The sequence below is a fragment of the Quercus robur genome, chromosome 7, assembly GCF_932294415.1.
Source record: "Quercus robur chromosome 7, dhQueRobu3.1, whole genome shotgun sequence".
Taxonomy (NCBI): Eukaryota; Viridiplantae; Streptophyta; class Magnoliopsida; order Fagales; family Fagaceae; genus Quercus; species Quercus robur.
Genome location: NC_065540.1, coordinates 37,585,430 through 37,657,518, shown reverse-complemented (window position 1 = coordinate 37,657,518; position 72,089 = coordinate 37,585,430). Strand labels below are relative to the sequence as shown.

General features: G+C 31.7%; 3 protein-coding genes and 1 long non-coding RNA gene across 6 annotated transcripts; 2 read left to right on the top strand and 2 right to left on the bottom strand.

Moving 5' to 3' along the window:
- The first annotated feature begins 16,768 nt into the window (after nucleotides 1-16,768).
- On the top strand, nucleotides 16,769-20,953 carry LOC126693305 (probable mediator of RNA polymerase II transcription subunit 26b). Of its 2 annotated transcripts, none has more exons than XM_050389229.1 (9): nucleotides 16,769-18,023; nucleotides 18,247-18,315; nucleotides 18,452-18,534; nucleotides 19,126-19,178; nucleotides 19,294-19,418; nucleotides 19,533-19,560; nucleotides 19,676-19,986; nucleotides 20,063-20,153; nucleotides 20,347-20,953. In XM_050389229.1, exons 1-9 carry the CDS (start codon nucleotides 17,529-17,531, stop codon nucleotides 20,469-20,471), a joined length of 1,380 nt encoding a protein of 459 aa, XP_050245186.1. In that variant the 5' UTR covers nucleotides 16,769-17,528; the 3' UTR covers nucleotides 20,472-20,953. The 2 variants fall into 2 exon arrangements, with proteins under 2 accessions (XP_050245186.1, XP_050245185.1); XM_050389228.1 differs by having other exon boundaries at nucleotides 16,771-18,023; nucleotides 19,282-19,418.
- Nucleotides 20,954-43,759: 22,806 nt separating this feature from the next.
- On the bottom strand, nucleotides 43,760-48,612 carry LOC126693304 (tubulin beta-5 chain). The gene is made up of 4 exons (XM_050389227.1): nucleotides 48,471-48,612; nucleotides 46,772-47,170; nucleotides 46,005-46,274; nucleotides 43,760-44,895 (listed from the first exon to the last, which is right to left on the bottom strand). Exons 2-4 carry the CDS (start codon nucleotides 47,163-47,165, stop codon nucleotides 44,210-44,212), a joined length of 1,350 nt encoding a protein of 449 aa, XP_050245184.1. The 5' UTR covers nucleotides 47,166-47,170; nucleotides 48,471-48,612; the 3' UTR covers nucleotides 43,760-44,209.
- Nucleotides 48,613-62,254: 13,642 nt separating this feature from the next.
- On the bottom strand, nucleotides 62,255-66,598 carry LOC126693301 (protein STRICTOSIDINE SYNTHASE-LIKE 10-like). 2 transcript variants are annotated; one of them, XR_007645295.1, is made up of 4 exons: nucleotides 66,195-66,598; nucleotides 63,917-64,180; nucleotides 62,461-63,160; nucleotides 62,255-62,343 (listed from the first exon to the last, which is right to left on the bottom strand). XR_007645295.1 is itself a non-coding variant. In XM_050389226.1 (3 exons), the coding sequence occupies exons 1-3, from the start codon at nucleotides 66,491-66,493 to the stop codon at nucleotides 62,590-62,592; spliced, it is 1,134 nt and encodes a 377-aa protein (XP_050245183.1). In that variant the 5' UTR covers nucleotides 66,494-66,598; the 3' UTR covers nucleotides 62,255-62,589. The 2 variants fall into 2 exon arrangements, 1 of the variants encoding a protein (XP_050245183.1); XM_050389226.1 differs by having other exon boundaries at nucleotides 62,255-63,160.
- Nucleotides 66,599-68,126: 1,528 nt separating this feature from the next.
- On the top strand, nucleotides 68,127-68,550 carry LOC126693302 (uncharacterized). Its single transcript, XR_007645296.1, has 2 exons — nucleotides 68,127-68,253; nucleotides 68,363-68,550. It is a non-coding gene; the product is annotated as an uncharacterized LOC126693302 (long non-coding RNA).
- Nucleotides 68,551-72,089: the final 3,539 nt, after the last annotated feature.

Here is a 72,089-nt window from a genome sequence, read left to right as displayed (position 1 = left end):
TTGCACTTTTTTGTACTATTCATGAATCCCACTATACTATTTCAGCTAATTTTTACTTTTATCTACAATATTTTCTGGAAAAAAAAAATCAATTTTAACAAAATAAGCAAATTCCAAAAAGACTCTAATACTCTCAATATGTTTGAGCCAAACTTTTACTTTTCTCAAAATAATAAAAGGAATATGAGAACGAAATCAAGCCTGTTTGTTGCTAAAATTGCCATTCTTCTATTTTCAGAGTTGATAAAAAGTTGCTTTCAATTTCATCTTTCATTAGCCCCCCCTCCCTAAGTTGTTAAAAGCTGTACTGCTACAGTGCTACTCATTCATGAATCTATCTAACATCCAAGCTGACAACAGTCTTTCAGATAAACACTAATTTATATCATCCAATTTTCTCAAAAAAAATAAAAAATTTATATCATCCAAAAACGGAAACCTCCTTTAAATTTTTTTAAAAAAAACCACTTTATTAAATGGGCATGAATTGACCAAAAACTTACTCAATTCATAAGTTGACCAGGCTTTCATCATTACACACGTCACGCATAGGCTAAAATCTCCAACGATAAAAAATAAAAAAGCAAAAGGATTAGGGGAGATCAAAAGGTCTATCCCATGCTAAATTGATAATTACGTGAACATTTTTTTAAACCACTTTTTTTTTTTTTTCCTGCTTATAACTTATAAATTTTGGGTGTTTGGTTAGAGTACTAACATTGGAGGTGTAAACATCTCTCAGTTACTATTTTACAACCGAAACTACTCAAAACCCACTTCATCTGGATTTGTAAACTTAAAACAATTTGCAACCTATGAACAGTAAGGTTGAATACAGTAAGGTTGTCTTACTATTCATAGGTGATAAAAAAAATATTATTTTAATCTTGTAGTTGTGTATGAAGAGAAAAAGTGAGTGAGAGGAAAAAGAGAGATTAATACTTTATATTATTTTATTAGGTAGTTTATATTATTTTATTGAATTATACGTAAAAATAAAAACTGGGATGTAGGGTGAGTTGTAAAATAAGTTGATAAAATAGTATTTGAGAATACAAAAAAAAATTTTATTTTGCATCCTCAAAACCTACAACTCACCCCTTGTATCTCTTTCTCCGGTAAACCCTCACAACCACTTTCCAATTTCCACTAAAACTCATCCACAAACACTAATTCTCCACCACCAAAATTACCACAAAAACATTGCCACCACCACAGTCAATCCCCATCCTAAAATCAAACCCTATAGCAAAAAAACTAACCACTAAAACCCATCCACCAATCCCAACCCAACCATCACCGAAACCCACCAAAACAACCACCACCACACACCCCAGCAACAACCAAAAAAAAAACCCAAAACCAAAGCAGTCGCCAATCTACCATGGTAGCAACTTAGCAGTTACCACCACTGCTACACCATACACGTAACACCACCACATCCAACCTACAAAAACCCACAAATCCACCATCAACACCACCAGTAAACTCACCAAAAAAAAACTAGCAACCCACAGTGCTCACCACACTGCACCATACACACACCACCACCACCTCCAACCCACAAAAACCTACAAACCCATCATCAACACCACCGGTAAACCCACCAATAAATCCACCATGAACCACCAAAAAAAACCCATTGGTGAGCAAAGAAACACCATGAACCACCAGTAAATCCATATTCGTTGATTTCTTGGGGTGATATGTTGGTGGTCCGATCTAGTGAGAAAAGTGGGTGAGGGAGGCAGAAGAAGGTGAGAGTGAATAAAGGGTGAGGGAGGCGGAGAAAAAAGAGGGAGGCAAGAGAGAATAAGGGTAACAGAGGTGGATGGAGGTGGAGAGTATTGAGAGGAGAAAAGGTGAGGAGCAAAGAGGAGAGAGGCAGAAAAAGTGAGGAGCAGATTTGTGAGGGAGAGTGCGTGAAGAGAGAGAAAAAAATAGATAGTTGGATAAGAGAGACAATTAAATATAATATTTTAGTTTTACAACCAAGTGAACAATAGGTTCTATATATACGAACCCACTATTCACAGGTTGCAAAAAATTTTAAGAACCCATACTCGAATGTTGGGCAGTTTTTGAGCATTTGGATCAAAATAGCAACTGGGAGATATTTACACCCCCACTGCTAGTGCTCTTAGTATCAAACGCTATTTTTTTTCTTCAAAAATTAAAACTAAATATTGTTTTTGAAAAAGTGGAAAGGGTGATGATTTTTCATAAGATAAATTTGAAAGTGTGTGCGTGTATATATATATATATATATATCAAATAAACTCGTCAAAAATTAAGTATTTTGAAAACCATTGACTTTTTATTGACCTATTTTTATACTACCACACAAGCTTTTAAAACCTTTCTTATAAATTAAATTTAAAAAAAAAAAAAAAAAAAATCTTTTAGAACCTTCATTTTTTCCCCCCGTAATGGACTCTCTTAACCAAATTATTTGCCTTCCCCAAAATTTTAATATCTTTATGAATAAGAATATTATCTCATTTTTTTAATAAAAAAATATTGTTAGCATTTCTCAAATAAATTATATTTGCTATTTGTCTTTAAGAATGATCATTTTTAGCTTTTAGTTTGTTCCATTGTTTTGGTGTTAATATTGGATTGTTGTTATATTTGTCTTTGAGAGGGTTGTGCATCCAACTTACTAATTCGACGAAACAGAATAAACCCAACACCTCAACTTGATTTTCATGGGTTGGTGGATTGTAATTTGTTAGGAACCTAGAGGTTCGTAATGGGGATGGGTATGAATTGTAGGGGGGTAGATGGGAATTGTAGGAAAATTGAATTAATTCGAGATAGTCACCATCAATAAAGAAATAGAGAGATTAAGAAAGAGAGAGAAAAAAAAAAAGAGATATGCACTAAGAAATTGATTTATTCCTCAATTGATATCTAATGTTGAATTACAATCATGTATTTATAGGAGATTAGCTCTGTAATGTCATTGGCCCACATGGCTCAAGATAATTGGTTAGTTAATTCAACATGTGCTCTATGAATTAAGTCATGTGTTAAATAAGCTACATGTGCTCAAATCCTAAATAACTCATCCTAATCCTAATCTCAACCAACTAGCTAACTGCCTAGCTAAAGGGATTACAACAATTATTTTATATTCCTAACATTTCCCTCCCCTTGAAAACACCTTGTCCACAAGGTGTTGTTGTGAAATGACACCTTCATTGAAGGAGCTCTTCCAATGAACCAATACCTTAGTGACATTTTGATCACCATATTTATGCATTTCTCTTTGACAAGCAATCTCGTGCACATGAAGGTTTCTTCTTCGTAAATCTTCAAACTTTGCTCGAATTTTTAGGCCTTCAATGATTCTTCAATCTTCAAGGTCTAATTGGTCCTTTAAACCTTGGAATGTTCTTGTATCCTCAAGACTTCATTTGATTCTAAAACCATTAAAATTGTTGGCGCTTGCATCTTGGACTCTTGGATCACCGACACTTGGATTGCCAATTCTTGAATCATAGACTCTTGAATGGAAGCCTCCATTGGTGTATCAAGAATTGGTTCTTGGAAGATCATCATCACCTTCTTTGTTGGTTCTTTGAACTGAACTTCAAGGGTAGCGTCTTTATGTATATCATCATCCACTTTGACACAAAAATCAACATTCCGACTTGCAACAACAACAGTAGATTCTTGGAACTTGATTTGTTCTTTGAGTTCCATTGAATCAAGAGATTGTAACTCCTCTTCCGTCATATTCTCAAGATCCTCTTGCAATCTTGAGAGCTCTTCTTTCATGGCCTTTTTCGATACAGCCAAGGCCTTGACTTTCTCTTAATATCCTTGACATCTGTTGAGGCTTTGTTCAACATTTGCTGTATTTCTTTCAAAAGTTTTCTTTGGTCACAATTGCCCATCTTAAGATCGACAGCTCTGATACCAAATGTTAGGACCTAATGGGGATGGGTATGAATTGTAGGGAGATTGATAGAAATTGTAGAAAAATTGACTTAATTTGAGGTAGACACCCTCCATAGAGAGAGAGAGAGAGAGAGAGAGAGAGAGAGAGATGCACTAATACACTAAGAAATTGGTTTATTCTTTAATTAATATCTAACGTTGAATTACAATCATGTATTTATAGGAGACTAACTCTAATGTCATTGACCCACATGACTCAAGATAATTAGCTAGTTAATTCAACATGTGCTCTATGAATTAAGTCATGTATTAAATGAGTTATATATGCTCAAATCCTAACTAACTCATCATAATCTTAATCTCAACCAACTAGTTAAATAGCTAACTAAAGGGATTACAACAATTATTTCATATTCCTAACATAATTTTATTTTAAGTTTTGGGTTGGAATATTAATTTATTTTAATCTATCTGACCTAACCCAAACCCATCATATATATTAATTTATTTTATTATCCTTATTTTAAATTTCTAGTTTGATATATTAAAAAAAAATGCATAGGATTGAGTTGAATTCTATATGTATAATGAGTTGGATTGGGTAAAGGATATCTTAATCAATCTTGCCCAATTGGGTTGAAAATACCGTCCAACACAACCCACTCCGATCCATTCATTGTCCTAATTATAAAATTTTCAACACCTTTAAGTGTGCGTTTGGATATCGCTTATTTTGCTGAAAACTGAAAACAATAAAAAAATAATTTATGGTTACTATTTATTACTGTTCACTACTGTTCATTGGCCTAAATACACTGTTCGTGTCCCATGAACAGTGCATTAAGCTCTGGTAAAAAAAAAAAAAAAAGCCAAAAATGCCAAACGCATGAATGCGGATGTGCAAACCAAACGGACACTAAGTGGACCAAACTCAAGCTTTAAAAAAATATTAATAATAAAATATTAATAATAGTAGTAGTAGTAATAATACAAGCCAAACTATCAACACACCAAAAAACCAACTTGAGACATCGTGTTGGTGGATAGATGCACATTTCAAGTCAAAAATCAATCTAATTTTGTGCTATTCAAACCTTTGAAACGCATAACTTTAAAACTTTATGCAAAAAAATTTCATGCAGCATGTGTTATCAATAAGTTTATTAACCTTTTTCCTCTCTTCTCCCACCTTTCCTCAAGTTCAAGGGATAAAATTGGCCTTTGTCCCTTTCTATCAAACAATCCAGCATTTTGCCCCATTTTCCAAACAAATTAGGGAAATGCCCCTCTTTTGAAACTCGATTTTCTCAAAATCGAGTTAAGTCTTATAGTGGCGTTTTAAGGAGCCTATAATGGCGTTTTGGAACTTGAGCTCCATGAACTCAAGTTATAGATTAAAAAAAAAAAAATTGCATGGAACTCTAGTTTGTGAAGTTTGAGTTCCAAAATGTCACTATAGGTCCTCAAAATGTCACTATAGCTCCTTAAAACGTCACTGTAGGCTCCTTAAAACGCCACTATAGGGCTCCAGAAATTTTTTTTTAAAATTCGATTTTGAGAAAATCGAGTTTTAAAAGAGAGACATTTCCCTAATTAGTTTGATAAATGAGGCAAAATGCTGGATTTTTTTTTTTGAAATAGACATTTGCCCATTTTCTCCCAAGTTCAAGCATGCCCTAAAATAGTACATTTCCTTTACGTTTAGCTAATGAGATTTTTGTAAGCAAAAGCTCATAAAATAATTACGATATACATGTGGTAGGTCATGATCTGTATCCCACCATTTATCACGCCGAAGGACTTGAATTTGTGCTGCCGCCAAAATTGACAACCACGATGTTTTGTTTAATTTTTCTTTTTCATTTTTCCTTTTTTTTTTTTTTTGGATGGTCTAATAGTTGAGGTCCTTGAGGACGATGAGGAATGATATGGGGTGAAGTATGATATCAACAATTTTTTATTCTCCACCAATATGAATCTTGGACATTTTTGTTGAAAATACCATTTAGTTTCAACTAAACTACAAGGGAATATTTGGCAGCAAATTTCAAACAACAGTTTTTAGTGTTTAAAAAAAAAAACAAAAGTGTTTGGTATGAATGTTTTGTTAAGTGTGGGTTTGGATTCGGCTGAAAGTCACATTTTGTGTTTTGCGTTTTGCGTTTTGCGTTTTACTTTCTTTTTTTTTTTTTTCCTGCACTGTTTTTGCTTTAGGGGACAAGAATACTGTTTATGTACTGTTGAGCATTGTTCATATACTGTTTAGCACTATTCACAGGTTAAAAAATATTGAAAATGAGTCCCACGATACTATTCACACATTTAAAAATAATTTTGCTACAGTATTTTCAGTTTTCAGTTTTCAGTTTCAGCAAAAATAAGTTGTATCCAAATGGACCCTAAGAGTGTTTGGGTTACAATTACCTTGTTTTTCAAAAGAAAAAAAAAAAAGTTATAATTCTCAAATTATGGTGTTCAAAACTTGTATTTTTAGCGATGGGGGCTCTAGGATTTCTTTTCAAGGGAGTCATTAAGAAACTTAAATTAAACAAAAAGAGAACATGAATATATCGAGTTATTGATAAAAATTAAAAATTAAAAATCACACGCAAATGCATATCATTTTACTATATTTTCCTACAAGTTTTCATATTTTGACATCATTATCAGTTTTTATTATTTATTGTCAATGTGGGAAAATATAACCATTTCATTTTGTTAAGTTTGTATAACATTTTTTTTTTTTCCATTTTATGCAATTGTCATCATCTATTTGTTATTGTTTTATAAAAATATTTTAATCAAAATTACAAAACTCAATCCAACATGCATTGTATTAATTATTGACCTAAAGAGCCACACTCATCAATACATATATAAATAATACAATATGTCTACTTAACAAATCAAATGTTTGAATAATCACTAACTTTATTTTTTATTTTTTAAACACTAACTTTATAACAAAATTTTATTATAACATGATAACAATACACACACATATAACAAACCTTCTATATTTCATAACTATTAAATTAAATAAAGTTATATTATATTTATATTGTATAGGACTGCACCCACACATTCATATAAATAACATTATAACAAAAATAAATAAATAAATAACACACACAATCAATATCAGACACTCACTAACACAAATAATATATAAATTTATAATAAAATGAGATACACTTAGGGCACGTTTGATAGACTGTAATAGACACTGTAATGTAATAAATATTCCTATGGCATAATTATTCGATTGTTTGGTTATGTTTTTATTACAATGATTAGTTATTATTTATGAATAGTTATTCTTCAAAATGAGGAATAATTATTTCTTATTAAAAGTACTGAATATCTATTCCTTCACCTTATTTAATAACTTTTTTAAAAAATTTCCTAAAAAGTCATTAGTTGCCACATTTTCAAAATGAAAGAAAATAAATTTTCCTTATTGTTAATTATTAGCTCTATTTTGAACACCCTAAAATAAGTGTATTTTAGAAAATTTGACTTAAAAATGATTTAATTACACATTCTTTTTATACTCTACTAAATTATGGATGCATATTTAGGATTCTATTCCTAAATGGTCACCAAACTAATGAATAGTAATACTTATTACATCCAACTTAATGTATTTCTTGTAATACTTATTCCTATTCCCATATAATAATTATTACAATGTACCAAACATGCTCATTCAACTCACAAACACTCACTCAAAAATCTCATTAAATAACTATAAATTTATTTCCTTCTCTCTTCTCTTTTTCTTTCTCCTCAAATAAAATGGTATACTTTTACAGTACAATTATCACTTTAAAAACACACACACACACACACACACACACACACACACACACGTATATATCAAACACACAATTTTTTTTTAACATTTTAAAATATGTTATTTGAAATATAATACTAAACACATTTTTTGCACTTTGAGTACTTTAAAGTTTAAACACAAATTTTTACAACACTTTTTAAATCACATTTTTTGCATTGTGAGTACTTTTTTTTTTAGAGAGTTTTCAACCTATGGCGTTCACTTATGATAATAGCTCTTTATCATCAAACCAAGATACCAATCAGTTTTTAGTAAGGCAGGGATTGAACCTCATATGTCTTATTCAACTATCAAAAACTTTATCAGTTGAACTAACTAGAACTCACGCATTGTGAGTACTTTAAACACCTTTTTTACAATACTTTTTAAACTACTTTTTTCACATTATTTTGAACATCAATACTTAAACATAGCTACCAAATGAGCCCTAATACGTTTTCTTTTTTCTTTTTCTTTTTTTGAAGGGGGGGCCCTAAGACTCTTGGGTGTTTTGTTTTGTTTTGTTTTGGGCGGATAAACTTACGACTAAAATCCTCATCAAAGGATTTTCTACCATTAATTTAAATATTTCAGTTCTATAAAAAAAAATAAAAAAAATAAAAAAATTCTTTTAGTTATTTCTAATTTTCATCTAATAGCAACGCACGTAGTTTTTATCCCAAAATCCTCTTTACCACTTGTATTGTTTAACTTTATGGATGATTATGTAGCATCGGTCGAGGAAACCCCAGTTTCTTAGAAGTTCTAATTGCTCATCATGATGTACCAGGCTTCATTTAAGTATTTATGAATGATGATGGAGTAATTTCTTATAAATAAATAATAATAAAACTTTAGGCTTCACCATTTACAATACACTGTTTTTTATTTTTTTTATTTCGTTATATTATATAGAAAATAAAAAGAAATATGTAACTGACTTTGATTAATGGAGTACAAAGTGAAACAATTATCCTAAATCTCGAGTAATAAATGAAAAACAAATAAGGGTTTATGACTTGTAATCTAATTTAAGATACTTAAATTTTGTATTATTATTTATATTTCTATAATTGTTTAGTGCTAAAATATTGTTGATCAAAATTTCTAGAAAATCAAATGATCAATAGTTATGTCATCAAGTTATAGTATGAAATGTTTAAATTTCAAGTTAAAGTATAAAATTATGTATAAAAAATAAGTTTATGGATCGAATAGTAAATAATATCCGATTGATACAAAATATGACATTTGTATTAAGAACATAAAAAATATTCAATCCAAAAGTTAGATTTTCAAAATAAGTAGTCATATTAATTTTTTTAGTATAAGTTATAACCATTGGCTACAACCAAGTTTTACCCAAACTTCCATAAATATATAGGCTAAAAATATCACATCTTTTAACCGATATTTCCACAATTTATAAAGCTTAATAAATATTTTGCTTGTGGTACATATATTAGAGTTATAAAGTACTTAATTTATGTTTTAAATTGTCTTATAGTGCTCTTTTTTATTACTATACATGTAAGGGACATGGAGTATAAAGATAATTACCATATTATCCTATTTTTATTTGGCCCCCAAAAAATAATTCTTGACTAGTGTAGGTTTTTTACTTGGGCACTTGCAGGTAAGGAGTAAGGTATAAGTCACTTTAAGGAGCAGCAATATGCGGCTATGGGGGGAACTCGAACCCATAACCTATGGTATACTGGCCCAAGAACTTACCACTAGGCCAACCAACATGTTGATTTGCGTCTTTTGCATGTCTCTCTTTTAGGACGGAAGGGAGAATAAACAAACAAATTCTTTTACATCCTCTATACAGAATTACAATTATCAACACATTTTTGCCGACATGTGATACGAATTCTTGACATGAACTATATTTTACAGTGTGTTTTTCATTTGTCCCAGTCATAACCTAAATAAGAAATGGTACAGGCAGCATTAAAAACTTTCCCTTTCCCCGGCCCTGAGTGCTTTAAAACCATACTTGTTCAATGATAGAGGTATGTTTAGACTTTAGAGAGTAGAGACATATATATAATAAACCACGTATTAATGCTAAGTGTGAATGTTATGAATTGGACCACGTGACGTGGATATGCATGGTCCATCTTATGTAGGGAAATCTTGTTGAACATGACCCATTCAATTAGAGAGTGCCGAAAGAAGGGAGAAAATAAAAAGGAAAGTAATTAAATATGATTTTCAAATGAAGATTTTGTTATCCTCTCATTAATAATTGAAATGCTTTTGGGATTCTTGTCACCAGATTTGGTATGGAAAATCACGGCATACCCTCTAAATCTTAGTCACAGATTTTTATGATTCTTTCATTTGCAAGGATTTTTTTTATTTTATTTTTTTTTTTGCTGTGCATCACAAAAAGATCTACTTTCCTCAGTGGATGCCATGTCAATGTACTAACTAGCTAAGATTCTAGATAATATTTTAAAATATATCTCCCAATATTGAAATTGTCGAATTATCAATAGCAAAAAGATTTAAAAAAAAAAAAAAAAAAAAAAACCGAAGAAGAAGGAGAAGAGAAAAATAAGATAATAAAAATAAAAGAAGCATATAAATACTAAATTGCCAAATTTAGCAAAAAAGAATACTAAATTCCTAAAATTACTTATAATCCATACCGTTTTCCCCCATCATTTTCCTATTTTTTCAAAAGGTAAAATTATAGAATATTTCACTAGATACATAAGTTCAAATTCCCCCACTTTCATTATAACTAAAAATTTATAGAATATTCTAAAAATATAATATAATGAATGCATACTTATTATTTATTATGCTGATCACAAAAATTAAATTCATATTAAGACCTATAATTTATGTGAAAAGAGTAATATGCATGTATTGTGTGAGGGGAAGTATGCAAGGATTTTGTTTAAAGAAGAATTTGCAAAGATCACAGTTTGCTGTGCATCGCAAAAAGATTTACTTTTCTGGAGTGGATGCCACGTCAATGTACTAACTACCTAATATTCTAGATAAAATTTTAGAATGTGTCCAAACTTTTTTTTTTTTTTTTTTTGTCTCGAGAATCAGAATATTTCCAAACTAAATGGCAGGGAAAAACCATTATGTTTCCCAAGTCTTCAATAAATTCTTACTTCATCTCACACAATAAATGTCTACTCCTCTTCTCACATAAATGATAGGCCTTAATATGAATTTTATTATGAAAAATGCTAACGAATACCCTTAGGGTATTAGTAATCCATTTAAAGAAAGTTTTTATGGAGAAATGAATGGTTTGATAGCTTTTTTCATTTCCCGTAAAAATTTTATCAAAATGTTCTTAAAATGGATTGTTAATCAATATCCTAATGGCACTCGTTAGCGTTATCTTTTAATTATTTGGATCCACTAAATAATTAAGGAGGGTGCCTTCATTATATTATATTCTTAGAATAGTCTATAATGGAAAAGGTTTGGCTTCAACCACCAATTGGAAGATAACATGTGTCTAGTCATGTGCAATATATATGACTCACTTGATTGGTTGAGTTAAATGAGTCATTTGCATTGCACATAACAATAACTAATGCTATTTCTCTATTAGTGGTTCAAGCCCAAAACTCAAAAAATATTTGGAACAAAACTTTGTCGTTCTATAATTTTTTTGATTATTCAATCATTATAATGGGAGTAGGGGTTATTGAACTTATGTTTCCGTTTGAAATAATTTTATCTTCTTTAAAAAAAAAAAAAAAAAAGTAAAAGGAAGGGAAAAAATGGTATGGATCATAAGTAAACATGGCAATTTAGTATTTATATGAATATTCTTTTATTTCCATTATCCCTTTTTCTTTTTTCTTTTTTCTTTTTTTTTTTTTTTTTTTTTTTTGATAATGGGGTGGGAGGATTTGAATCCTTACTATTTCTGTGGAAAATTTCATGAGCTATCAATTGAACTACAAGACTCTTGATTATCCATCCATAGATTCAAATGGGGTCTAGAAAAATATACACACTTCAAACATGAGCGTTTTCTACCAAATTTTTCTATTTCAATCCATGAATAAAAAGATACAAAAAATTAGTTAAGTGAAGGAATAAAATGTGTTTTCATGACTTTTAATTTTATTTTATTCTGATTATATGCTAATATATAAGACTGTGTAACCCTGGAAAAATCTTAAATCCAAGATAATTTCTTCTCTCAATAACTCATACAGTTTTTTTGATAAAAAATAAATATGATATACAAAGAAAATAATAATAGTCTTTAAATAATATGGCCTCTATAAAAAAAAGAAAAAGAAAAAATGAATTTACTCAATTTCTATATAAAGTCATATTTGGGATGATATCTCCTTCCATTAAATTTTTTGATTCTCTCAAATTTTAGTAAGATATGCAAGTCATGACATTTCTTTAATTTTTTTAAAGCCAAATATCTTACATCTAAATAAAATAATAAGAGTGATCCATATTTAGTTGAATGTATAAAAACAAATAATTAAAAGAAAAAAAATTGTTTGATAAAGTTGTTGATAACTTGATATCTTTGGCTTTTATAAGGACCCAACTTTTATAATATGATATATAAAAATTGATATCAACAATTAAAAAGAATTGAAATTTTAGTAGAGAAAAAGTTAACAAGAACAATTAAGTTTTTTTTAATCTAAAAAATTATTGTGCAATTTGGTACAACCACTTGGCAGTTAAAAAAAAAATTCATATATATATATATATATATATAAATGGGTTAGGTTCAAGTTACACCTAGTGTAAGGTGTAACTCTAAGCAATGTTATATCACCCAATAACTTGTTATTGAATTAATATTTTGACAATCCAACCATTGAATTACATGTTTTATATGTTTTTAGCATGCATAACAATTTTCATATCAATCGGATGCTATTTACCATTTGATCCATAAACTCATCTTTTATGCATTATTTTAAACTACAAAAATTTGAATTTTAACAATTGATTAATGACATGGCTATTAATCTTTGATTACCTTGAAATTTTGAGTGGTGTAACATTACTTAGAGTTATACTAGGTGTAACTTGAACCCAACCCTATATATATATATCAATAGCCAAAACTTAGAGAAAATTCAATTAGATTTTAATTTGATTCTTAATTTTGAGCCACGTGTCTCATTTAGTTTTTAATTTTGTGTTAAGTGAATTATTGAGTGTAAAAATCGAAAAGTCTAAATCCAATTAGATTCTAAATTGAATTTCAATTGAAGTCTAATTTCCCACCATGTGTCTATCTAAATTTTTAATTTTTGTGGCAAGTGAATTATTGGGTGCAAAAACTGAAAAGTCTAAAACCAATTATAATCTAAATCACATATATATATATATATATATATATATATATATATATATAATTTGAACCATATAATTGTGATTGTTTTTAATTGTATCCGTACATATGCACCAATACACGAGGCTACAAACTAATTTCTTTGAAAAAAAAGAGAGTATTCACTTGGCACAATCAATTTTTGATCAACTTTTATTATATATTCTTATATATTAAAAAAAAAAAAAAAAAAAAAAAAAAAAAAAAAAAAAACCTGTTATTATATAGCATATGATATCATTCTAACATAAAGTAGCGAGAATGATACATCTTAAGGATGGGTTGGATAAAAAAAATGAAAAGAAACCAATTCATCTTTAAAGTAAAATTGACAATTCAATTGTCTCTTTATTCGTTGTCTAATTATTGAATTATTAAAAAATTTATAGTTACAAAAATTAGAAGAAAAATAAAAGAATTAACTTTTACCAAGTCAGTTTGAATCTTCTACCCAAAGTCAAAAATGATTCCTTACCGCGGTTTCAAACTTTCTTTATTTCTTTATTCTTAACACAAGTGAAAGAGTCAAACAGATTTTTATTAAAAACAAATCTGATTTACGGAAAAAAAAAAATTAAAACGCTTTAAATAATATGGCATACATATAACAATAAAGATGAATGTACTCAATTTCTATACAAATCATATTAACTTGATTAATTAAAATTTTTCATTTTAACCGAAAGTAATGGGAGTTAAGATTTATATCTTAATTGAAAATTCAATTAGAATTAGGATTTGAATCATCTTCTCATCGTTGCTAGAGCGAATTAACCACATCTAAAGTAAAAAAATATTTTACTTTTGATTGACCTCATAATATTATGCCATATAATTTTTTGTAACCTCTTATTTTAATATATATTTGTAAATTGAATTTAAACTATATTCTATATTTAAATCATAATCTTAGTATATTATATTTCCTTTAAATAATAAAATATATAATTTCATATATAACTACAATCATAATAAATTATTAATATTAGAATATATATATATATATAGTTCTATATACAAAAATAATCATAATAAATTTCAATTAATAATTACAAAAATTTTATATTTAAACCAAAAAATTATATAATGCCAAACTTTTTCGTGTATTGCATGTAAAGCTTGCCTCCAAAACATATTTGGAACCAAATTTGGTCCTAAAAATATAAATATATAGTTTAAAAAACATTGAAAGAAAAAGCAAAGAAGTAGCTTTTACCAATTCAGTTTGAATCTTCTACCCAAAGTCAAAAATAAATCTTTTCAATGGTTTCTCACTTTCTTTTCTATTTAACACAAAGAGTCAAAAGTCATCTTATTCATTCAATAAATAAATAAATAATCCTATCAAATATATATATATATATATATTTATTAATAAAGAAAAAGTACAATGAACTTGAAGAAGGAACAAAATGTCATGGTTCACAGAACTGTGACATTGGTGAACGGTGAGCCCATTTTCATACCCAGTGATGCGGTGGTGACATGTGGGTCCCACAAGAAATAGTGACTGTCCACCATAGAAACATGAGAAGTGAGGACCAACTCAAAATTCCTACGTGTCACCAAACCAACCACACCTATTTCCTACTTCCATCACAGCCAGACCATTATAGCACCCACACGAACCGCCGAGTTTGCTAAAAAAAAAAAAAACTTCGACAACTACCAAATTGAACTTACTTCCTTCCCTCCTATTTTAAGACCGTATTAATTGTCATCCTTAAGAAGCTCTCTCTCTCTCTCTCTCAAATAATAATTAAATATTTCTCAAAAAAAAAAATAATAATAATAATTAAATAAAAGCTTGTTTTAGAAGAAAAAAAAGCTAAAGTAAAGTAATCCATTTTTCAAATTATGTTTGTTAGTTTAAATTTAAATAGAATAAATAAAAGGTAAATTGTGAAAATATATTTATTAATACTCAAAGTGTTCTTTTTTTTTTTTTCTTTTTTTGATAGGACTTAAAGTGTTCTTTAGATGTAGCCAAAATTTGTTTTGTCCCATAACTTAAACTATAAAACAGTATATTAGCAACGTTCCATAACCAAACTGCAAAATTTATTTTCTGTTGTTATTGTTTATTTGTTAGGGTAATAAAATGTAATTTTCAAAAAAAAAAAATTAAGGCATACATAAATAAATCATCTTATGAATTTGAAAGTTTATATATCATATATTTTGATACTTCAAAGTTGTTGTTGTTGTTGTTTTTTTTTTTTTTTTTTTTTTTTTTTTTTTAATCATACTATTATCTATTAAGCAATTAAAAGACTTGTTTAAATATCTTATATTTAGACGAATATTTTAATGACCATTTATTGATAATTTTTATTCTTATTTTTATTTTACTTATTTGAAATATAGTACTTTTAGTCACATTAAAATTTGAAGTTATTCAACAATTACAATTATTGTTCTGAGTCTTAACTCTAAGGGCATGTTTGTGACGTTTGGTATACTTAATGAAAATTACGATAAGAATAATAATTTATCATAATAGTAATCTTTAGGGTAAACTATATATTTGATCCTTATTACATATTTCAATTTGGTCTCTAAACTTTTAATTGTGTCAATTTGGTCCCTAACATTTTAGTGTTGTGTCAATTTAGTTTCTATCGTTATATCTTGGATGAAAATTAATGACATGACAAATGGCCAAAATAAAATTCTAGTGTATTGTCACATCAACAAAAGCTAATTTTTTATTTTGGTCATTAGACGCGTTATCAATTTTCTTCTAAAAAATAATGGTAGGGACTAATTGACACAGTATTGAAATGTTAGGGACTAAATTGACACGATTGAAAGATTATGAATCAAATTGAAATATGATATATAGAATAGGGATCAAATATGTAATTTATCCTCTCTTTTATTTTTGAGGGGGAATATGTAATTTATCCTAATCTTTATTATGATCGGAATAGTACATAGAATGGAGATTAATAATGTAGAATAAAAGATGTTATAATGGAATAACTATTCTATTTCTATTAAGAAGTTTAGTTATAATAAAATTAGTTATTACATACGAAAAGTTTGCATTTTTGAAAAAATATAAATTTTGAATTTTGTTACATGTATTAATAAAAAACTATTATAGCTCTTCTAGGTTATTATTTAATATAAAGACATTCCCTATAATGAAGATGCAACCAAAAACCTAAAAAATATTTAATTTAACCATTTCCATTTAAAGCTATTACTTTATCCCCAACTTATCCTAACACTAGGCACAAAAAAATAAATTGAATCACATGAAAAAATAAGATGAAGAATTTACATACCCAATATAATAAATAATTCAGATCAATTCTCATGATTTAGGATAATTTCCACTTACCAAAAAAAAATGTGACGAATAACCTTTCCATTTATCAAAAAGGGTGACAAGGGGGAATGAATGATAATAGAGGTGCAACAAACTCAGTCCTAACTAATACAATCTTTATATTCATAAATAAAAAATAAAAAATAACTAATACAATCTTTATATTTCCCAAAAAAAAAAGGAAAAAAAATAGAAAACGCCAAAAGGACTTTCTCTCTCTCTCTGTTTCCCTGTTTTTCTCTCTCTCTCTCTCTCTCTCTAGGCTCTGTGACCGATCGGGTCAAAACAGAGCCAAAAGATTATAAGATTTTTTTTTTTTTTTAAATTAAAGAAAAAAGAGAGAAAAGAAGGAAGGAAGAAAGAGGGAGAAAGAGAAACTGAGCGAAAGAGTGGAAAACAAATAAAACACCAAAAAAATATATCTTAATATTCAAAGGGAAAGTGGTTTTGGTTTTTTGGAAAACGAAATTCCCTTGGCTTTTTTGCAGCACCTGGTATTTGGTTGAAGAAGCAATCAAAAACAGATAGTTCCCTGTAGCAATCCATTTTATTACCTGACTGATTGTTGTTATTTCTATTTTTTTTTTTTTTTTTTAATTTTCACCTTGAACGGCGTCGGTTTTTTTTTTTTCTCGAGAAAAATCCGGTGATATTCCGGGAAAGTTCTAGCTAAACCCATCAGAATAATCCGGGGCAAAACAACGTTCTTTGTTTTTGTCGGATATTGGTTGTTGTTGTTGTTGTTGGTTGCCGATTGCTCTGTTCTCGATCATATCCAAAACCTCCTGTCCTTTACGTAATCCATTGGTAAATCACCAAACTTTCATCAACGTTTTGAGGTCGGAAAAAAACTGATTAAAAAATCCAAATCCACAATTGAAATTCTAGCAAAGATTATTTTTTGGGTTCTGGGTATTCACTGAATTCCCATAATTATCGTCTTTCCGTTTCTGGGTAGTATCAAAAATCACCAATAATTCATTGTTTCGTATCTGGGTACCATCGAAAAGCACATGAAATAGGATTTTGATTTCTGGGTATTTGCTAAAATCCGGTTTTTTGGATCTAGAATACCCGGGAATTCAATGATGGCGAAGAAATCAGGGTCATTGGATTACTGGAGGAATTACTTTAGAACAGCGAACTCAGACATTTTCGAGATAATCGACCATGCGATTATGGTGGCGGCTTCGGATTGTCCTAAGGAGTTCAAATTGAGGAGGGATCGAATAGCTGAGAGGCTTTTCTCTTGTAAATTTTCTCGGTGTTTGGGTTGTGATAGGGTGGAGTTGTCTGTGCCTTGTGGTGGTAGTGAAGAAGATGAGACAGAAGAAGAAGATGACAGTGATGGAGGTTGTAAGAGTAGTGGTTTTGAAAGAGGTGGGTGTGAATTTGAGCCAGGTGGGAGTAAGGAGAGCAAGAATAGCAATACTGTTGATCACGGAGAGATGAACGTGAACCAGGTTAGCAATTATAGCTATGGAGAAGCTGAGGCATTGACTGATGAGATTGAAGAACAGTCTCAGATTGTTGGGGAGGTCTTGAGGATCAAAGAGATTCTTTATAACAGTGAAGATGAGGTATGTTTTTTCAGAAATTCAGTTCAAAATAGGCTCTTTATCTCGTTCTCAATTTGCATTTTGTCGTGTTTGTTGATGATGAATTAGATTATTGAATTCTATAGTACTATAGATTGTTGAGATAGATTTTGATTTTAGTTTGATTACTCTGCTGATAATCCTTTTTTAGGTTTTTGACTTTTCTGGTTTCTAATTTGTGGTGCTTTGGTTAATGTGGTGACAGTCTGATTCAGTGTTGCTTGAGTCGTTGAGGAAGCTTCAGTTGATGATTCTGACTGTGGATACTCTGAAGGTTTGATTTGAATCTTTCCTTTAGTAATTGAATTGGTTTTGCCATTCTCCTTGACAGCAGTAGCTGTTCTTTGGCTGCTCTTGTTTCCAAAAAAGGTTTTGATGAGTATTGGATTGAAAGAGTTTTTCTTTGCCAGGCAACTGAGATTGGAAAGGCTGTCAATAGGCTTCGGAAGCATGCATCAAAGGAGATTCGCCACCTTGCCCGGACTCTTATCGAGTACGGAAATATATTCTCTGGCTTATTGCAGCTTATATATGCCATTTATGTTTATTGGCATGAAATTAAGTGTTTAATCATGGCCTTTTGGGTTAACATCTGCGTGTCAATCTATTTGCTTCCTTTATGGACTTCTTATCTGCCATCAATTGTAGCGTTAAGCTGTGTTTATTATCACAAATTTTCTATTGGGTGCATTAATAAGCAAAGTGCTGATTTGGTAATATAAATTCGTCACTTGCCAAACTAAGTTCTGAGCTTACCGGTGTCAATTGGAGCTCACTGCTTACAATTCCATTATTCTTGTCGTTTATGGACTGAGAATGAAGTATGAGATCATCGCATGCCAAATTCCGTTATGCATTTTTTTTGTCATGTTTATGAAATCACCTTCCATTCTTATCTTTATTGACATAAATCAACAACACATTAGCCTTGTGTTTTTTTTTCATTGAGCATGAATTATCATTGCTTATTTCTTCATCCGCTTTATCCGCAGAGCAGTTTGGATGGTCTTTTCGGTACTTTAATTTATATGGTGCATTAATAATGACAATTAAATATTTATTATCTTGATTTTGTTGATTTCAGAGGTTGGAAGGACATGGTAGATGAGTGGGTCAATGCTACACAAGCTATTGCAGGTATGAACTTGATTTTTACTTTTTTGTAATAACTAGAGATGTATTTGTTGTTCTTTCAATTCTTTATTCAATCTGATTTTGGGAACTGATTTTATTCATGAAGTTGTCGGTTCAGAAGGTACCCCGGATTCTGTAAACCCATCTGTTGTTGATGAAGAAGAAGAAGAAGAAGAAGGGCTTCCATCTCCTCCTCTAGATGATTTCTTTGCCACTCAACCCACTTCAATGGAGCTCTCACAGGTACATTTTATTGGTTTAAATTTATTGGGTAAAGTAATCTTCTTCAGGTGGTAGTATTTATGGAACTGACTGGATTCTGCTTGTTTGGGTGACCCATAACTGCGTCATGTGAAGTTCTTTGATGGCATGGATGATGATGGAAGTGAGTTGAATTCACAATCTCTTATGCTTATCTTAAATAGCTTTTGCTATTCGGTTCTTTATTTGAATTCCCCACTTATTAGATTCATGATTATGAATGGGGAATGTTGTTTCAGATCCTCGAAACAATGGGGAATTCAGCAAGAACCGTGATTATGGAAGAAAACCATCACAAGAGAGTCAAAATAATATGAGGCGGAAACAGCAGACAATCAATGCGGCAAATGTGCTGATCAAGGACAACAAGAGTCATCAAGTGAGGAAACAGGAACTTGTTGTGAGGCCAAATATGCCGTCAAACACCAATTCTGGGCCTGGAAGACCTCTCAAACCAAGTTCAGAGCAAAAGGTCAATAATGATGCGAAGTCCCAGCAAAAATCTAATAAGGCTTCCATCCAGAAGAGGCCGGTCACTGTCAAGCAAGATGTAAGTAAAAATCTCTTGTAGGTTCAAATTTGTAACTTTACAAGTATTTTCTGATCGCTATTTTTTATTCAACTAGAAATTCAAGTGTTCGGATGAGGATGCAGTCCAAGTGAAACTCGAAGCTACAAAGAGGAAGCTTCAGGAGCGTTATCAACAAGCTGAGAATGGTATATAAGAATAATTTTCATATTAGTTAGTTTGATCCAGTTGATTTTAATTGTACTCCAAGTTAATATTATAACACCCTAAAATTAGAACATGATTACTTTAACAATTGAATATATTTTTACCTATTTATCAGATGAAATTTTAGAGTTTTGAACAAATCTGATGAATCTATAATTTACTTTTGTTCAACAGCTAAGAGACAGCGGACGATACAGGTTATGGAGTTGCATGATCTCCCTAAGCAGGGGCTCGGCCATAGAAATCCTCATATGAAACCTGGGAACCATAACCGGCAATGGGCACATGGGCGACGATAGGATTTTTTTTTTATTCAGGATGGAACTAGCCTTTTCAAGTTTCTTCCATTGGAAAGTCAATGGAAGAACACCAGTGACTCTCTGGCATACTGTGGCTTGACCTACTTGAGCAATATCAAAATCATTCTCCATTTCTGCTGGAGCAGTCTATTCTGGTTCATAGGAAAACCAACTCTTGATAACTTTTTTCCTAAATTGAGTACATTGAGAATAGAGAATTCTGTTGATCGAAATTGGCAGTCAGGTTTTAGTTTACGAAGTCTGTACTTAGTCCTGAGATAAATTTCTGTAGAGAATCTTGATCTGCACCTACTCATTTGATTGGCTACCTGTCAACATTCTTTTCCTCATATTAGTAAGCTTGCACAGACAGAATAAGTGCATTTTCATAAACTCATAACCATATGTTAACTTGTTGGTTTGAATTAATGTATAAAGAGGGCAGATGCTAATGCAGGAAGTTTGCCCTAATTTTTATAGAATCACATTTGGTAATTACTTTTAGTTTTGGATCAAGGGATTTTCTTGAACAAGCATGTATATGTTGGTCTTTTTACCCCCATTAAATTATGAAGGGAGAAAGGTACTTTGAAATAATTTGAAAGGAAATTGCTAATAGTAATAGATACAAAATAATTAGGGGGAATGTTTTTGGAAATGGTCGCTGGCTAGGAGTTGATAGTCAGTGATTGAGTTATATTTATCTCATTATTTCTAGTATATTTGGCAACCACCAAAAAAAAAAAAAAAAACTATCTTTCAATTTACCAAAAATTATGATTTTTTAAATTTGTGACTCTAAACAATAAAATAATTTTTTAAATAAATAATTTGATAGTTGTGGGGAGGGAATTTCAACTTTGGACCTCTCTTTTTGAAATACTAAAAAGTGTCAGTTGAGTTATAAGGTTCTTGATTTCATTAACGCTGAGTTGTCTAAGTTGATTGAAATCAAAGGGATGCCCTACCTAACATGTGATAATATATATGTGTCACGTAGAAAATGCTAATGAAATAGATGTAATAATATATATGTCTCACATAGAAAAGGCTAATGTAATAATATATATGTGTCACGTAGAAAAGGCTAATGAAATAGATGTAATAATATATATGTCTCACATAGAAAAGGCTAATGGAATGGATCGTGGCAAAGCTATAAGAGGTTATTTGGTATCTTTAATTTAGTATGAGACACATCCATATTGCTATCCAAGGTACTAAAGGAATACTACTATAAGATTTGCTATCCAAGGTACTAAAAAAATAATACTATAAGATTTGTTTAAGTAGAACAATTTGGAAGATGCCAGCAATTGGTGTTCTTCCAAAGGATATCGTTATAAATGGTGAGTCATGGAACACAAATGAAATTACATTGTCAACTAAAGATGTCACTTTCACCATTTTGATGAGTGACCATCATTACCATATTAAAATTTCAAAATGATACGATCACCTTCATCTAGGGCCTTGAAGTTCTATATGGATAGAATTTTCCCATAATGAAAAAAAAAAAAAAACAAAAAAACAAAACAAAACAAAAAGTCTCCTACAAAAGATTGCAATTTTTGTTGGTCATAAAATTTTAGAAAATTAAACTGCAATGAAGTGCCTACCATAGAAATGTTTGTGTCCATATATATATATATATATATATATATATATAAATCTTATGCTGTCTTTCAAGCTTATGGTGATTCTTTTCCTTAGAAAGGCTTTTTCATATTATCCAAACAATGACCTCGTTAGTGCTTGCTGCCAACATTTTAGAACTTGATAGAAGTGTCGTGTATTCCACTATTGTCATTTGGCCACCAGAAAAGGAAATGATCTAGATAGGAATGCTTATCCTACAACTCACATATGCATATTTATTTATTTATTTTATTAAAAAAGAGAGAGAAAGAGAACAGAAATTATAGAGGTAAACATTGCCCATGTCAATTGTCATAAACCCATACCTTTGTTATTAAAGATTCCTATAATATCAGAAACATTTTCTTCTTTTCTGAAATTTTCTAACCTATACCCCTATATACTCTCTGGTCCTTTATCTATACTATTATTTAAGAGGTTTCTTCTGTTTGGACTCCTCATTTTTTAGTTCAAAAATGTCCTTACACTCCTATGTTTAAGTAGAGATAAAACTAAAGGATAATCCGGTAAAAATGCAACTCTAACTCCCATTAAAACATTGCCTAAAAAATAGGACCACTCTCCTGTTATTTTTCAAATTGATTTATTTACTTATAAATTAGATTTTTAAAAAAAATTATATATATAATAAAAAAAAAACACAATTTTTTTTTTTACAAAATAGGACCACTAAAAAAAAAAGCCTCAACTTGAATTATAAGGTATACCCAACTTGAATTTTAGATTCTGAATTTTCCTTAAAATGAAACATAATCCTAGTTTTTTTATAAAAAAATAAAATAAAATAAGTAGAATAATAATCCATTTATATTTTTATTAATAGGATCCTTTAAAAGTGAAATTTAAAAAAAAGAAATTGAAGAAACTTTGTGTTCTTCTTTCCCCCCCTAAATCCAAAGAACGAATATTTTACCTTAAATTAGATATTAGTGCTTATTTGAGAAAAATTATTTCATTGATTTATTGGGTTTAAAACATAAGCTGGCAAAAGTATAACTACACCGAAAAATAAGTAAGATTTAAAAATTGGTAAATAAGCTAAATAATTAAGTTGTGTTTGACAGTTAATGTTATTAAATAAGGTTGAGTTATCTTATTTATGAGAATTGAAGATATTTATTTTAAACAAAAATAAACATAATTACCATTAGCATTGGAGCAACAACGCACATCCAATAATTACATCATTGTCAGGTTAGAAATTGTTAGATCTTGAAGAGTTGTACTGCAAATATATATATATAGTGGTACATAATTACATGTACATTTTTGTTAGGTGCTAAAGCAAATATATTAAGTTGGCCAATTGGCAAAAGATTTGTATTGAACGGTCCATGATGAATAAGCAAACTTTTTGTTTATTCTATCTCTTTGTAAGAAAAACTTTATATTACAGAAAGTGTTTTATTCTTCTTCTATCGATCTCAAAAAAGAAAGTGTTTTATTCTGGGCGGTTGATTCCTAGAAGGGTCAAAATAGGAGTGAGTATAAAACACACGTGAAAATCAGAGCTCCATTTGTCGGCTTGAATTAAATTCTTTATTATCATTGCACCCCACTTTTTTTTTTATTGCACCCCACTTTGACCATCTTTCTAGTCCCTCTGAAATATTATTCCAAGTTCACACATTGCTTGTCTTACAAATTTAATTAAATGCAGCAATTGATAGAATATTTTGTCGACGTTGGAGCCAGTAGCACCGTGTAACACATTGTCGTACATTCAACGTGTAACACGTTATTGTAGCTGGCTTTGAAAGTGAGTTGTTCTCTAACGGAAATTACTTACAGAGACAAAATAAAATATACCCTATATATACAGGTGGGATTACGTATTAAGATGGGAAATAGTTAGCTAGGGAAAATTCCACGCTCCTAAGTTAACGCCCATTCATATCCTTGTGCAATTGGATCAACATTTATGACTCACTGCTTTTCTTGCTTCCACTCTCAAACCTAATAGGTAAGATGCGAGTCCAAATCTTTTGTTTTATTAATTGTGTTTCACTTCATGCTCTACTAATAAAACTTGGATAGCTAGCCTCTCCCATTAAGTGAGATAACCCCTAACGTTAACGTTAAAATCAGAAGATTTGGAACACAATTGATAAGACAGAATATTTGGACTTGTAAGATACTACTACGGTGATATCTAGATAAAAAAATCGTTTTGGTTAGTGGTGGCTTATTTATTGCTTAGAGTGTTCATATGAGTACATCCTAACTTGCAAAAAAAAAAAAAAAAAATTCCAATGGGCAACTGCAGCAACTCTACTCTTCTCGACAGCTCGACTCACAACCACAACATGTATTATCCATTGCTCTCTCTCTCTCTCTCTCTCTCTATTTTTCCTTTCTCTGTCATATCATTTTAGACTATCTCACACTTTAATACTCTCATTTCAGTATTCTCAGTTCTCACTTTATCTTACTTTTTCATTTTATTAGTTTTAATTTAACCTCTTTTTCCCTTTGGCCAACTCCTAAGTTTTTATTAGTGCTTTTATATACCCTAAAAAAATTCTCTGAGAACCTCCACCGGTTCTAGTTGCCCTTTCCTACCATTTTTCTCTTATAAAAAACAAACAAAAGGTATTTAAATATATGAACAACGAAGCTTTTACGCTATTTAATTAGTTTTGCTTGACATTTACATATATGTTACAAATTTCTTATTAAAGCACGTAAAACCACAGTTGCATGTACTCGTATGTATTTAACATATAGAATATGCATAAAATCATTTTAAAATAACTTTTATATATAATTATGTTTATGTTAATTAATTGAATCACATTAATCTATCTAAAATATTAATATCACATGCAACACAGAACTTTCCATTACAAAAATAACTTGCATTACACACAACAGTGATGACCAATGACCATGCGACCCATGCTACTTAAACTTTTTGCATTTTAATAGGCAAGGACAAGATGATTAGTGATATTGTTATTAGTTTAGGATACATGCACTTGTGCTACAGAAAACTCTGTATATTCGACTAAAAAGTTAACTTATAGAGCATTAATTTCATGAAGTTAACAAATAAATACTACAGGAAACTCAATGTTCTTTTTAATTAGGATGTCCCTAAGTAACCCAAATTGAATTTAATAGAGAAAATTGAATTCCATAGAGAGAATTTATGTCAAAAGGGACATGGACAATTTCATCATCTTCCTTCTCATTGTAACTTAAGTTCCGTTTGTTTTGAAGTAAAATATTTTTCTATTTATAAGTATTTGTTTGCATGTAAAATAAGATCAAATTTGTCAAATAATTTTCATTGATCATAAAATTCTTTTTAAAAAGTTTTAAAACATTTTATTTTTAAAAACTTAGTAAAAAATATATTATAAAAACAAATAGTGACACTTCTCTCCCGCCAGTTTTGTGCACTAGGTAGCCAATGTCGCAATCTAGTCACTAGAGACAACAATTTTGACAGTCTGGATATTGGAGCTACAGACCCGTTAGTCTAACAATTGGGCTTGAAAAATTTTAGGTGTCACATAAAACATTTGATAATATTTGACTTCAAAACAAATGGAGGTTAAATTATGAGAAAACATTTTCAATAGTCTATTTTTAACCTTTTTCATATTCTGTATTCATTAATACCTAAACTATTTTGAGATTGGGAAAGGTTTTGGGTATTTTTTTTTTTTTTTGATAACCACCACAAGACCTAAACCCACCAACCTTTAAATTGTACTTTTTCATGAGAGAGTGCCATTCACTATGAATCACATGGGACCTATATTTATCTGTCTACTACTTTGGGCTTTTATTATTAGTATTATTACAATACAAACCGAAGCTGAGCTCAGCCATGGCGTCCTTCCCTACGCACCGTTTTGTCTCACAGCTCTATTCTATTCTGTGCAGGACCCACACGTTTTTGTTCCATGTGCAAACCATGCACATTTTTGTGGCCTACCCTTCTTGACTGTACAACAAAATTCAAGACCATTTTAGTTTTTACTTAGTTTTTTTTTTTTTTGCAAGTCTTCTTTTAAATTCAATTTGGTATTTTCAAAGCAAGGTGTTTGTGTTGGAGACTTGGAGTATGAAATTCTCAAATTTTCTGGATAAGGTTGGACACAACACAACGCACAGCATCATTGCCGTGCACAACAGGAAATTGTCTTGGTAAGATTTTACTTTTTTAGTCTTTGTGGTTGAAATTAAGATAGGATATTAAGTTGACAATTTCTAATTAGAGCTTTTTTCTTTTCGTTACCTCAAAGTTTATCCAGTGACGCAGCGAAATTTTAGTTTCAATTACCTATTTAAAGTAATCAAATTGGTGGTGCCATCACTTTATTGCGGCAAAATGGGACCAAGATATAGTGATAGTGATGAGTGATTGATTGTCCGTTCGGTAAACTTTTGACAAACCAGACATAAACAGCTACCCCATATGCACCTATGACATTAGCAATTACGTATTATATATGAGAGATGATCAAGTTTTATTTTATTATGTAACTTTAAATTATAATAATTTTTTTTTAAAGAAATATTTATTTTTTTATTGAATTAATATTTAAAAATTGTAAAAATTATATATTCTTTATGTTTTTAACACACGACTTTTTTTTTTTCAATTTGATAGTTATTTACTATTTGATCTATATATTCATATTTTATGCTTATTTTAAAATATAAAAATTTGAAATTTAAATATGTTATAGATGAAATATTTATTGATTTGATTATCTTGAAATTTTGCAAGTTTAGAAGTAGGAATGACAATTTTTCTCCGCCCCACTTAACCCGCTCCTCCCCGCTTCGCTCCGCGTGGGTTTTCCCCGCCCCGCAAAGGTGGTGGGGCGAGGATGAGGCAAGATTTTAGCCCCACACCACGGGGCGGGGCGGGGATGGGTTTAAACTTTTTAGACCCACCCGCCCCTCCCCATCCCCGCCTTGCCCCGCATTACTAAGGGTTATAATTGTAAATTTTTCATACCTTAAAACCCCACTATTTAGATAAACATATCGATATTAATTTATTTTATTCTACCCAATGTGGTTCTTTGCCTTTATTTTGTTATGTGTTATATTATGAGATTTTTTTATTATTTTTTTTTTATATGATTGTCTTGTTAAACACTTGGATATATTATTCAATTTTTTCTAAAAATTTATTTGATTTGATGGGATAGATTTAGTTGTAATTTTAAGTATATTTTTATTAATGAAATAGGTTTCATTAAAAAAATTGTACTAGTTGTAGAGAAAATTAACAAAAAGTAGAGTTTTACAGAGTGGGGCGGGGCTTCGCAGGGCCCCAAGGGGCGGGGATGGGGTGAGAGAGTTTTCCCCGCCATACGGGACGAGGCAGGGATGGAGCAAGACAAAACCATACTGGACGAGGACGAAGACCTCATCCTTCGGCCCCGCCTCGCTCCATTGTCATCCCTATTTGGAAGGTAAAGGAAGAAAATGTAATACAACAATACATTTATAAAAACTAAAACCTCACATACAATAAAATTTTTGAGAGGTGTAATATACATATTCGTTTTTTTAGAAATAGACACACACAAGAGATGTAATATTATTAAAGTTACTTCTGGTGTAATTTTTCAACTCAATCCATAATACATATATTTGGTAAAATATTAAATACCACAAGGATGCAACACTTCGTTAGTTTATGGGATAGTCAAAATTATGTTGATTATTTTTTTAAGCTTCTCAAGGTTAGGAGTGTTCACAGTGCAGTTCATTACAATTTTGATCCATTTTTATCACCACACTATACGGTTTGGTTTAGCCAAAACCATCACCGCACAACATCTCAATTTTACGGTCATATGTACTGTGCGATACGATTCGATATAGTGTTAGTGTATAATAATGTGATTTGGTCGGTTTTGGGCTAGAGCATTTTTCAAAATTTTGGGCTCATTAAGATTAGCTTAGCAAGTTTTTAGGTGTGAAATGACTCATCTTTTATATTTAAAGACACCCTTAATCAACACTTGCTAGGCTGGTTTAGGCTAGCCCAAAGCTTTTTTTTTTTTTTTTTTCCCTATAAAATAATGGTGCTTAACAATAACATGACACGAACACACAGTCAGTGACTTAAAGACAAAAAAAAAAAACAAAAAAACAAAACAAAACAAAATTTGTAAGACAAAACAATTATTACAAACACTAATTATTAGTTTACTATTAATAACCATGAGAATATAACAGTAACTTTCAACAAAAAAAAAATCCATGAGTTTTCACTAATGACCATGATAGTAAACATATTTAACTTGTACAACAAAAAAAAGTAACACAAATATATACCCATAAAAAAACCATGACAAATTGACAGTAAACTAAAAGTATCACAAATATATACAAAAATAAATTTAAAAAAATTCGTGACAATAAACTATACGCAATTATACTTGTTAAACAAATATAACATATAACTAGGGACAGAGGGACATATAGTCTTGGGGGGCCATGGCCCCCCCCCCCCCCCCCCCCCCCCCACAAAAAAAACTTTTGAAACCCTTATAGTATTGCATAAAAATAAATTGGGCCCCTACAAAATGTAATGATTGGCCCCTCCAAAATTTTTTACAGAAGCAAGATTACTCTTAACTTAATTTAAATCATATCATACTAAAAGAAAAGATAACCAAGCGGTCCACATACTTGCATTACATGCAAAAAAAAAAAAAAAAAATGGAGTTTTCTAAACCATTGGATAGAAGACAGTCCCTAGTTTTAGAGTTCCAATTAACGATGGATGTTCATCATCTTCACAGTTCATACTCATTTTTTACAGTTGTTTTACTTTGTTTTTGAATAATGAAAACTTATGACTTTCCTTTAAAAATGTCACAAATGTTAGTCCAATGTTAGTTTTTATGTTTTTTCCCTTTAAAATCTAGCAATGACCGCATTTAGTTATTTAAAACTCCAATATTTAATTAGTTTCTCAAGTGTACACCAAACAAAACACACACTTTTACCAAAACCAAATAAATCCCTAGCCTCCAGGTGCCTTTCTTTTTATTTTTTCTAAGAATACAAATTGTTTACAATTGTGAAATGCAATGTGCGTTGCTCAAATTGGTGTGTTTTTCTTTTTCATTCTTGGTCTTCAAATTTAATTTATTTATTTTTCCCATCATTATCACCACAATCATCAATTTTTTCACAAAATTTGATCTTTTTCTCATATCACCAATTTGTTTTCCTCGTAGTTATATTTTTTTTCTCACATTATCATCATAGTTATAGTTATATTTCAATAATAAAATATGGTTATTAGTTATGAGTTCTGACTAACCAATAAATACATGATTCGATGCCCCCAAATAAAAATTCCTGGCTACACCCCTGCATCTAACACAAAAATACTTAACAAGTAACAACCATAAGGTCTATCACAATATACTATATACACTACTAACCTACTAGTTTCAAGTTTCAATTATCACAAGTTCACAACCATAATAGAAACAAGTATGAAGTAAGCATGAAAAACAAGTATTAAATTACAAACCCAAGTTAATTCCCTTAAGTTTTTAACTTGCTAAAACAGTGAAACGCATGGCATACTTCATATGATATATATATATATATATATATATATATATAGAGAGAGAGAGAGAGAGAGAGGTGTGTGTTAGGGGGGTTATGGTGTGGTGTGGTTTTTTTAACAAAGAACTGTACACTGCATTGCACCATGCAATATGGCGGTTTTTTCCCCGCCACTTGTGGTGCAGTGTGGTTGCTCCATTTTTGGGGCGATTTTGGTTGATTTAAATACGGTTGTGCGGTTTAAATGGTTTGGTAAACACCCCTACCCAAGATAACCTTTTTTTTTTTTTTTTTTTTTTTTTTTTTTTTTTTTTTTTGGTCGGCCTTTATTATCTGTTATATCCATGTCCTAAAATCCGTGTTGGTCATTTTAGATGCCACTGCACTTTAATAACATTACTAGACTAGGAGATACTGTCAAATCTCAATAAAGCATTTCAATTGCATACAACGGTTTCTCCATAAACAATTCTTTCATAGCAACTTCTGCAATGATACAGCATTCCCAAAGTGATAAGTCTTTTGCTAGTTGCTACCGTGTTCTTCCAAGCGCAGAAGTGAAAATGTATTTAATTTAATGTTTTTTTTTTTTAGAATGTATTTAATTTAATGTTCTATATATATATAAGCATTTCAAATATAATATAAAGTATATATAAATATGGAGCAAAACACACCTAATCTCCTCCATAGTTTGTTGGGTGAAAGGGATAGATTCGTGTTTTTGGCTTTTTAAGATTCACATGCAAGTCACGACAGTTAACTTTAATTACTCCTTAATTAGTTGGATGAACTTTAATTAATCCTTAATTAGTTGGATGATATGGTGCATTGGCATAATTGTTATAAATTAGGATGTTAATTACAATTTTAAAATTTTGGGGAGCAAAAGTGCAAAAACTCCCATAATTTAGGGTGATTATCCTCTATTAACGCATTTTTATGACATTCTTGAATTTGGGAAAGTGTTAAATCTACTATCAAAATCATAGGAAACACAATACTACAATTATTGGTATTAAGAAAATGATAGGTTCACACCATTTTTTTTTCTGGTTTATGGATTCTACCTGTCTGATCACTTAATAAAGTGGAAGAAAACAAAATATGTTCAGAAATAACGTCACTCCTTAGATCATATCTATAGCTAGATTTACAGTAGAACTAAAATAAATTAAAAATTTTTTGTCATATTGGGAGTCCTTATTGATTGTCCCTTCAGCCAATTCTAGTATAATTGCTTTTTTATGTTTCATATATGAAAGGTGAGGTTGTTGTTGTTAATTAACAAATAGGAGATTTAAGAAGAGATTTAGATTCTCTAAAGAGAGTCAAATACTAACCAATAAATCAATTGAACAACATATATAAATTGTTAGTATTAGGTCACAAGTGGCTAAGATGGTTAAAGAAAGAAAAAGTAGAAAGGGTTGAGAGAAAGGAAAGGAACAAAGAAAATGAATGGTGGGAAGGTAAGCCATACCTTTTCACCAACCGCTACTGATGTCATTAAATTGTTGTGATCCGATTTTATATATTAATACAGGATGGGCATGAATACATATGATGGTTAAAACTAGGGGTGGCAAATGGGTGGGTTTGGGGTGGGCATAATTGGGTTGGGCATATAAAACTCATTTATCCATTTAAAACCCATTTAACTAATTGCTTCTAACCCAAATCCAACCCAACCCAATTATTATGGGTAAACCCCAACCCACCCAATAATCCAATTATCAAAATTACCAAAATGCCATTAAAGTGAAAATGACCAAAGGACTTTAAAATCTTCAAAAATGTCCAAAATACCCCTAAAACCCAAAAATTACCAAAATACTCCCAAAACCAATAAAATGACCAAGATAACCCCCGAAACCCAAAAAATGACCAAAATACTCCTAAAACCCAAAAAATGACCAAAATACCCCCGAAACTCAAAAATGACCAAAATACCCCATGAAACCCAAAAAATTACCAAAATACCCTTGAAATCCAAAAAATGACCAACTACCCCTAAAACCTAAAAATTACCAAAATACCCATTTTTTAGGTTTAAGAGGGATTTTGGTAATTTTTAGGTTTTGGGGGTATTTTGGTCATTTTTAGATTTTAGGGATATTTTGGTTATTTTTTTGGATTTCAGGGGTATTTTGGTAACTTTTTGGGTGTCGGGGGGTATTTTGGTCATTTTTTGGGTTTCGGGGTATTTTAGTAATTTTTAGGTTTCGGGGGTATTTTGGTAATTTTTGGGTGTCAGGGGTATTTTGGTCATTTTTTGGGTTTCAAGGGTATTTTAGTAATTTTTTGGGTTTTGGGGGTATTTTGGTCATTTTTAGGTTTTTGGGGGTATTTTGGTCATTTTTTGGATTGAGGGGGTATTTTGGTCATTTTGTAGGTTTTGAGAGTATTTTGGTCATTTTTTGGGTTTTGGGGGTATTTTGGTAATTTTTAGGTTTTTAGAGTATTTTGGTTATTTTTTAGGGTTCGGGGGTATTTTGATCATTTTTTGGGTTTTGGGGGGTATTTTGGTAATTTTTAGGTTTTGGAGGTGTAAGGACTCAATTTGTAACGACCCCAATCTGGTTTTGAGTTCGTACGTTAAAGGCCCAAACAATAAAATTTGTAGAGAGTGGGCTGAAAGGCTAGGCCTTGGTCACCGGACGGTGGTTAGTCATGGTTTTCATAGTAGTTTGCACGAGGGTGAACCTAGCGTATCTAACAAGACTTTTTCCAACACGACCTGAGTGGCTCCGGTCCTTAGACCTCGTCCGAGGAGCAAATCCAACAGTTGTAGACGACGTTGGGAGTCGAGTGGAAATTATCCCGTTTGTAGTTTTTCTTGGAAATCTGTACAGATTAAATGCCACCAGACTCGCCTTCCATATAAGGAGCAAGGTAGGAAGTCATTTCCTTTACGTACAGACCCCTCAATCTTTTCAAATCCCTAAACCTCCAGTTGTGCTCAAAGTCCTCACTACCAGTGTGATGAAGCCTTAGGGAGTGATATGGTTGAGGCGAAGATGGGGGTGAAGGGACCACACTTTCTCCAGAAGCACTAGGTCTCTCCGAGACTCAAGATGGCCCGGTCAGGGTAAGGGAGATAAAGACTCAAGACATTTCTCCCCCTTGATAAGGCGGGAAAGAAGCCTCTTCTTCCTTCAGCCAAAATCCGAAGCAGGTGTTGGGCGCATCAGATTTTTGGTGCGACAGCACTGGGGTTTCTCATCGTCGGTACCATCCGCTCTCTCTCGAGCGCTGCTAATATGGCACTTGCCTGATGGGAGTCAGAGCTGGTACGAGGACTAGGCATCCCCGCTTCCTCCTCACTTCCTTCGCTGGTGCCCCCTTTTGCCTCCGCTTCTTCTTCTCTTCCATCACTGGGGACATCCTGGTGCTTCTGCTTCTTCTTTCCTTCCATCAATGGGGCCATCTTGACATACTTAGTCGCTACTAGAGCAAAATTTTGAAGGATTTATTGTTCCCTTGTATCTTTTTCCTTTTTGCTTCTGTAGTTAGCTTCTGGTATAGGCTTGCTTAAGCCCCTCATTGTACGCTGTATTATTTCTTTGCCTTAATAAAAGATGACTTTATTTTACTCTACGTTTTTTTTTTTTTTTTTTTTTTTTTTTTGCAATAGTTACTTTGTGAATGGATGTGCTGGTTTTTTTTTTTTTTTTTTTTGAACGATACTTAGGGCCGAAACCCTTGTTAACAAAAAGCTATTATTTTGAACTTATTGAGGCTAACAGGCACAGTATTGCCGACCTGAAGTAGGCTAAACATATAAGACTAACCGAAATAACAGTTGAACGCTCTGTATTGCGTATGAGGTGATCATCCGAGGATGGGTAACTAAAAATGAACTATCCGAGAGGGTCGCCGAGTACTAGGGTGCTTTGCCACGTTCCTGGCAACATTCATAACCTTAACATTTTTGGCATCCGGTCCGAGGACCGAGGTTTGACTATACCGGGCTTAAACACTCATTTGCATTAGTTTCCTTAGAGCTAGGGATCCGAGGACAGGGCAGGATTTCCATTCTGTCTAGGACGTAATCCATTTTCTAATGACTAATCTCCCCATAGGTCTGAGTCCAAGGACCATACAATACCTTAGTTCAGTCCAAAACTTAGATTTTCTTTAAGTAGTTGGTTTCCCCATAGGTTTGAGTCCGAGGACCATACAATACCTTGGTTCAGTCCAAAACTTAGATTTTCTTTAAATAGTTGGTTTCCCCATAGGTTTGAGTCCGAGGACCATACAATACCTTGGTTCTGTCCAAAACTTATATTTTCTTTAAATAGTTGGTTTCCCCATAGGTTTGAGTCCGAGGACCATGCAATACCTTGGTTCTGTCCAAAACGTATAATTTCTCTTTAAAGTGATTGGTTTCCCCATAGGTTTGAGTCTGAGGACCATGCAATACCTTGGTTCTGTCCAAAACTTATAGTTTCTCTTTAAAGTGGTTGGTTTCCCCATAGGTTTGAATCCGAAGACCATGCAATACCTTGGTTCTGTTCAAAATTTATAGTTTCTCTTTAAAGTAGTTGGTCTCCCCATAGGTTTGAGTCCGAGGACCATGCAATACCTTGATTCTGTCCAAAACTTATAGTTTCTCTTTAAAGTAGTTGGTTTCCCCTTAGATTTTCTTTAAATAGTTTCGAGGATTAGCCCCTCGACCAAGATGTAGGGCGTTGACATGTTGGAAGCCCCTAGAACTGCCCGTGCCACTGGTGCTTCGACGCGTAGCCCCTAGTGGAACTTTATATTAGGGCAACAATAGCGTGCTGCTGGAAATGACGCAGGGGCTTTCTCAGTCCCTTGTTTGACAGGAGCTTGATCCTACCACCGCCTGTGCCCACGCACAAGCCTTTCCCACAAACGGCACCAATTGTAAGGACTCAATTTGTAACAACCCCAATCTGGTATTGGGTTCGTACGTTAAAGGGCCAAATAATAAAATTTGTAGAGAGTGGGCTGAAAGGCTAGGCCTTGGTCATCGGACAGTGGTTAGTCATGGTTTTCATAGTAGTTTGCATGAAGGTGAACTTGGCGTATCTAACAAGACTTTTTCCTACACGACCTGAGTGGCTCCAGTCCTTAGACCTCGTCCGAGGAGCTTCATGTTCTTATTATTCTCCTTTTTTAGGGCTCAATGGTCCGGGAGACCATATGTCCCCCCCCCCCTTTTTTTGGCTGCTTCCCCCTTCTTTTATACTAGCTTTTCCCCTCTCTTATGCGTCCACTTGTAGGTTTCGTTTTTTAGGGCCGGTACTTGTCTTTTCAGCCCATACCCAAAGTGGTTGGGGGTGGTTGTAAAAGCGGAAGAGCATGGTGAAGAGCATGGACCTGTCAGGCACAGAGTACTTAATTGCAGTATTAGCAGCCTTTTACTTGGGCCGCTCCTGCATTGTGCTCACCCTTTCTTTTAGGAGCGCTCTGGGATGTCGAGGACAAAATCGTTCTCAACTATATCCCTAGGCCATTTGGACTTTTATTGTATGTCCTCGGCAATACCTCTCCTCGGCTCGGGCCTTGGGCCCTAACATAAAGTGGGCCGAGGTCATAAATTCTGTGGCCCCACAGGAGGTATTTTGGTAATTTTCAAGTTTGGGGGGTATTTTGGTAAATTTTATTGTTTTGGGGGTATTTTGGTAATTTTTAGGTTTTGGGGTATTTTGGTCATTTTTAAGTTCCGAGAGTATTTTGGTCATTTTTTAGGGTTCGGAGGTATTTTGGTCATTGTTTGGGTTTTGGGGGGTATTTTGGTCATTTTGTGAGTTTTGGGGTTATTTTGGTAATTTTAAGGTTTTGGGGGTATTTTGGTCTTTTTTTAAGTTTTATGGGTATTTTGGTCATTTTTAGGTTTAGGTGTTATTTTGGTCATGTTTTAGGTTGAGGGGGTATTTTGGTAATTTTAGTGGTTTTGGGGCATTTTAGAGTCGGGTGATTTGTAGAAATGATAGTTGGATCATAATTTGGTCAATTGGGTACCCAATCAAAACCCAATAAACATTAATGTTAATTGGGTTTAATTGGGTTAATACCCATTTAACCCAATTAATAATTGGGTGGGTTTGGGTCTAATTTAAGTGGGTGAGTTTGGGTGGGCAAATGGGTTTGGGTTGATTTTGCCTCAAAACGCAGGTCATGTCTTCAAATCATTCTTTTAACTTTTAAGGACTTTAACTGTTGTGATTTGCCTTCATCAGCGTTCAACAATTGAGTTTTTCTTTTTTTATTATTGAGGTGATAAGTCATGAATGGTAAATAATAAAATGATGTTGCATCCTAAATACTTTATATATAGAGATGTGTCAATTAAGTTACAACACTCTTGATATGTCAATTAAGCTAGTAAGAGCATTAGTATTGGTGGAGGCAAATAAGTAAAATGCTAAATTTCGCAACTAAATATAATAAAAGTAGAAAAAAAGTGTGTTGCATCAGTGGAGCAAAAGCCATAGCTAAGATTGTTAAAAAAAAAAAAAAACTATTTTTTATTAAAAAATATATTATTTTATTGTGTTGGTGGCAGTGGTTGTTGTTTATTGTAGTAGATATATTATTTTATTGTGTTATTTATATTATTTTATTGTATTAAATGCTAAAATAAAACTACTGATACTATGTGTTTTGTAAAGTGAAGTGGTAAAAGTAGATAAAATAGCTTTTTGTAGTGCTAAATTACTAAATTTTTTGCACCACATACTCTAACACATACATGCATCTATAGATTATACACCATCAGTTAAAAAACATTAATGATCCTCATTATGACATTAACAAAAAAGGGCCTAACAAGGAAACAATCTCCGCAACTTTTGAAAGGAACCAACTCAAGAGAAAAATTTATGCAATTCTTAAGTGAAGTATATATTCCATTTGAAAAATAGAGAAATTCTATTTGAACTTGGAAGTACAAGGGTGTACTAGACTCTCACCCATTTTATCTTTTACCCATGTTTGCTTAAAATGTGAGCCATTAACACACAAAAACAAACTTGTTGCCCCTCTTCATGGGTGTCTTCCTTCTCTTGCTTCGTCAAGTAGTTTGGACATTTGGAGTCAGGTTTCCGTGTGTTGTGGTTCGGTGTCCTCGAATCTGAAAGTTGGATCACTAAATCCCAAAAAAAACAAAACAAAGAGAGCAAATTGTGGGTCTCGGTTTATTTATTTATGAATTTAGTGTCAAAGACTGGAGAGATTCGGACTTTTGGCTTGAGCGTGACAACCCAAATCAAATTGCTCAAGTTTGGAATATGTGGAACCACATTCTTAAAAGTAATTTATCTTCTTTTTTTTTTTTTTTTTTGAGGGTGAAAAGTAATTTAACTTTATATCACATAAAGCATCAAAGTGACAAAATCCAAAAGATTTCCTCTTTGTTGTCACATGTACATATACCATATTGTATTTTGGACCTTCTGATTTGTTTTCCTACTTTAAAGGGTCAAAAGGTAGGGTGAGAAATGCCATTCCCACTCTCTCTCTCTCTCTCTCAAAGGAAAAGAGAAAGTCTCTTTGCAAATTGCAACCCATTTGGTCATTATTTCGATCTTGAATAAAATTGTCATAGGATAAAGGGACCTAATATATTCTTATCCTATTCTTATGACATATTATGAAAACCAATACAGCAAGAACAATGCATGTTTCGAGTTTCGGTTGGGCAAGAATAGTCCACCTTATCACTCAAGTCAGAGATTACGCAATGAGAGAATATGCTGAATAAAAAAAAATTAAAAAAAAAAAAGAATTGTTTGTGTGTTCTTCTTGCCATTTGGACACTAATAAATTGGATGAGAATCATCTTTCTGAATTGATAACTTTTCATTTTCGTTGCTTTGTTGGGGGGTTAATGTTACCTAAAATGCACAACAACAGCAACCACTATAGTGCTTGATAGGCTTGAAGGGCCGACTCTACAAGCTATCTAATTTGGGGCCCATCAGCCCATATGATTCACATTGTATGGTAGTTTGTTGGTCCATCATGGTCCTGGTGTGAAATTATTTATTGAAAAAGAAAAACAGAAGAAGAAAAGAAAACGACATGACGTTTTTATTTATCATTTTCTTGGTTGTCAAAGTCAAGCGGAAATCTCTCGCCTATGTATCTTAAAAGGGAAAGGCAAAAGTCAACTTTTCAATCCCATCTTTAGCTCTAGTGGGAACCGTAAATTCAGCTTTCCTCACAAGCAAGGATTCCCTCATGTGAAAGGAGACGTGTTTATTTTAAGATATGCGTAAAATCACTAGAGGAAAGCCAAACACTTCCTCACATTGTCCACGTAAATATAAATGGATTCTAAAATAATAGGATTATATTTCTTTCCCTTTCTTCTCATTTTTCTTAGGTTCAATTATAATTATATCTGTAACTTTGATGCGTTTTAATTTCGGTTCTAATTAGGGATGGTAAAAACAACTTATCCTCCATGACCCGATACCACCCCAAAGAGAAGATGTGATGTGGACGGAGCACCCATGGTCCAACCCCACCTTGCTACATTGTCATTCCTAATCCTATTTTTTCAATGAATTTGTCTTCTATGTTCAACACAGTCTTTTCATCTACTTCTGATCAGTCAATAGAGTTGCCACTAAAGTCCCAAAAATGATGTAATTTTTTTTTCTCTTTTTTCTAAGCTTTTTTTTTAGTAACGCATAAATACATATATATACACACATACATACATATATATATATATATATATATATATATGCGTGGTCTTTTTAGAATCACCCATTGGATTAGATTGGTAAGCGGTTCCCTTTTTATGTTTGATGAAGATCCTAATGATCATCCTCTTATAATAACTCATGGTGACATGCTTGGAGGTCAAGATTTAGATGCTTTAGTTGGCAAATGTATGTTTAACTTCATAGATGGGGTTTGTAAGCGACTAGGCTGACTTCATCCAAGCAAGAATATAAGGTTCTTTAACTCCTCATTGTCTCAGATCATATTAATTACTCATTTGAAGTGAAAGGTTATCAAGATTTCTGCTAAGCATGCAAGGTGGCCTCTATTTTCTTTTTCTTTTTCTTTAAAATTCTCCTTGGCATCAAGTATGTGAGAGGACGTTGCCGATTACTGAACACAATTTTTTTTTTCTACTTTTGTGTCTCACTTTATATTTTATCAATTACAACTTGTTATGTATTCATTTGACATTTGTCATAAAATAACCAAAGTTTGAAATGCAAAAAATTCAAATAAATAACAAACTGTGATTAATAGAGCATACGATTGATAGAGTACTCCCTCTGTCCCACTTTATTTGTCCTCTATTCCATTTTGAGATGTCCCAAAATATTGTCCTGTTTCTAAAAATAAAAGTCATTAATTTACTAATATTCCTATTATATCTCTATTAATTTACTAATTCAATTTTTTGATAAATTTATTTAAGGGTGGTTTTGGAAACTTATACATTTTTAAAAGATAGATAAGACAATAAATGATATTCCCTTAAAAAGATTGACTTTTCAAACACGACAAACAAAGTGAGACGGATGGAATATAAAGTGAAACACAAAAAGTGTAATAAAATATTTGTATTCATACATTAACCTTAAAATCTAAGCTAGGGAAACTTGAGTTGGCTATTCCTTTAGACTTGAAGAAACGTCATTGATGCCCTGCATAGACCAAATGCCTTCTTTTCTTTTGCCTTTTGATTGTTAGACCAAAAAAAAAAAAAAAAACAAAACAAAACAAAAAACGAAAAACAAAAAACAAAAAATGTAATCACTTGGATGGATGCCCCAAGACTGGATGTGTTCGAGAACAATTAGGCCAATTCCCTTAGTTTAGGAACTTCTTCCAAGTTGTTGGGCCAATGCCCCTAGTTAAGGCGACATGTTTGACAATTTTGTAATGATGAATAATCGTTATTTACTTTTTTGTTTCTTCTTTTTTTTTCTTGATTTTTTTTTTTTTTTTTGAGTTTTTAAGGAAAAAAAAAAAAAAAAATCATGGTTTTGATAGGAAGGGTCGATCAACACTCTAAAGCCCTAGATAGACACCTCCTCCCAGAATGGAAGTGGTAATCAACATTTGTTGTGGCTACCGTTTTATGATTTTTTTTTTTTTTTTTTTTTTTTTTGAGAAAACAGCACCGAGGGGCATATTATTTGATGGCTAAATAATCAGATACAAAAATCTTGTAAATGTCAAAGGAACAGACTCCATCCAAACTAAAATTGGAAAAGAAAATCTTGCTTTCTTAGTTAGAGCATGTGCCAAAGCGTTGCCTTACTGAAGTGTATGAAAGAAAGAATAGTTTTGAAGAAAACGGACTAAAGACATGATGCCTTTAATGAGATAACCACAAACTGGTTGTGAGAAACACCGGTTGTTGATGGCCGTAATGGAGACTTCTGAATTACCCTCAAAGATTGAACCATGTTAGTCCAATTCCTGAACAAAATGGACTACCCTTCTAGCCGAAAGAGTTTCAAGAGAAACCACAGAGGAGGACAATGGAATGATTTCAGATAAGGCTGCCATTATTCCTCCAAGAGAAATAACTTTATTTCTCAATTGTCAGGCTTTTTTTTTTTTTTTTTTTACGTACCGAATTGCTAAGTTTGAGTGGGTATTGTGCTCCACTCATGATGGAACTCTTATGTGCTGATTGGTAAGAGGATTTTTGTTTTTGTTTTCAAAACAGTATAAAAACAATTTTTAAAAATTTGAACCAGAAACTAGTTTTCAGATAATAATTTTTATATTTTACGTGTTTGACTCCCACTTTTAAGAACAATTTGCAAAATACTAAAAACAAAAAATAATTTTTTGGGAGACCATATCTATTTTTGAGATTTAAAAAAGGGAATCGAGCTCATCATTTTTTTTCTTTATGATAAGTTTCAAATTTGAAGTATGTGAATTCTTTTTGTGATAAAGATAAGTCCCTTAATTTAAGAGATAAAAGAGTTTGGACAAATATGTGAAATCCACTATTATCAATTTATTTACAATTGTATCATTAAAAACATTTTCTGTATCCTTAAAACACCTATTAGCCGTTTTCAAAATCCTGTTCTAAATCAGGAAAATAGGATACAAGTTTTTGAAAACTGTATTTAGAAAATATTAGACAAACAATAAATTCAAGTATAGGACCCACCATTTTATGGATCGCAAAACAAAAAAACTATATTTAAATACTCTTACCAAACAGGCCCTTAACCATTATTCAAATGCTTTCCAAGTTGAATTAAAAGAAATTTAAAACTCTTTTGAACTAACCAATTAAAAGCAAGATTTTGATCAAGATAATCTTAAAGCATGATTTTTATAGATTTGAGCTTATCAGTCACCAGATAGTCAATAATTTTAGATCGCAATATATTTATGAATCATGACTTACTCTGGTTTTAGAGCATTAAGGCATATATATATATATATATATATATATATATATATATATATATATATATATATATAAAATGTTTAAGACTTAAGATCAAATTACATTGTTTAAAGTAATGTTAAACTGCTTAATATTTTTTTTATTAGATTTGAATTTTTAAAAATTCACCGTTAAATTACATTTTCTTCTTACACCTTTCATGTTTGCAAAATTTCGAGATGATTTGAGATTAATGACTACTTCATTTAGAAATTGTTTAAATTTCAAATTGTGTATTAACAAATTATGCATAAAAGACAAGGTTATAGATTGAAATTTTTTTTTTTTTTTTGGGGGGGGGGGGGGGGGGGTTTGGGTTTCTTACCTGGAAAGGAATTTGTTTTAGAATGAAAAATTAATACCATCTGATTAATCAAAATTTAACATATATGTTAAGAACATGTAATCTCCTAAGATTTTTAAAATATTATTTCAATAAAAATTATTAAATTGTGTAAAATCACTTAAAGTAACTTAACCCTTAATCCTAACTATGTGTGTACGAAGTCTTATCTTGATTAATTTATTAGTAACAAAACTCAGCCCCAAACAAAAAAAATTGGCTTGATTTCTAAGGCCCCTCTCAAGCTTTCTAAAGTTACTATAGACAAGGCTGACTCATATTCTTTTTATGGTTCACTCTCCAGATTTAATCACAAATAGAATTCATCAACTAAGCATTTACCCTTTGGGGAATGGGGGTTGGGGTTCGGAGCTGCCATCAACGAACAGAATTCATACTGATTGAGGGTTTTTTTTGGGGTAAGACTTTGAACCCTGCATTTGTCCAACACCTTATATTAGTGGGCTAAAATTGTCACTTGACCCAACGACCTATAATGGATGTGCCATGAGCTAGTATCAGCACTAGCTTCACAAACCCAGCCCAACTCAATAAGCATTCCTATAATGGACCAACTCATTTATGAATTCCACTCCTCATATTACCAAGACTCTTATCGTTCAAGCGGTTACTATCTCCAGTATTTTCAAATGAAATATCCAAAATTAAAATCTCACCTTTCCTTAACTATCAAATTATAAAATTTTAAAAATAAAATAAAATGAATTAAGTGTACCCAACCTATACTCAGTTCACAATCAATCTGATGTAATTGAAGCTCAGGCTAATTAAGCAAGCCAACCTGAGGTTAGGTTGCAAGGCTTCTAATCAACCTTCTCAAACCAGAGGGGGTTGGCTTGGAAATTAAGCTTTAATTAATTAAATCCGAACTTGAAGACCTATTTAGGATTTCATTCTTCTCTCTTTATTACCTTCCAATTCCGTCCCTTTTGCTTGTTTGTGTTTTTTGATTAAAAAAAAAAAAAAACTCCCCCCTTTATTTCCTCCACCTCTACACAAATTGCTAAACGCCTTCCAACCTAGTCTTTCATCTTTCAGTCTCACCACCAGAACCGTTTTTTCCTTGTAGCCGCTTGGCATTCTTGTCACTGCTCTGTATTGCCAATAGACGTGGCAAAACGGGCGGGTCGGGTCGGGTTCGGGTCGGGTCAATCGGGTTTGCGAGTTAAACGGGTCACGGGTCAAAACGGGTCATTTTTAAAACGGGTCAATCGGGTTGCGGGTCAAACGGGTCGCGGGTTGAGTCGGGTCGTGAGTTGGGTCGAGTTGACCCGTATTTTTCAAACAATTTTTTTTTTTTTTTTTTGGAAATAGATGCAATCTGTCAATTGTTTATGAGTTCCTTAATTGTGATTAGATTCTCACTAGTGATATTGTTACCAATTACCACTAAACACTTGAATTGATACCCAAATTTGGTGCAACTCCTGTTCCAGCTTTCTAGAAACTAATCTTGGTATAATCTTTAATCTATTTAAAGTAGGAAGAGAAAATAAAGGTGGCAAGTAAAAAATAACAAACTATAATGGAGTACATAACATATTAAGTAAAAAAGAATAAGTAAATATTTTATAAAAATTACACCTCAATCTAAATCTACTCAACATTGGTAAACGTGGCAAAACGTGCGGGTCGGGTTCGGGTTCGGGTTCGGGGTCGGGTTAATCGGGTCACGGGTCAATCGGGTCGCGGGTCAAAACGGGTCACGGGTCAAAACGAGTCATTTTTAAACGGGTCAATCGGGTTACGGGTCAAACGGGTTGCAGGTCAAACGGGTCTGACCCGTTTTGCCATGTCTAATTGCCAATTCTCGCTCGCATTGCTAGTCACTTCTCGCTCACCCCTCATCATCATCTCACCCATTATTGAACAAAATCCAACTGCTCACCTGAATATTTTCTGTGATCAACTTCAACTAATCGATCAATTGACAACATATAGAAGATTTCCTCACAGGAAAGGGTCAGGTTAAGTGACAGGTTTATGAACCCAACCCTAGTTGTCCAGTTTCTACCATGTGTAAGTTAAGGCCCGTTTGTTACATATGCCAAACACATGTTTCAGTTTTTAAACAACATTACCAAACGGATCCTTAATGTTTTATCAACCAATGCAAAGCAGCTAAAAAGCTAAACAAGATCAATTTGATCAAAAGAACAAGTCACCCACTACAAAATGTACATGATACTTGCCAATTTCAACATGATATTCTTTGATGATTATGGCATGTAATAAATATGTACCATAGCAATTATATTCAGACTTTAACAGACACTGTTTACTCAAAACCACTTCCACATCTTTCGTATTATTCAACAAACGATGATTTTCAATAAACTTTGGTATTGGCCAGAATTGACTTGATTACCTGAAGCAAACAGCATCAACTAATATGCTAAACATGACTCAGTACAAATCTCAGTACAAACATAAAAGTAAACATGACTTACTAGGCAAACACTGCCGAACCTTTCTGCTTCATCCACCACGATTTATAGTTTATAACCTGGAGAGCAAATAGACATTTTACATACTCTCCTCTCCAAGTGGGGTTGGTTCACTGACCCGATATCTTCTCAACACAAATCTAATTAACACCCCCCTCAATACAAAACTAAGTGAGAAATATTCTCCATGAAGATAATAGAGTAAAAATACTAATGCATCATTATACCATAGTGCAGCAACATGAGGCATTGGTTTTATACAATATTCACTACATCACCTTCACATATCCTCATGCTCCATTCCTTCCACTTCCTCATCTTCATATTCCCCTTCCTCATCTGCAGTGGCATCCTGGTACTGCTGGTACTCAGACACAAGATCATTCATATTGCTCTCTGCTTCTGTGAATTCCATCTCATCCATTCCTTCACCGGTATACCAATGCAAGAAAGCTTTCCTTCTGAACATGGCAGTAAACTGCTCACTCACTCTCCTAAACATTTCCTGGATGGAGGTAGAATTTCCAATGAAGGTGGAAGCCATCGAAAGCCCCCTGGGTGGAATGTCACAAACGCTTGATTTCACATTGTTAGGTATCCATTCCACAAAGTAGGAAGAGTTCTTGTTCTGAACGTTAATCATTTGCTCATCCACTTCCTTGGTGCTCATCTTGCCCCTAAACATGGCAGAGGCAGTGAGGTACCGTCCATGCCTTGGGTCAGCAGCACACATCATGTTCTTGGAATCCCACATTTGCTGAGTCAGCTCTGGGACAGTCAGGGCACGGTACTGCTGGGATCCACGGGATGTCAGGGGTGCAAACCCAACCATGAAGAAGTGGAGACGAGGGAAGGGGATCAAGTTAACAGCTAGCTTTCGGAGGTCAGAGTTGAGTTGACCAGGGAACCTGAGGCAGCAGGTGACACCACTCATGGTAGCAGAGATCAAATGGTTCAAGTCGCCAACTGCAACAAGGTATAAAGAACAAATTAATGCACAATACTTGAGCAATAAATGACCAGGAAGACATTAACTAAATTTTAATAGCCAAACATTTCTTGCCATAAACCAGGTATGCAGTCATGCAGAGACAACTTTATTGAGATCTGTGCAAGAGAATTGTAATCAATTAGACAAACAAAATAACCATCTGCTTCCAACATGCAGATATCAAAATTCCATTCATAATGTTATGCCTAAAACCAATGGTATATATAACATAACATGAGTAACAGTGAATTAGTGTTCAAGGTTGGAATTCTCAACTGTAACTTCTTAACTTAGGGGGCAGGAGGTTCACGCAAATACTAAACCAAAGACAATATGCAGTACTGCATTTGGAAGATGAAGTTGCCTAATTGAAACCCCAAATTCCATTTAAGGGGATGATTAAGGGACTCAGGTTTACCATAGTTTTTCACTATAAACATCTTTCCAGAATGAAGGGTGTGGGGAACAAAAATGAAAACCAAACATCAACATGTAGACCATAACAGGGGTTGAGGCAGCAAACAATCTATTAAAGCAAGAGTAATGTCATTTTCATTAGCAAGCAAGATATGTAAAGAGCTTCATGATTAAAGATAGTGTGGTCCATAAAAATATAGGTATCTTATGCTGACATTTGCTTTTCTTTTTTCTCCACCCCCTCTCTATCAAAGCAAAAGTAATGTCATTTTCTTTCTTTTCTTTCTTTCTCTTTTTTTGATAGGTAGACAGCAGGGGAGGGGGAGGTAGGGTCTTTCAATAGAAATATCATCTAAATAAGTATAGGGGTATACGTAGAAGTATTGAAACATAATTGAAAAAATCACTTCCCCAATAAAAACAAGGGTATATGTAGAAGTATCAGAACAAAACACCAAGAACCACTAATTACATGCAGTAAAAACTACATATTGCTTCCAAAATCCTAAAACATAAATTTCATTTGGATAGAGATTAAGATGTTTCTGACTCTCCCTAATTAAGTTGGATAAGATTGTTTGCACTTAGCAAGTCAATTAAACTTCCATTTTGATAAATAAAAATTCATATAATACATCACATCAAGAGCTTTTTAATGTTTACTTACAGCTAGGAGTAGTCAACTTGAGAGTCCTGAAGCAGATATCATATAAAGCCTCATTATCCAAAACCATACACTCATCTGCATTCTCAACAAGCTGATGAACAGAAAGTGTAGCGTTGTATGGCTCCACCACTGTATCTGAAACCTTTGGTGAAGGAAACACAGAGAATGTGAGCATCATTCTGTCAGGATACTCCTCCCGAATTTTTGAGATAAGCAAGGTACCCATTCCAGAACCAGTTCCTCCACCCAAAGAATGGCACACTTGAAAACCTGCAGTACAAAAAAATTCATCATTAAATACCTAACAGCATAAACACAATCAATAAAAATTTTGGAGCTCTCATGGTGATTATCTTCACTAGACCATGTCTATGTTCAGAATACATTAACTACCCTTAAATAAAATTGACCAGATAAAGTACCGTTCAACTTTCCGATGACAAATAAAGAGAAATTCACTACTAGTTTTCCCACTCATTGCAATACCAAAATACCTAATCAGTAATTCTCCTATTGAGTGCATTTCTAGCATTTTGAGGCTTCATGCAACAGAGGAATTAAACTGCCTAATGGCAGCTCACATATTTTGCAATGAAACTGAACAATTACTAAAGATTCTGCTAGCACTTCAAAAACGCTTATTCTTTCTCCGGGAAGACAAACCACCAGATTTTCAACACATTTATTGTCACTTCAATGTACTGATACAGATACGTTCATAAAAATAATTGCAGGAGAAAAAGTACATCCAAATAGAGTAATTATACCTTGAAGACAGTCGCAGTTCTCAGCCTCCTTTCTCACAACATCAAGAACAGAATCAATAAGCTCAGCACCCTCAGTATAGTGCCCCTTGGCCCAGTTGTTTCCAGCACCAGATTGTCCAAATACAAAGTTATCTGGACGGAAGATCTGGCCATATGGACCAGTGCGAACACTGTCCATAGTACCGGGCTCCAAATCCATGAGCACAGCGCGAGGCACAAACCTCCCACAAGAAGCTTCATTGTAATACACATTTACACGTTCCAACTGCAGTTCTGAGGTCCCAATGTACCTTCCAGTCGGATCAATGCCATGCTCGTCACAAACAACCTCCCAGAACTTGGAACCAATCTGGTTCCCACACTGCCCACCCTGAACATGAAGGATCTCTCTCATTTTTCCTGAGTTCAAAGCAAAAGATCAAATCCAAATCTATCAAAACTCTTGTAATTACAACAAAAAGTCCCTAAAATAAATATAACTTAAAGTATGTTCAGTCAATTCAAGAATCAAAATCACCAATTTCCACTCAATTCAATGCATAAATTGAAACTCATCATGGACATCTTATTTTCCAAAATCCAATTAAAGGCAATCATGTTCATGTAACTCATAATCATCAAAATCATAAGATTTGTACAAGTTTCAATTAATGCTGTGTGACAGTGAATCCAATAATACTCAAGTGATCTAACACCAGCACTAGTCCAATGATACTAAACCATACAAATTGAACATAATTCACTAAAACCAAAGTAAACCCAACTAAAATGTACGATTAAGTAATTAAAATTGCAATTCTAGAAAATATATTGAGAATTTAGCAATCTCAAAATAATCTAGCAAAAAATCGCAGCAAACATTATGAATTGCGACAAATTTCATTAACAGAAGATAGAAAATATTCAATATAATCAGGAATCTGTTGATCTAATAAATAATAATAATAAAAATCTCCATAGAATGCGACAATGCAAAGCAAACTCTAATTATACATATATATTCCTAAATATCCATATACCATAAAATTTATCAGAAAATCCTCGTACGAAAAAAATTGAGTGAGAAAACTTACGACCAGAGAATTCAATGCAATGTGACAGTGAATCCAATGATCTGCAAGAGATCTAACAACAGCACTAGTATGACAAGGCTAAACCATACAAATTAAACATAATTTCACCATAAATTAAAATTACGCGACAAATTTCAGCCAGAAAAGAAAATGAATTCAGCATAGTAAAGAATCTACAGATCTAGCAAAAAAATCTCCATGCAATGTGATTCTACAATGCAAACTCTAATTACACATAAATATTTCTAAAAATTCATATACCGAAAAAAAATTACCAGAAAATCCGAAGCATATGATAGAAATAACAAAATTCCAATGCAATCAAACAAAGTCCATGAAGTTTCAGCAATCAGAAAAATCAAATAATTCCAATGCAATCGAACAAAGTACTTGTAGCTTGAGCAATCAAAGAATCAAATCACTAGAATACATGTAATGAAGTGAAAGCCTAATCTAAAAGCATCAAACCAAAAAAACTAATCAACAAAAACCAAATTTCAGAGTAGAAACCAGTAAAACAAGCTAATTAGCCATTGAATTTGCAAAATATGAAAAGTTCTTCAGCAATGCAAACGAAGATTCTAGATCTAGAGAAAGAGAGAGAGAGAGAGAGCAACGAAATTCACCTGTAGAAGACGAAGCGAAATCTGAGAGAGTGTAAGAGTGTGAGAATTGAGAAATGAGGATATGCGAGAAGATTGAAATCTTTGGAGAGGTTTATATATGGAGGAGTGAGAGTGAGGAGTGAGATCGGACGGTCTGTTTTGGTTCCCTCCTTTATTAGTTTGGACCGTTTGATGCCGTCAGATTGTGGGAATGGACGGTTAGGATTGGGATTAGTCGGAGCGATTAGTGGGAGTCTGGGTTTTTTAAATTTTGATTTTGGTTGAAGTTTTTTGGACAAATATGCCCTTTGTTGAAATGACTGGAATGTCCTTTGACTACGGTCTGAAAAAAAAAAAAAAAAAAAAAAAACAGTCTTAGACACACCAACACACACTGATTTTTTTTTTTTTTTAATTCCATTAAATATTGCTATATTTTTGTATCTAAATATTTGGCTAAATTACAAATTACACCCCTAAGATTTAGAGGTCTTTGAATTTAACACTCTAAAATTTTTAATTTTAAAATTTACCCCTTGAATATATTTCGTTTGCACTAACAGTCCTTCTGTCTAAATTTTTCATTAAGTGTCACATAAACCTGCTATCCGTGTTTAGTTCGTTTGATAGAATAATGTCACTTTATTTTCATTATGACACATGTCATCATTTTATTAGACGAACTAAACATGTGTGTCAAGTTTATGTACACTTAACGAAAAATATAGGACAAAGTTTAACTATAAAATTAGTTGTAGCCTAAAACTACCTTACTCAGTATCTTTTTATTGGTGGTGAATTTGACAAATTCATCATTGGATTATATTTTCTTCTTATATCCTTCATGCTTGCAAAATTTTTTAAAAAATAAAAATCAATATCTATGTCATCAATAAATTGTTTAAATTACAAGTTTTTGTAGTTTAAAATTATGTATAAAATATAAACCTATAGATCATATAATAAATAATATTTGATTGATACATAATTTGATATGTATATTAAGAGAGTAAAGAATACGTAATTCAACAGTTAGATTTTCAAAATATGTAATAATATTTATTTTATTGAAAAAGATCGTAACCTTAGGTTACAACCAATTTTTTTGGCTAATTTTTGTCCAAAAATATATGTACTACTAATGTTGTGGACATAACATTTCTCAAGAAAAAATATTCATCTATTACATGATTGTTTAATTTTCCCTCATATTTATTCTCCCAAAAAAAAAATCCTCATATTATAATAAGGTATTGTAATATCCAAAACTAAAATTGCCTATAATAGCAATATCCAAACGAAGTACATTGCATCGTAGGGGGAAATGTGACCAAGAACTTTGTGGTCATAAGGGTATTTTTTTTTTTTTTTTTAAGGAAACAGTAATACTTATTAGAACACACAAACACACATGAAAGTAGTATATAGAATTTCTTAAACAGGCTTATAATATATTACATAACCAAAGTACCACTACAAAATGATCTAACCTTTGTAATAGTAGTTTGGGATAAATATCTCATTTCCTTCTTTTTTTTTTTGAGGAAACAACAATACTTATCAAAAGACCATTCTAATTATCAACTATTGGGTTATTAAACTTAAACCTCAGTCTTTGCCCCCCGTACTCCACAACCACTTATACTTATGGAGTGACTATCACACTAAGAATGTGCGATGATTCTCTAAATGAATTTAGTAACACAATTTCTCACAATAGTTGATGTTATAGTTTGTGATTAGCGAATATTAAAGATAATGTCAATAATAAACTTGTGAAAGAAATGCTTATTCAATCACAAAGTCACAACAAATTGCAACCTTAACAAGTAGTAAAAAGTAAAAACTATTGTAATAATTTTTGTGTGTCATTTAATCTATTAAAATAAAAATATACCAACCTACAAAATTTTCATAATCTCAATTATACTCCAGTCCAGTCGACAATTGAACTAAACTGCGATTCCTTTTGGTATGTGACTACACTAGTACACTGTAATGATTTCTGACCTGCTGGTCATGCCTGCATGGATGAAAAAACATTAAGCCTCCATCATAATGTCCTAAAAATGTCTTTGAACTGATCGAACCTTCGATAAAAGGAACTAATTATGCAAAAGTGTTACTATTTTTTTTTTCCAAAGGTACAAAAGTTGTATATTGGTCACCTTTAGTCACTATTTGCACCCTTACTCCCAAGTCCATGTTAGTTGAGGTAAGGTATAAATCAAAATTGCCCACCCAGAAGATCATTTTTTAAATTAAAAAAGAAAAAAAGAAAAGAAAAGAAAAGAAATGTTAGATTCAAACAAAAATGGTTAGGATTTTTTTTTTTTTTTTTGAGAAACAAAATGGTTTAGTGTTTAAGACTAATAACCTACCCAAGGATCAAATCTTTTAGTTCTTTATATAAAGGGAAAACTATAAGTTTAGTCCCTAAACCGTGTGCTAAAGTTTAGATTCGTCCGTGAACCATCGATTGTAACAATAATTCTTAATTTCTTCACAGATTTAATTTTTAAAATTTTTAAAACAATGTAATCTTACTCTTATCTCCACTTTCCTTTTAAAAATCAGGAGTGATTTTCTTACTTTACAAATAATTGGGATTAGACGAATAGTTCACTTTGGAAACAATGAAAATACTAGAACTATAAACTTTTTTATGAATAATGATACTGTCGCAAACTTTTATATAATACTTTATAAACTATTGATGTGACAATTTTTACTAATATCACTTATACTTATCAATAACTACTCACTACATAAATAACTTGTAAAAAATTTGTAAAAAAACTTGTAGCCATGGACAAAACTATTATTGGACCAAGGGGGGCAATGCCCCCCCCACCCCCCCCAAAAAATAAAAAAATATATATATATATATATGTGTATAAATTTTAGCAATTTTGTTATATAAATTTACATTTTTGTTTCTCTTAAACAATATCATTAATTCTTTTAAGCGTAATACTGTACTCACAAAAATTTTTACAACATGTTTACAAACTGTTTTGATAGCAAATTCTTAGTGGTTCGTATAATGGGCCCACCACTCACATCATTTTTTTATTTACTAGTAACCACTTATCATATCAGTAATTTATAAATAAATAAAAAAGTTTGTAATTCTAGCATTTTCCTCATTTTAGTGACCATAAAAAAATTTATATATCTAAAATCTGAAACAAAATATATAAGCCCAAAAAAATAGCTCAACAACAAAAATTACCAATAATAAAACTAAAAAAAATTAAGCTCAATTAACCAATTTTAAGCGTAATACTATACTCACAAACTTTTTTACAATATTTTTACAAACTGTTTTGATAGCAAATTCATAGTGGTTCGTATAATGGACCCACCACTCACATCATTTTTTTACTTACCAGTAACCACTTATCATATTAGTAATTTATAAATAAATAAAAAAGTTTGTAATTCTAGCATTTTCCTCATTTTAGTGACCATAAAAAAATTTATATATCTAAAATCTAAAACAAAATATGCAAGCCCAAAAAAATAGCTCAACAACAAAAATTACCAATAATAAAACCAAAAAAAAATTAAGCTCAATTAACCAATTTTATCCAAAATAAACAACCATGCCCTTTAAAAAATTCTAAACAAAAATAATATTGTTCTTACCCACACACAAAAATAAAATAAAAAATCTTAACAATTAAGTAGTAGCAAAGTCAAAGGTTGAACTTGCTGCACACAGTCAACAATATAGCCACCCCCTAACTCAAAGTTCTGGCTCCATCCCTACTTGTAGCTCTAGCATTTTTCAATTTTTTTGCAAACAACTAATTTGATAAATGGTTATTGGTAAGTGAAAAGGTGATATCAAAGATTGGCCCAAATGAGAATCAATAAGAATTTGTCATGACAATAATTTATAAAAATATTGTAAAATAGTTTATGGTTACAACATTAAAATTTTACTATAAGTCCCTTACAAAGTGACGTGGTTAGCACATTTATGGTCTGTTTGGATACTGCTTATTCTTGAAAACTAAAAACTTATTACTGAAAACACTGTAGCAAAATAATTTTTAAATGTGTGAATAGTACCGTGGGATCCAGTTTTAAATAAAAATTTATTGAAATCCGTAGTTGTGGGTCCCATGAACTATGCACGGGACCTAACCAAAAAAATGCAGACGCGCAAAACGCTGGATCTGCGGCTATCCAAACTCACACTTATTAGTCCGTTGGGCATCATCTTGTAAGTCTAAGGAAAAATGGAACATTAGCCCTTTCTTTGAATAAAAAAAATCCTCTGTCCCTTGTTCGATCCAAGAAATCCAAGCAAGAGGTTTTTTTTTTTTTTTTTTTTTTTTTCTTCCTCAGACCAAGCAAGAGATAGCTGCTGTTTCTTATTTGTTATTGATTTTTCTGTTTCTTAATGCAAAGTTTGCTGATAATGAAAAGGGAAAAAAAAAAAAACTATTAGCCATTCAAATTTAATAAATTTTATTCTTATCACACTACTGCCACAAATTTCTTTTTATGCAATTATTTATTTATTAATTACAATAAGTGGAAGAGGAGCAATTCAAACTTAGTTTCTCCATAGACAAAATAATATCATTGAACCACAAAATAGTGACGAAGATTTAACTTTAGGGTACAAAATTTATAATTAACATAAATACACTCATAAACATACATTCCCATTTATCTGCGAACATGCACGTATATACACACATATTATGCACGTTCATAATGCACATGCATTACATATATAGATCAATCCCGTAAATAAAATGTCACTCATGTGAACACAACAATTTTTTCATTTGTTAGGGATTCTAAGAACTAGTATTTTTTTTTTTATATTGTGTTTATTTGTTAGGGATTCTCACGAAATGATGTTTAGTAAGTAGACAAATCTTAAATGCAGTTTATGTCATTTTTTTTTTAATCATGAAATTAAATTTTAAACCATATAGTAATTGTGGGAGGAGATTTCCAACCTGCAAGCTTTTTGTGGGAGGAGATTTCCAACCCGCAAGCAGTTTATCCGCTTTAGGGCCGAAGGACCTGCACGACATGTGTTGTAGTGGTACACTCTTGCCTTTAGCTAAGGCTTATAAGGAGTGGGACGCATCTTTCTTCGATGTGGGAGCAAGTCTCAAAAACTACTCATGTCACTTGAAGGAACAAATCCGTGCAGGTCCTTCGACCCTAGAGCAGACAAACTGCTTGCGGGTTTGAAATCTCCTCCCACAGTAATCATATGAGCATTTAAAACTTTAGAATTTAACTTTTTTTAAAAAAAAATCAAATTATAGATTTTATCATTTAATTATTGCATAAAAAATTTGAAAAATACGCCCATTTTTATAAAAATTAATAAATCATTACATAAAGAGTTCTCTTTATTAAAAACTTTTTCTTCTTTATTATACTTTTATCATTGTTTTTCAATTATAATTTTTAAACCGATAAATAAATAGAAGATTTTCTTCAATTTCTTTTTTACAATGAAGCTTAATATAGAAAAGATACATTTAAAAAAATAACATAACATAAAAATATAGAAAATATAATGTGAAATGGGGAAGGTTTTTTTATTAGCCCGAACTGCCTCTCTTTGCTATCTCTTCTAACCTTTCCTACGAAACTCTTGATAAATATATATATGAATTCATTTTAAATTTTTTTTCTACAAAATAGATTATATATAGCCATTTTACCCCAATCCAAATATCCCTAAAATATCCCTAAAATAACTTCAAAGGGTTGGCTTAATGGTTCCGGAGCATTCATAGTAAAGAAGCTAAAATTTTTAGCATTTAGCAACTTAAAAAGCTACTTTTTCTATTTTAACAACATACTTTATAATACACCCTGTATCAAAACTTCTTTTTTTCACACTACCTAAAAACTATTCATTTTTTTTTATTCATTTCTCTCTCCCTCCCTTTCATTTTTTTTAATTCATTTCTCTCTTTCTTCTCCTCCTCCTTATGGACTCTCTTATTCTCTTTTCATTTGAACCAAACCCATAAGTCCACAACCCCACCTCCACCTCCACAACCCCACCTCCACAAACCCACAACCAACCACCACCACACTCTGGCCATCCTCCACAAACCCACACTCACCACCTCCACAAACCCACAACCCCACACTCACCACCTCCACAAACCCACGCTCCGGCCATCCTCTCTCAACATCCCTTGCTCCAGCCATCCTTTATCTAGCTTCCTTTCTTTTTGATTTTGCTTAGACCCAAACTTCATTTCTTTTTATTTTGCTTAGACCCAAACCCAAAATCTCAAAGTTTTCCTCTTGGAGTGAAAGAAAGCCAAAGGACGATGACAGAAGAAAAGAGAGAAGAAAGTGAGACCGGTGAGAGAAGAAATGAGAGAGAAGTAATAAAAAATTGTTTTTTATGTTTACCTTTATATTACAGTGAGTTGTTATCAATAACAGCTCACTGTAGCATGAAGGTAAAATATAGCTAAATATTTTAGCTATAGCAACTTTGTTGTGGGACCTTTTTTGTGTGGTTGAGATGCTAAAATAATTTTTGAGTTATTTTAGCATATTTATTGTGAGTGCTCTAAGGCCTCATGATATTCATGAGATCCTAGATTCGAAATCTCTTCCCTCTATTTTTAGGCCACCCCCAAGGATCTCTCATTGTAATAACTTAATATGTGTGGGATAAGAGAACTACATATTCCAAAGAGAATAGTCAAATATTAAAAGATGTCTGAATCAAAGTTGTCAAAATCAGGATCCTACGTAGGATTGTTGAAGGTAGGTGAGATTGTAAATCGTAAGATCGGATCGTGAATCGTAAGATCGGATTGTGAATCGTAAGATCCTACCTATTTTTAGATTTAAAGCAAAAAAACTCATTGATAATGATTTTGTATGTTGAATAATCACGTAAACTATAAATTCATCCATAAAAAAAAACTAAGATTTGCATCATATGATGTAATTTGCATGTCATATATCGCCAAGTCTATACTAACAAAACAAATATATTTAAGTTTTGACCCAATGTATCTAAAAAGTTCAATAAATGTTTAATTAGCAACCAAATACCAAAATATTTATCAAAACATATGGAAAAATATTTTCCAAGTTCTAAGTTTCAAGTTTGAAATCCAAAATAAGTTAGCAAATGGAAACTAGCTAACTACAATATGAAATCCAAAAGTAAGATGAATATTAAGGTGAAGTGAACATTTAATTATTCTCATTCTAAGGTTCTTATAACCACTGTCCTAAATTCCTAATTATCATCATCCATTTCATCGATCTTCTATGTAGACATTATATATTTGTATACTAGAGTTGCAAAAGACATCAAGGTACAATTTCAAACTCAACTATTCAAGTCATACCACTCAGCAACAATTAAAGAACATGCTAAAATAAAATCAATCAATCAATATACAAATACAACTATACAAGCATAATTGATAAATTATATATAAAAAAAAAATTAGTAATATTAAAACACAAATTAGTATATTGATCAAACAAATTTAACAACATTATAGCTTAAGGCTGCGTTTGTTTTGGGTGTAAATGATTTTTGGAATTCATTTTACAACCAGTAGCATGTTTGAGTGGACATGTAAAATAAAGTTTTCTGGAAAATGAATAACTTTGACTGTAAAATAAGGCCTTTGACCTGAAAAATGATTTTCGTTTCTGTTTTACCTTCAAATCATTTCCGGACTCATAGACACCCACAGAGAGAGAGAGAGAGAGAGAGAGAGAGAGCTAGATTGCGCCCCAACCTAGACGTGCCGGCGAGATCGCGCTGTCGAGATCACGCCGTCCTCCTCTGGGTTAGATCATCGCCGCCGAGATCGTCCTGTCAAGATCGCGCCTTTGATTTTTGTTTTGATTTTTGAACCGAGTCTAATCGTTGCCACTGCCCTTTAGATCACCTCGTCGTCTGCCACTCGCCGATCTGCTTTCTCTCTTTGATCTCTGATTTCTTTTTTTTTTTGTTGTGGTGGTGTGGGTGGTGGTGATTTGGTGGTTTTTGTGTTGTGTGGCGGTGGGTTTTGTGTGGATAGTGGTGGATTTTTTGTGGGTGCTGGTGTCTGGGTGGTGGTGGATTATCTGATATAAAATTTGTTTGGAAGCTGAGAAAATGGCTGAGAAAATGTGAAAAATTTGTAGGAAAATAGCATTTTCAGAATTCGCCGATCTGCTTTCTCTCTTTGATCTCTGATTTCTTTTTTTTTTTTGTTGTGGTGGTGTGGGTGGTGGTGATTTGGTGGTTTTTGTGTTGTGTGGCGGTGGGTTTTGTGTGGATAGTGGTGGATTTTTTGTGGGTGCTGGTGTCTGGGTGGTGGTGGATTATCTGATATAAAATTTGTTTGGAAGCTGAGAAAATGGCTGAGAAAATGTGAAAAATTTGTAGGAAAATAGCATTTTCAGAATGTTACCAAACATTGAAAATCGTTTTTTAGACTATTTTCCATTGCACACCCAAACGCCCGGATTTTAATTTCTTTACGGGAATTCATTTTCCCCTGCATTCATTTTACACTCAGAATTCGATTTACATCGAACCAAACACAGCCTAAAAGGCAGCAAAGCCAACATCAAATTCTTCATTAAGAAATGAAGAAGTATTCCTTCATTATGATTACAAGTGAACTAGAAATTAGAAAGCATTTGCTTAGGTTAACATAATTTTATAAAAATAAAATAAAAAGTCATACCATCACAACATGAAAGAAAAAAAAAAAAAAAAAAACCCTTAAAACTTCATCAAAACCAAAAATTTGTCCCATAAAAAAAAAAAAAAAACCAAAAATTTATGTTTTTGGTAGGATCGGTACGATCCTATACAATCCTACATGATCCTACGTACAATCCTACCATTTTTACGATCCTAATGCGATCCTAAACGTTTTGGTGAGGTAGGATCGTAAAATCGTGCGATTCTACGATTCAGATTGCGATTTTGACAACCATGGTCTGAATATCCTTGATTGTCAAAAACAAAAAAAAAAACCCCAATATATAAGTAATAAATTAATAATAATGCAGTTTGATTGAAAATAATAATAATAACAATAATAATAATAATAGTAGTGATGATGATGATGATGCCGGCACAAGCTCTCTTTGTTATGGGCATATAGGTCATTCTTTTGAGACCAAACCTCTTTGGCCACCAAAGATTTCGGATAAAAAGGTCAATTTAGTAAATTCAATAAAAACCTAATCCAGCAGCGCGTGAAAAAGACTATGAACCATATTGGATTAGATTTGACATTTTATCGATAATTTTAATGATTGCAGACTTTGCAAAATTATTTATGTTTGCTTTGTAAATGATACGGGCCACTTTGTTTTATTTTTTATTTTTTTTGATGAGAAAACACAAGGAAATAAACCAACAACTGAGAATGAGCTACAACAAAGAGAACAAAACAACAGCAGGGAGAACAAACAACAACAGCTACGCACAACCATCCTTCAAGATAATATGCTCCACAAAGCTTGGACACACACCTTTCCAAACTCGCGTAACACCTGAATGGTGAGTGGTGAGTCTGCATTTCATTTTCTGGGAACAAGCAAACTTAGCAAAGCGACAAAACTGGTCTAAAGAAATTGCAGCAGGCCACATGAGATAGAGTAAGTCTTGTGTCACATAAAGTGGTACAATAAATGTCACAACTCGTCTATATGATGAATTGTGATTAGTGGAGGATGATAATGGGTCTATGTAGGAACACCTTTCCACCAATCACAATTTACCCATGTGGCAAGTTGTAGCATTTGTTATACCACTTTTTGTGGCACTAGAAGGACTCCCATGAGATAAGGTTTGTTGGCATGTGACCTGCCACTCTGTCACCGAATATCCATGAACTGAAAATTGAAGAAATAAAAATCACCAAATATAAAATAATACAGTATAAAAAAACAATCTTATTACTGTCCAGTGGAAGATTTTATTTAGTTGAAATTGAAAATATTTTGTTGAAAGTGTAGAAAATAAAGTTAAGAGCTAGTTGAATAATACAATGGAATGGAACTCTTGAATAGTACAATAGAACCCCTAAAAGGTACCAAAAAAGTGCAATGAGATTTATAAATAGTTCTGAAAAGAAGCTAAAAACTCAAATAATCTAATGTTTGTAGCTCATTCCAGAATATGCTCTACATATACAAAAACTTTAATTTCATTTTGTTTTTTTTTTTGGTAACAATTGAGTTAGTAAGTTCTTACTAATTCTCAGTCTACATTCATCACTAACATTATTTCTTTTTTATCTACCATCAACCATCTGTCTTATCATCAGCAAATGTGAAATTTTTTTTCAACTTTTTTTTTTTTTGTTTCGGCTTTCTAAATAAAAAAATAAAATAAAATGTCCAAAATATTCAAACTCTGGTTAGGAACTTAGGATTAAACAAACCAAACTAGTGGTTGATCTAACTGACCAGATCTCTGGGACAGTCGGCAGTGATGCTTGCTTGTATTGGGGTTTAAGACTTTAATAAGCATCTGCATCTTTTTCATTTTTAATAAGCATATCTGTACCTACTACTTTGGGTCCTATGGAAAAAAGACACAGAAACAAACTGGTGAATATATTAAAGATTGCAAGTACAAGGACTATGATAATTGCTCATAAATGGCTGTATAGTATGATTTTATGATGAAGTATATTTGGAAGGAAGTATTCTAAATTTGTTATGGTATAAGAACTTTTGTCAATCACTTTGTTTTAGGGACAGTTGTCTGATATATTAAACACAAGTTATCATATTCGGCTATGTAATACTGTCAAAATATTGGGTTAGTTAATATAAGTTAGGAACATGATTCTCCAAATAATACTTATGGAAGTTCATTTGCTTAATTAGGAAGTAGGAACATGATTCTTTATTTTCTTTGACTCTTTTACCACAATAATTCAAAACAAAATAATCTTCCCATACTTTACCTCTGTTGGATGACATGAAACTGTATATTTACATGCCTTTATCAAACCATATTAATACCTGTACTTCAAATTTTAAAAGGATGGTGTTAGATTGGTCAAATAATGGGCCAATTAGCCATCACTATGTGTCCAAAATATAGCAAAATAATGAGAGAAGAAAGATAAAGATAAATCCAAAATCAATCAAGGGCTATTATAACTACAACAGCAAATTTCATCCATATGCTACGAGTTTTGGTCTTATTACTGCAGAGGACCAGCCTGTCAAAGCAGCACCATTATATGTAGTACATGGACAAGGACGCATGAATGGAAGCACCAAATGTATATTATCATTTATTCTGTCAAGACTTTACCTTGTTTTTCTCGAATGGGAAGACAACACTTTTACCCAATAGAAAAGTGACACATGCCTACCTCCACCACTATTAAAGAACAAAGTACTCAAGGAACAAAAATTAATTAGCCATTCAATCAAAAAAAAAAAAAAAAAAAATTAATTAGCCATCCCTCTCTTGTTACAGTGGAAGCTCCTCCCATCTTCTCCTTGTCTCTTTTCTCAATTGTTTTTCATATCTTCTTCTCCATTGTAAAACAAGAACTAATTGTAACCATTTTCAAAAAAATAGTGGAATATTCTATTGGCTTGAACCTGTGGTTTTTCCTCTCTCCAAATATAAAGGTTTTCATTATATTATATTATATTATATTATATATATATATATATAAAACTAAGTTTCATTTTCCATTGCATTTAATCTTCTAAAAAAAAAATTCTGCAACTTTATTTTCTCATTATAAAGCATCACCAAGTCCACCAATTAGTGTGTAAATGTCGTGATAGAAATCCAATGTCCTACCAAGTACCAAATCAAAATTATCAAGTACAAAGATACAATTTAAAAGGAGGAGAGAATGAGTTCTATATGCTTCTAGTTATTTAAAAAAAGTAAATCTTATGTTTCACTTAACTTTGAGTGATTTTGCTTCTTTCAAGTCTTTTCACAGAGGGTGGAGCAAGCAAGACATCAACGTTAAGGTCTTACTGATAGTCTGATATAATAAAAAATCACTACAATTTAACAGTATTTTTAAATTAGTATAAAACCTCATATATGAATGATTATAAAAAGATAAATTAAAATTGTAAATGCGATGGACCCATATATAAGGTGGTAAGATAATTTAGGATTTTTTTTTATTTTTTTTATTTTTTGGCGTATCTAATTCTATTAATAAAAAATTTATTCAACGAAAAAAGAAAAATCCAAACCTCCACATGCTAGACCAAACCAAGTTGGGCCTACTGTCCAATTACACATGGCTTAAACATAATACTTGCCTAGTTGGGCCTACGGTCCAATTACACCTTTAATTCAGTTGTTCAACTCGTTCAAATTTTTTTGTTTTGTTTTTTTTTTTTTTTTCCTCAAAAAAGAAAAGAAAAAAAATTTTGTTTTTTCTTTTATCGGAAGGGAAGAATTTCTAGCTTTTCCCCTTTTGATTTTGTTGTTTTGCTTTTGGAGTTTAACAGAGTGAGGGCCTTATTCACAAGGATGAAGAATTTGACACTTTTTTTACCTTAAAATCATGCTATCCTCGTCACATGCACTTTACACGTGTGACGAGGCCCTTTTTTTTCGCAGGCTCTTCTTTTTGGATTAGTTTATTATTATAATATAGAACATGGGCAGGTTTTTTTTGTTTTATTTTTTTATTTTTTATTTTTTATTTTAAATGTAAAGGAATATGGGGTAGTGGGAAATTTTGTAGAACATGTGGTAGTTTTTTTGTTATTGAAAATTTCAACCCATAGCATCCACTATTGATGATAACTCTTTTTATCAGACCAAGACATCAATTGATTTTTGATGAAGGTGAGGATTGAATCTCAAATTTCTTATTATTAAACCATTAAAGAATTTATCAGTTAAGCTAACTAGAACCCATAACATGTGATAGTTTTGTAGCACATGGGTAGGTTTTTTTGTTTTTAATTTTTGTCGATTTACAGTTTTAACCTCATTTTTTATGTTTTAGGAATAAATATAAAAGTTAATTAAATTAGAGGTATTTTTGGAAGTCAAAAAGACTATAATAACTAACTTTATGAATCCTTTTATTATATAGAGATAAAACAGTGCATCATATTATTGTAAAAATATTAAAATTAACTTTAAAACAATATTGTGGGTTCTAATTAACTCAACTGATAAAATTTTTTGTTATTGAATAAGAGATCTTAGGTTCAAACCTTGCCTACATCAAAAATCAATTGGAGTCTTGACCGGATAAATCATTATGAGACACCATAAGTTGAAATTTTATTATGTTAAAAATAAATAAATAAATAAAAAATAAAAAATAAAAACTTTAAGACAACATTGTTAAAATATAACAATTTCAAAAATTTTAAGAATATTGATACTAATGGCACTCACAGTTGATTATAAAGGATTTTAAAAAGAAAGTTTATGAATCCAGGGTTGAAGGTTGAAACCTTGGGCCCAAAATGTTTCAGTGTAGATCATATTACTCTCAAAATAGGTCATCTCTAAGGAGTCATTTTACTTCTAATCACAGGTTATAAAAGGCAAGAAAAATAAAAAAGAAGAAGTTATAGGCTCCACTATTTCTCTTCCTATCATTTCCCAATAAATTGCAACGCAAATGTAAAGTTAAATTTTAGCATAAAACTCTATAGTTATATATGTCTCAAACATGCCCAAAGCTTTGCAGTTTAACTAACACCTCCTCATGCATAAAGTGCTTAGAAGTCTCATGGAGAAAGGTTATGAACTGCAAAGTTAGCAACGCATTGTAACTATCTAAAAAAAAAAAAAAAAAAAAGAAGGTCTTAAACATATATTCATTAAATATGGACCAAGATTCTGCAATCATTGAGACAATCTAAACAAGTTTGGAGTTAGGACCTGAAAAGGAAAAAGTCAAGCAGGAAATATAAGACAACCCTCTCCAACTGTCTTTACAGAATGAAGTTTTAAAAATTATTAAAAAAAAAAATAAAAAAAATAAAAAAAAGGTCTTACCTAAACACAAAGCCTCCACTCTTGCGGGGTCTAGAAGATGTGATTAGTAGGTAGCCTTGCACTATTTTTTTTTGTTTTAGAGAGGTTGATTCCAGGAAATTTCAGATTTCAATATGAAGTAATTAATATTTAATGCACATTATACATGCCAACAAAAGGCATCAATACTGATCCAATCCACAACTTCCCGTCCTTCTCTTCCACTTCACTGATAATCCTTATGGTCTTTCCTTCACTATCTTCTAAAACTTCCAAAACTTTTCCTTCCTCACTTAATTTTATAGCAGTGGCATGGGCCTTTCCACCTATTAATAGTGAGTGTAGCTGTTTGAAGCTAAGTGGAAGTCTTAACAGTGTGTTTCCAACCCATGAGTTAGACAGAATCCACCTTGCAAAAAGTCCTTTTTTCGCATGTAAGGCAACCCAAAACTCCCCTTTTGAATTTCTTCTTACATTGTCTGGAAATCCTGGAAGCTCAGCAAAAATATCAGACTTTCCAGCATTAGGGCCATGAAGCCAGAGCCTAAGGATTCGACAAGTAGTGGTTTCGGCTACAAGTACAAATGAGTGGTCATTGCTCAATGCTACGCCATTGGCAAAAGCAAGATCGTCTAGTAAGACTGTTACTTCTTTGTTTGATTTATTGTATTTAAGTAACCTGCCTGTCTTGTCTAAATTTAGGATTGATGACATGAATTGCCTGCAAACCAAAATAACCAAAAATTTTAAGATTTAAAACCTATTATTAAAAGTTACATGAGATGTTAGCTTAAATTACTACTCATTGAAATTTTACCTATGTTTTATCAAATGGATTAATAAGCTGCCAGCACAAGTACTCCTAGTGTGTTTTGAACCCACTCCAACCCCCCTTCCCCACCCCCCCCCCCCCAAAAAAAAAAAAAATCTTGTGGGAGGTGGAAGTACCATTTGGGCCAAAACTTAATAGCAGAACTGACATGTTTAGTCATTGGGATTTTGGGATAAAGAGACTTTCTATTGTTGGGTATCAATTTCTTTCTTCTTCTTCTTATTTATTATTTTAAATCAGAAGCTGCAACAAGTTCAAGCATTTGCAGTGATTCCAGATTACAGGTCACTTGAAATGTTGAATTCCAATGAGTTTACACGGCACAATCTATTTACACCAAATTTCCTTTAAACTCTTCAATGGCAGATTTGTTTGTTTCATGGATTCATATCTTTTTCTTCTTTCTTTTTTTTTTTTTTTTTTTTTGGTGGGGGGGGGGGGGGGGGAGGGGTTGTGTGGGGGCAGAGGGAGAGGGAGCACTATTGTATAAGGCTTTAATTCATGGGGACATGTCCTATTGTTGAACCTCCTCCTTCTCCTTTTCCCCTCATGCTATATATGGATAATTCTCTTTCAAATTGCTTCTGGAACCTCTATAGCAGGTCAGAATGCAACTATGTATTTGTAATTAAAATAGTAAGTTACCTTCTTTGGAAACTTCTGCTTGTATCTGTGAAATAAATCACATCTTCATGCTCATCAATATCCATATCATTTGTGAAGCGTAAGGGCTGGCCTTCAACTTCAGTGACCACTTGAGTAGCCAAACCACCAGCAGGCCCTACTACTTGAAGACCGAAGTAGGCATCAGCAATATAGAGATTTCCAGTTTTCTTTTCAAATCGTAGTCCCAAAGGCCTCCCACATACATGCTCCATTTCTGGTGCAAATGGACGAAAACACTCCTTCCTAGTAAAAGTATAGATTTTAATTAATCATAATTAGCAGAATTACATGCATTGCTGTAAACAGAACAAGAGCAATTTATTCATTAGTTTAACTACAACAGAATGGGTGTGTGCCTACATTGTTTGGAGCTAATTCAACACACAACTGTGAGACATGACGTCATTATCCCATTCAACTAAAGTCCACATTCTTATTCTTACATCTCTCCTTACCTTATATAAAATCTAATTCCAAATACATTTCTAGATTAAATAGAGATGGAAAGAATAATTTCATGGGACAATTTCAAATCAATAAGACACAACCTGATTAATCAAGCATGTGTAATAATCTGATTAAGCAAGAAGCACTACCCATATATTTAAAACTTACTGTTTAAAAGAGAAAAGACTTATCAAATTCAAAACAATTTAAAACTAAAAAGAGCCTAGAAGGGTTTGGGTAGTCTTTCTTTTTCTTTTTGGTTTGACACCCCATATTCATATACAGCTGAGCATAAACTATACATCGCAGCGAATTTTTTTTTGAAATTGTCCAGTGTGTTCTATGAAATCATTTTTTATGTTAAAGCTATAGAAATTTTTTTTGTTGGAGTATGTTCTCCAGACTAAAATTTATGCCCATGTGCTAAGTTTGACACGTTCCTCTAGACAGTGACCCTCTGTAGTAAAGGCTTGTGGCGTACGCTGTGTTTTAAAGAGAAGCCAAGCCTTATAGCTACTCCTTGATTCAGTTATTTTACAACAGCAAGTATCAATCTACAACAAGGCATAGTTGATGCCATTACTCTCAAGGATGTGAAATTATTAGAATAAGCATGACAAGTGGTAACATAAGGGCATAAGGGCATAACTGCATAAGCAATTTCTGTCATTTGTTTAGTCATGTTGTGGGAAAATGCATTCAATGTGTGGGATGTTTTGGGTTTTGGTGAAACACTATCTTGCCATGTATTCTACTTTTTCTATTTGATCAAAAAGAGAATGGTAATCTAACATGATACTGCCAAATGGCACACGCCGAATTGGCTCTTCTATTTGTGTGGTCTGATTTTAATTAAGCTCATACAAAATCATGTTTTGCATATCAAATCCAAAAATCTGAAACCTAAATAGAAAAGCTGATTACACGAATCCTAATAACACAAATAAGACATTCTAAAATCTAATTCATATGATTAAGATACTCACCAAAAATATGGAACACCTGAAACAACCTGTGTGATATTCTCATATACATAATCCTAAGAAAAACGTATAGGGATTTCAGTATGGAACTAACAGATAGCAAGATACCCCAACAGCCCAACCATATTCAGTCAAATGCGGAAATCATATATGATCCTAATCTATATCATTTTCTTATAAAATAAAAGTTTGTAAACTGGAATGCATTTGTTGTGTTTTATTGTGTCTAACTCACATTTACAAAGAAAAAGCTTGTGCTAAGAGTCACCCTGGTTACAATTACCCTTCTCTGCGGAAATCCTCTCCGGTTAAAAAATGTATACATCAGAAAGTGATTCATACGTGAATTGAAAGACAGATGATTAATTCTTTGAATTAAGTGCACCGAAACCATCATAGACTAATTTCACAGAGGCTTGGTCTAATTGTTGGGTTTATCATATCCTATGTGAAGCATAAGAAATATTGCAAGGTGAAATTAAAGTAAACAACAGCAGAGTTATGGTACTGATAATTTTGTCAAGACAAACCCCCAGTCTGCACGCACACAACACCTATACATATATAAAGAACTTGTTATCTCTTACCAAATAAATAAAATTTATCTCTCACTGTGCATATCCATAATGAAATTCTTAGAAATTCCATTTTCAATATATATTATCAAATCGTCTACCAAAGCCAATAAATATACAAATTGCAATCAAACCAATTAAGTCTTTAAAGCAACAAACTTTGCAATAAAAAAAAAAAAAAAAAAAACCGAAATGGAGGGGAAAAATAGTACTTAAACAAAAAACTAGGTAATGATTAATTGTTATTAGTACCTATTAGAAGTGGTGAAAGCAAAATCAGTCCAACCAAGGGCAGGACCTTGCCATTTGAGAATCCGACCATCAGCCACACCAGTGTAGGGCCCTTCTCCATTGGGATCAAAAGCTAGGCTCTCTGGTCCCAAAGCTCCAGTTACTTGTATAATCTCTGCTTTGTGAAGCTGGTCATGGGACCCAGGAATTATTGATGGTGCAAAGAGACTGACAGTTTTATTGGCTGGGTTTAACAGACCCAAGATGATGGAAAGCACTGCAAGTGTTGCTGCTATAGTCACTCTAAACTTTGAGTCCATGATTTTTTTTTTTTTTTTTTTTTTTTATAACACTGAAAATGGGCTTTCAAATTGAGATGAAATATTGGAGTGAGAGTCTGTCTATCTATCTGAGTTTCAAAAGTACAATATGTTAACTGTGTGTGTGGTAGACTGGTCATTGGTTGTTGGGAAGCAGTTGAAGCTCGTGGCGCACGTGCTGCCTATTTTCAGCAAGTCTCACAAACTGTTACATTTTGTTATGTCAGTCTGTGCGAGGGATGACGGACGCAGAATATACTTTCTCCTAAATATATATACACACTTCATTATAAATTTAAAATGCAAAATGCATATCTCTTCCTCTTGTTGAAAAATTACAACCCACTTCGACCTATATATAGTAGTTCAAGGTGGTGACTGGTAAGTGTCCAATTAGAATAGATGTTTTGTATTATGTGTTTCGAGAGAACAAATACCTCTAAATTTGAATAGACTAATTCGAGAGAGTTTAGATCAACGCTAGCTAACAATTTGTAACTAAAAAAAGAATGACTCCTTTAATTTATTGTCAAAATATGGATCTATACAAGCAGGGACCGAGCTATGTTTGGACCGGGGGGCAATGGCCCCCCTGGCCCAACAAGAAAAAAGAACGATTGTATTATACATAAATTTAAATCTGGCCCATGAAGGAAAAGAAGGAAAAAATCTGTGTAAATTTTTTTGGGGGGTTGCGGCAAAAGAAGGAAAAAAACTCTGTAAAATTTTCTTTGGTAGTTATTATATAAAAAAACTATTGGTAGTGGTAGAGTGGGTCACTAGCAGTGTTGTTTTTTATTGAGTCAAGGACATGGTTGTGTTGTTTTGTCTTTTAGTTTGTCAATTTTTATTTTTTATTTTTATAAAAAGTTTGACATCTTTATAATTATATCAAAGAGACAACAAAGTATTATTAGGTAAATAATGAATCTTAGCAACAATCTTACTAACAAATTAGTATTTTGATTTTTTTTAAAAAAAAAAACAAATAAGTATTTTAGTTATGATTTTTCTTTGGTAGTATTTTCATTTTTCATAATTTTGATTTTTTTTTTCTTTATCTTGTATATAGGGACCGGTCCCTATATACAAGATAAGCTTCATTAATTAGGTAAATGAAAAATGCTAACTTATTATCATCTATAATAATTATAAAAATTGTCATTGACTTTTGTTAACCTCTTCTAATGTTGACACATAATCTTTTAGAAGCGCATAATTTTTCAAGACAATCATTCTAATATATATATATATATATATATATATATATATATATATATAAAATCGAAGCCTCTGCTGGCACCACAATTTTCCACGTCAGCACAATATTTAAAAAATAAAAACATTATAACACCTCAAAACCCTAGCAACCTTACCCCTCTCTCAAGTTAAGAAATACCACAATTTTCCACGTCAGTACAATATTTAAAAAATAAAAATAAAAACATTATAACACCTCAAAACCCTAGCAACCTTACTCCTCTCTCATGTTAAGAAATATAAAGCCACAGTTTCTGCAAACTCTCTCTCTCCAAACATAAATATCAAATTCAACCCCTTTAATTTCTCTTTATATTTTTGAGGCTTCTATAGAGTTATAGTGAGTTATGCTGATTTTGTTTTTTGTGTGTGTATATAGATGGTCATAATACTCCGGTATTCCAAGAGAAGTTTGTGTTTTCGTTAATTGAAGGCCTTAGAGAGATAAGTGTTGCAGTTTGGAACAGCAATACAAAAGACGATTTCATTGGCAGCAGAAAGTAATTACTTTGTCTTATATTTTTGTTTTTTGAATTGATTTTGTGTGCTTTTTAGACCCTTTTGGATCAATTTTGTTAATTGGGTTTTTTTATTTTTTTTTTTGGATAGGGTCCAATTGGGGAAGGTTCTTTCAAAGGGTTACGACGACCGCAGTTGGTGTCTGTATACTAATAGTGGGGGGTAAGTGCTATAAATTACTAACCCTTTTAAGTGTATAATCTGTTTCTAAAATTATCTATAATATTTTGTCCTCCGAAAATTTTATCTCTTTAATTTTAGTATATTGTGTTTCTTAAGCTATAGACAGATTTTCTTTATTTCTTATTTTCAATAATAAATCATTTTATTGCAATACCGGTAATTATTTGAGAAATCCAATATGTTCATATCTCTATAGAATAGAGAACAGTAGAAGCCAATTTTATTACAACTACTTAAATTGAGTTGACTTAATTCCGTACAATTACAAAGTATAGCATGAAAGATAATGGAATTAATTGTTGTAATTTTTATTTTCTTTTCATGTTTTGAATTTCCATGTTTTTATTGTTGATGAGAAATTAAGGCTTAGTTGCACAATATGTGTAAATTCTTCAGAAGACTACTTTAAATAGTAAGTCAATGTGTCTCTTACATTTGGGTATTAGTTAGAATTATTTTCAAACGATTGTACCAATAAAAGTGAATGTGTATAAATTTTGTTTAACTATCCCGTGCATCGCGCGGGTTAGCGACTAGTATATATATATATATATATATATATATACTAGTATTATGCCCGTGCGATGCACGGCTTAGTAAAAAAACTTATATATAAATTATTATTATTTTTGATAATATAATCAAATTTAATAACAAATAAAATGGTAAAAATATTTTTAAAATTAAGTACATGGAAAATGTATATTATGTAAGTATTTCTTTTTTTTGCAAAAAAAGATATTATAAAATATTTTAAAAAAATTATGGCAAGTTTAAAATTTTTAAAAGATCTTAGTATTAAAATTGTAATTTGATTATGTGTGTGTGTGTGTGGCACTTAAAAATCTTTCCATTCTAATTATAGATAAATTTCTTGCATATATGGCCAAAAAAAAATCCATAAACTACCAAAAAAATAAAATCCATAAATTACAAAAAATGTAAGTATTTAGACTACAATATAAATGTAAAATTTTATCTATAAATTACCAATCATAACCACTTTAATGTTTCCATAAGGGAGGAGATAATCTATATAATCAATTAAGAACACCAAATAAAAAAATAGTATCAATAATTAAGATAAATTGCATTATCTAATTTTTTTTTAAATCATATAATTTAAGCAATAATTGAACTACTTTAATAGAAAAATAGAAACTAAAAAAAAAAAATGAAGATAGCTCTTCTCACATAAATCTCATAATTTCATATTGTAGATGAGCTCCATCCCAAATAGATTCAATGATAATATTTTGACCGAAACAAATATTCCATAAATTACAAAAAAAAAAAAAAAAATATATCTAGACCTTCTAGAGTATCACAATCAAAATAATTTAAAAAATAGATAAATGAAAGTACATAAAGAAAAAGAAAAATTGTATTGCAATGTAAATGTGTAAAAGTTTACATATAAATTACCCGTGTCTAACTATTTTGATGTTGTCATTTGTATCTAGCCATCTTGATATTGCTATTAGTGAGGAAATAATCTGCACAATCAATTAAGAACACTAAATCAAAAAAATACATCAATAATTAAGATGAATTGCATTATGTAAAATATTTTTAAAAAAGCATAGAATTTAAGCAATAATTGAACTACATTAATAGAAAAATGAAAAAAGTAATAAGTAAAAAGAAGATAGCTATTCTCATTGAAGAAGCCAAATCCTTCATTTAGTAGTTCTTCACTTAATTAATTTTGGTTTTTTATGTATTGATTTTAGCATTCTTAAATAGTAGAGTGGAGTAGGTTTAGTAGAGTTTTAGTTCAACTTAATTTCTCTTGGATTCAAGAGTTTTAGTTCAACTCAATTTCTCTTGGATTCAAACTTAATTGGTAGAGCTATTTTCTTTTTACGTGTATTATTATATGTTTTTTTTATTGGCTGTTTTCTTTTTAAGTGTAGCTATATCGATTTTTTTTTTTTAAATCATAAAAATGTGCTCTATGTTGCTGTGTTTTTTTTTTTTTTTTTTTTAATTAAGATTTTTTTTTCAACTTTTTTTTTTTTTGATAAGATTTTTTTTCAACTCAAACGTGTGCTATGTTGCAGGTTTTTTTTAAGTAAATTTCTATTTTTATTTTTATAAAGGATTAGATAAAGAATTTAGATTGAAATCAAATAAAGATAAAATTTTGATTGTAATTAAATTATGATTTTTATCAACTTAGATTTTACCTTTTTTTTAATTAAGAATTTGGATTGTAATCAAATTAAGATAGAATTTGGATTATAATCAAATTATGATAGAATTTGGATTGTAATCAAATTATGATTTTTATCAACTTAGAAATTATAGGAGAAGTTAAAATCATATAAATGTGTACTATGTTGTTGGTTTTTGTTTCTATAAAAAATAAGGTTCTTTTTACGTGTAGTATTATTATTATTATATGTTTTTTTTTTTTTTTGCTATTTTCTTTTTAAGTGTAGTTATATCTGTTTTTTTTTTGTTTTTTTTATTTTTTTTTTTATATATATCATAGAAACATGTACTATGTTGTTGGTTTTTTTTTTTTTTTTTTTTTAATTAAGATTATTTTTTCAACTTTAACATGTACTATGTACGTTTTTTTTTTTTTTTTTTTTTGTTACACGTGATAATATAATTTAAATTAAAAAAAAAAGGATTAGATGAAGAGTCTATTGATTTTAGACTTTGTTGATAACATTTTAGATAAACACAACTGCTATAGTTGTAAATCAAATATTACTTTATTTCATTACTTGATTTGTCATATTTATCCAAAAAATATGTATATATCTATTCTTAAAATCTAAAAATTTATTAAAATTTCTGCAATTTGGTGAAGTCACTTGGCGCAACCACGGCGTCTAAGCTCAACTTTTATTATATATAATATGATATGATATAATATGATATATATTTTTAATTAAGTGTAAATTTTTGTATAAATCTTTCTATATTGACATCCTCCATTAAAATATTACAAAATACATTTTCTTTAAATAGTAGAATAAATAATTCTATATACGAACACAGTTATAATAGATGCCCATTGATAGTGTCATAGTTATTGAATTCTTTATTTAGAAAAAAATAAAATAGAAAAAATATCATATTTTACTGAACTTCCTGTGCATTGCATAGATTATTGACTAGTCTATTGATATAACTATCATAGTTCATTATATTCCAAACTAACCTCAATTCAAACTAATTTATTTGAATCAATAAAATATATATTTAATTATTTTTCCATACCAATTAAAAATGAGTTAGGGACATAATATCCCACCTACTAAGGAGTTAGCCTAAGTAATAAGTAGTTTTGGCGACTCCTAAGTTACGTGTAGATTAGGAGAGAGAGAGAGAGAGAGAAACCCAAATTTATTATTAAGAAAAAGGGAGAAAAAAAACACTTCCCCCTTTATGTTTGGGGTAGTTTACAATTTCATTATCTGGTTTAAGACACCAAACAACCAAACCTAAAATTTGTTAACCCAGGAAGTAAGTATTAGCCCATGGAACCCCAGAGTTAGACTTTGTTCAACTCGAGAAGTGGGTTAATTTCTACCCCATGTATGTGTAATTTTCATGATGCGTGTATGAGTGGGTTGTCTCTTTGAGATTTGATTCTATTTATTCCACAAGCATAATT

What these genes read in the sequence shown, in the direction of transcription:
- LOC126693305 (XM_050389228.1), top strand. Translation starts at nt 17,529, where the DNA reads ATGATGGCGAAGAAATCAGGGTCATTGGATTACTGGAGGAATTACTTT. An exon ending in CGGTCACTGTCAAGCAAGAT is followed by an intron (nt 19,987 to 20,062) that starts GTAAGTAAAAAT and finishes TTATTCAACTAG; the next exon opens with AAATTCAAGTGTTCGGATGA. An exon ending in TTATCAACAAGCTGAGAATG is followed by an intron (nt 20,154 to 20,346) that starts GTATATAAGAAT and finishes TTTGTTCAACAG; the next exon opens with CTAAGAGACAGCGGACGATA.
- LOC126693304 (XM_050389227.1), bottom strand. Translation starts at nt 47,165, where the DNA reads ATGAGAGAGATCCTTCATGTTCAGGGTGGGCAGTGTGGGAACCAGATT. An exon ending in GAACTGCGACTGTCTTCAAG is followed by an intron (nt 46,275 to 46,771) that starts GTATAATTACTC and finishes TTTGTACTGCAG; the next exon opens with GTTTTCAAGTGTGCCATTCT. An exon ending in CAAGTTGACTACTCCTAGCT is followed by an intron (nt 44,896 to 46,004) that starts GTAAGTAAACAT and finishes ACCTTGTTGCAG; the next exon opens with TTGGCGACTTGAACCATTTG.
- LOC126693301 (XM_050389226.1), bottom strand. Translation starts at nt 66,493, where the DNA reads ATGGACTCAAAGTTTAGAGTGACTATAGCAGCAACACTTGCAGTGCTT. An exon ending in GCTTTCACCACTTCTAATAG is followed by an intron (nt 64,181 to 66,194) that starts GTACTAATAACA and finishes TACTTTTACTAG; the next exon opens with GAAGGAGTGTTTTCGTCCAT. An exon ending in AGCAGAAGTTTCCAAAGAAG is followed by an intron (nt 63,161 to 63,916) that starts GTAACTTACTAT and finishes TTTGGTTTGCAG; the next exon opens with GCAATTCATGTCATCAATCC.